This window comes from Marmota flaviventris, chromosome 8 (genome assembly GCF_047511675.1).
Source record: "Marmota flaviventris isolate mMarFla1 chromosome 8, mMarFla1.hap1, whole genome shotgun sequence".
In the NCBI taxonomy this organism is placed as follows: domain Eukaryota; kingdom Metazoa; phylum Chordata; class Mammalia; order Rodentia; family Sciuridae; genus Marmota; species Marmota flaviventris.
In genome coordinates this window covers 87682892-87743390 of record NC_092505.1, presented here as the reverse complement: position 1 = coordinate 87743390, position 60499 = coordinate 87682892, and the positions used below count along the sequence as shown (strand labels likewise).

Here is a 60499-nt window from a genome sequence, read left to right as displayed (position 1 = left end):
ACACCTGGTGGACACTTTTCCCTTTTTTTTTTTGGTTGTAGATGGACACAATATTTTTATGTAGTGCTGAAGTTTGAACCCAGTGCCTCACATGCACTAGGCAAGTGCTCTGCCACTCAGCTACAACTCCAGCCTCTATTCATTTTTCATGAGGAAAAAAAAATGCTATTAAAATTATTTTAAGGGCTGGGGATGTGGCTCAAGCGGTAGTGCGCTCGCCTGGCATGTGTGCGGCCCAGATTTGATCCTCAGCACCACATACAAAGATGTTGTGTCTGCCAAAAACTAAAAAAAAATATTAAAATTCTCTCTCTCTCAAAAAATTATTTAAAATTTTATTTTGTTTTTTAGATAGACATAAAGATAGCATTCACTGTGGTCTGTTTATACATGCAGAGTATACTTTTGTTCCACATTTCCTCCTCTTTCTTTCCTTCTCCCTCTCAATCTTCTGTTGACCTCTATATGGTATCCTATTGTTTCTCCTATTGTTTAGTTAAAGAATTTAGGGCTGAGTATGAAATGCTGGATTTGAAGTTTAGTTCTGGGTCTTAAATTTTTTAAATCCTAAAATTTGACTTAAAACATATAGTGAACTCTGGTTAAAAGCACTTTATTGATTACAATATCAATTCACAACACATTATTTCACAAAGCAACTATACAAATAAAGGAATAAATCACTGTAAGAAAGATCAATGAATACTGTTAAATCATGTCACAAGTCCACAGTTGTATGGTTTAAAGCTTTTATAAGAGGCTTTAATCTAGCAAGTTTACCTTTTCCAAAATTAAACATACTACTGACATTCATAGTCAATTGGCCACAAGTGTGTAGATACATCTAGGTGAAGAAAAACATTTTCAAAATTCTTTAACAAATTATTTTAACCAACTTTAAAGACACACTTTGACATAGATGCCTTTGGATAAGAAAATGCAAATGTTCAGATGCTTCTTTGAAAGAAAACAATAGGATAGAGCACCATTGTGTAAAAGACAGAAAGGCTTGAAATATCCTACCAGTATATCACTGAAGTTATGTTAATTAAAAATAAATATGATGTAATATTTTGTTGGGTACATATAATACGAGTTCGAACACGTTTTTCTTCCTTAATGCTGCATTATCATACATTTTTCAAAATCAGTCATTGTACTTAAGAAAAGTGACTTTTTAAGAAAGTTTTCTCAACATGTAAAACACTTGCTAAAATACAAGGTGGTACCATCAGTCTGATAAAATTTAAAACAATGCTAGCGTACACATTCTAGAAAATATTTTTAAGGTGTACCTATTTTAACCAATATTTTAAAATATAGTATTGAATTTGAGCCAACACAAGATGAATAACAGAAGAAAAACTAGTAAATCTGAAGTATATTTCATATTCTACTTAATCCAATTTAAGGTACCAGTTTTATTTATGGAACTACATTTTCTCATTAAAAAGACGGTCTCACCTGTGGATGATTTAAAAAATTCTCACGGGAGGTAAGAAACAACTTAAAATTTTACTTTTCACAATGGCAAAAGGGAAATGTGAAGCTGAACATAGTACTTAATTACAAGCCTGACTTAGGTTCTAAAGATTCTAGAAAGAACATTCATTGCTAAAATGACAAGGAACCCATTTAGGGAACTGTTTAATCAGTTTTTCCAAGTTAAACTCATCAACAATAAGTAACACGTATTGCATTATAATTTAAAATTGAGACATTCACATCAATGCCTAAATTTCCCTGAACATTTTCGCTTTTAAAACAATGTCTTGGACCAGCAGGATTGGAGCTCAGTTATATAGCAATGGCACAGCATTTTTAAGTTTTTTTTTTTTTTTTTGTAGTTCTGTATGGACAGAATGCCTTTATGTGGTGCTAAAGATCGAACCTGGTGCACCTCATATGCTAGGCAAGCATTCTGCCACTGAGATACAGCCGCAACCTGGCACAGCATTTTTTTTTTTTCCTTTTTAACCAACAATCTGTCACCTGGAGAAAAGAACGTTTAATAGGTTAAAATCCAACATTTCAGAAACATTTACATTTATTATCTCAGGGAAACTAGCTTATACTACCATGCAATATTAATCAGCTCAGCTAAGTCTAAATTGAGAATTGCTTACTAGGTTCTCTAGCTACCGAAATACTAAGCCCATACCTCTGCCTCTATGAATTTAGAATTCAATGTGGTGTATCACAACTTAAATTTTGAGCTAGGGAGGACCTTCAATATTTGGTCAAATAGTATATCTGCTAAAAATGAATCCTGTCCAAAGTGAAGGAAATATCCTTGCTGATGACAGGAACTGCTTTCTTGAGCAAGGATTTGGGATGATTTGCCTGGTGATTATGGAGCTTTAGAAAAGAACATGTTCCTTTAAAATATTCTTGCCAGAGGGATATTGTGCATGTGTGTAGTTCTTAGGAAGCTGAGGAGGATCCCTTGAAGCCCAGGAGTTTGAGGCAACATAGTGAAACCCTACTCTATCTTGTAAAAACAAACACAGACCATTCCCCCAAGATCTCAAAAAGCAACTCTGTGATATAAAGAGTCTACATGTAACCTGCTGAGGCACATTATGTTTACATGTTGCTTAAAAAGGTAAAGAAGAAAAACTAATAGGTACCAGATAACTGCAATTTTTTTTTTTTTTTTGAGAGGGGGGCCAGGAATTGAACCTAGGAACCCTTAACCACTGAACTATGTCTACAGCCTTTTTTTTTTTTTTAATTTGAGAAAGAGTCTCACTAAGTTGTTGAGGCTGACTTTGAACTTGGGATCATCCTGCCTCAGCCTCCTGAGTCACTGGGTTTCAGGTGTGTGCCACCACACCTGGCTGCAATATTCCTGATGATGCAAATTCTTTAAAATTGAACTGGCCATATTTTTAAACCTTGAAAAACTTAAGATCCAAACTGCAATTATATACTCTGATTTTAGGAAGTCTTATGCACAAAAACAGAATTAGAAATTCAGCTGAACTCAAACTGCAAATAAACAGATCTAGCAACTGGAACCCCTAGCAGTAGAAAGCTAAAGGTTTCATAAGGTAGTTACTGTTGTAATTACACTACTTTTTCACCAACTGGTCCTATGTACAAGTGTTCAGTTGTGGTCAGTTTTCAGTTGTCTAATACGAGAATTGCTTTAAATTCTCTACACAAACAGTAACATTAAAATAAATGTCATTTAAAAATGTTAAGACCATAGGGTTCTAGCATGTATTATGTTTTTCTGACTAAAGTCTCTTGTTACAATAACTTTTAGCAGAAGATAACATACATACATATGTACATATATATCTATATACACACATATCTATATAAGTTTGTGTGTATATATACATGGTTATAACAGAAGTGCTTCCTTGAATGGGATTTTGGAATGAACTACCTTTTTTGGAAATGGATATGTTCCTTTAAAATGTGGCTTATCTCAAAGAGCTACTCTTTATGAAGTGATATAAATAGTTCACAAATAACAGCAAAAAGTTGACAGTAATACTAATTAAAATACAAATATACACTCACACCTGCCATCTATAATATTGTTTTGGTCCTTTATCTTAATTTGCCTTTATCCTTTTATTCTCTTTCTATTATCAACTGGCCTTAATAAACAAAACTGACACTGATTTCATTGCGGTTAATGCACATTTTAGCACATTCATAATATAAAAATGAAAATTTATAGGTACAATTTGGGTGTACTTAGATTAGGGTTATAGGTTATCAAAAGTTAACACACAACTATCTGAACACACAAATATCTGAACAATAACTTAACAGTTTACCAAGTTACAAAACAACAGTGCACTGCTATATATCAGAATAACCCATGACTTAAGCATCAAGCAAGACTAACAATCTTCTATTGTCAATCATTTAGATCTACTTGTAGGAGAAAAATCAAAGAAGTGAAGTATTATTGTTTAGATTGGTGGAAGGGACATTGTAGTAACTGACCTATTATACTTTTGACAAGTAGAAGAATTGTGTGGTATATTTTTCTGACTTTCAGGCAAAAGCCGCTTTGAATTTTTTTTTAAAATTTTGCTTTCAAGTAGAATCACTTAGACATAGATAGTCTTTGAAGCAAAACCACTTAGAAACCAGTATTTTGTGGGATTGAGAGAATATTACTATAGGAGAGCAAAAAGCTTAAATGTTTCATTTTAAGAATTTGAGAGAATAGATAGTTTATATCAAATAAGATTTTATATTACATAAAAAAATTCATAAAGCCACCTTATTACATAACAAATCAGTGCTAGCAAATAGTTGAAGTTTATACTTCTCTGAAAAATGTTAATGTTGTCACACTAAATTTTTCATCTAGATGTATATTAGTAAAGAATACTAGGACAGAGTCTTCAGATGCAGGGACAATCCAAATGTTTATCAAACTTCTGAAATATAAGTAAACCCTACAACTTAGATCCAGAATATGAAATCAAGAGGAAGGTGCAACTCAAGAGGAAGGGCTACTCAAAAGTGGCAATTGATCATGATCAGTCTTTTAAAATGCCAAGAATTATTTATATGCTAGTATACTTTTTACTAATGTAATAAATTCTAATGAAGTTTCTTAGAGATGTCCAAAATGTCAGAGTGAAATCTCTATCTCTGGCCATTATAAAGTGAGCACTTATTTAGACTGACATCATGGCAAAGAATGCACTAATGATTCCCCTTATCTACCCATGCTCTTAGTAAGCAATCAGTATCCCTTTCAGATTAAAAAGCAATTCAGGATTCAAGGGGACTTCCCTCAAACAGCACACACGTACAGTATCACTTCCATCTATCATTGTGCCTTCCATTACAAAACTCAAAAACGTGACATTTCTTATGTATAAAAAGTTTAAAATGTAGTTCTTAACAAAATGCAAACACAATGACCAGCTGCTATAAAGTGTACATTCTATTCTACATAAAGAAATAATTAAACTCAGTACGAGCAAAAATTCCTCAATGTTAAATTCACCCAACTCTCAAATTAATACACTTGGTCCTTCTGATTTTCACAGGTACCTTGCCTTGTTTGTTTCCCCCATTTTTTTTTTGTAATTTCCCAAAAGCTGCTTTTGTATATAATAACTCAATAGAAAAATCTTCACCTGCAAATAAAAGGTAGATTTTTTTCACAGCTATAGGCTGTAGTATTGATTTCTCCAGATTATTAATGGAGAACAGACAATATGTATGACACTGTTAATTCCAGATTCTAAGAAAACTGTCCCAAGATCCTGTTGCCACAGCCATGCCATCATCTGTCACACCTAAACAGCTGACACGGTTGTCATGACCAGCGAGGACACCTAAAAAAAAATAGTTCAATACAAAGTTAGCAACCATTGTTTTAGTATTTAAAAAGTATGTACACAAACATTTTAAAGGTATGTACTCTAGCAGGGTAACCAGGTTCCTTTGAGTGGGCAGACCGCAATAAGTTAAGACGTACGTAAAACACACCTTTTTGTATTATTTGAATTGTTGATATATACATCAATTTGTTTTTAGTTTTTAAAAAAACATTCTGTAATTAAGCTATTTTATATCTAGAAAAACCACAGTTTACATCACTGATATGTTCATGATATTTCAATTTTGCTACTGAGCTGTGCTTTCAACAAAAATAAAATTTTAAGTGAAGTTCAATGAAGTAGACTTTTTTTTACAAGAACAAAAACATGAAAGTTGCCTTATATCTCTATTTCCAATACCAACTATATATATTTCTAGAAAAACTGAAGTTTCCATCACTAATATGTTCATGATATTTCAATTTTGCTCTCTCCATATATAGAGTTTATTCTGTTATCCACCAAACATAACTGTGGTTATAATGTTGGTTATAACTCTAAACCATCCAACTCAATGAATTTTTATTTCCTTTCATCTTAAACTCACTTGATATCCTGATTCCTACACAGGATAAAATTAAGTATCCATTTTGGAGAGGGTTTGGGAATGAGAAATGTAAAAAAAAAAAAGTGTTGTTTTTTTTTTCAGTACTGGGGATGAAACCCAAGGACGCTCTACTACCAAGCTACCTTTCCAGCCCTTATTTTGAGACAGGGTCTCACTAAATTATCAGACTGACCTTTAACTTGCAATCCTCCTGCCTCAGCTTCCCAAGTTGCTGGGATTACAAGTGTGTACCACCATGCCTAGCTATAAAGTTTACTTTCTAATTATGGCTCCTAGTTTTTTTTTTCTGGAAATCAGCCCTCAAACCAGCAGCTAGATTATGCATTCCAGATAGAAAAGTAAAAGATGCATCTGGGGTGGAACATGGCTAGTCCAAAGAGGGGGAGAGGCTGTAAGTTATACCACAGGTTCCCCAGTGAAAGCCTGGCTAGATGAGCCCTACTGTCAACACACCCAACCATAGCTGGATATATGGAGTTTCAAATAGTTTTGGTGCCTCATAAGAATGAGCAAGAAGCCAAGAATCACTAGTCTTTTAAGGAAATAATCCAAAAATAAGGACAGGAGAGAACAAAAAATAGGAACATAGAAAAAAAACTGGAAAAACAAAAGACTATGCTTGAAGAAGAAAACTTTAAAAATAATTCACTAGTAATGTCAAAGAAGCAGAAGACATCAATCATGAGAAAAATAATAGATGCCATAAAAATGAGAGACAAAAACAGCTCTTAAAAAGATGGCAGCAAAAATGGAAACCAACACTTAAGGGTTGAAAGAAAAGATGACGATTCCAGCACCTCAGGAGGCTGAGTTATGAGGATCACAAGTTCAAGACCAAGCCCAGCAACTTAGAACAACATCATATATATATTATCCTTCAGCAACATAGAAGACCATTAACTCAAAAGAAATCAGAAGGACTGGGGGATATAGCTCTGTAGTACTGCTCAAGGCCCTGGATTCAATCTCCAGAACCACAAAAACAAATTCAAAAAAGTTCACCAAGTACCCAGTGCAATGAATGAAAATGGATCTACTCAAAGACAAAAGAAAGTCTGAGGATTCATTAGTGACCAGCCCATCAGAACCAAAAAGATAATCTAAAAAAATCAACTGAACTCCAGAGAATACAAAAATACTGTATAGCAAAGGATGTCAAAGTATACTTCATTGTTCAGTAATAAACACTTCTTAAAAAGTCATATATCACACAATGTTGTTTATGAATGTAAACAAAACAAGCTGTATGGGAAAACTGGAAGATGGGAAGCCTGTGGTTATTGAGGGAGCAGGGATGCTAAGCCATACCCTTGCCATCCATGACAGTAGTTCAACAGAGAATGCCTCAAAGTTTCTTAAAAAGAAAAAAAAAATCGAGTACCATCAATATAGTCCTATTTTAAAGATATGGAAATAAATAAAAGTCTAAAGTAACTACTTTGGAAAGTGGAATATATGGGTTAAAGTCAAAGGTAGCAAGTCACACAGAAATATTCAATTGCTTAAATATAATTTAAAGTAAAATTTTGATTTTTTAAAAATTAAAATTGCTTTAATTTGTTATTAACCACAGTCCCCAATGTGGCTTGATTGTGTATTCTAATATTTGGAAACCTGCAAAGGAGAAATCCAAGAATGAGACTAAAGGAAGATAATAGGTCTATATCCTACCCCCGACAAGATCTGTCCCAGAAGACAACCCACAGTAGTTAAACTACTTCCTGTCAGGTTTTAAGAAAACTGAGATTTATTATAAAAGTCATATTCATTATTCATCTTATACTGAAATTTAGCAAACAAGAAAATATTATGGAACTTAATGTTACTCTTCAGAAACCTTAATAAAAATACAGACGATAGTTTGTAGGTCCACTCCAAGGGTAATGACAATGAACACAAAGGCTCTGAAGCTCCTGGGGACTTATTTACCAACCTGCACGATCTCCTTTCAGCGTGTCCCATACGTTACAATTAAAGTCATCATAACCAGCCAGCAGGAGGCGCCCACTTTTTGAGAAAGCCACAGAAGTGATTCCACAGATTATATTGTCATGAGAATACAACAACAACTCTTGGTCTGCTCGGAGGTCAAAGAGCCGGCAAGTAGCATCATCGGAGCCAGTGGCAAAGGCATATCCGTTTGGAAAAAACTAGAAAGAAAAGCAACACACATTTATTCCACATGTGTACATAAAAATCATGGGAGGCAGTATAATAACAGACTGGATCAAGGCAGATCTAGATTAGAATTCCAACTTTGTTACTTACCTTGTAAGTGACTGCTAGACACTAAAGATTTTTAAATATTCTGAGCCTTAGTTTCAGAGTTAGGATTGAATAAAATGACATATGCAAAGCACCTAGTCCACTGTTCAGCACATAGCAGATGTTAATAAATATTGGCTCTGCTCCTCTGGTATGTTTATTAAAACACTGAAATCAACAGGGGATAGAGCGGGGAAGTGCTAGGGAGTGATATTGGTCAAATTATATTGTTACATTGTGTAAAAAACCATTTAAGTCATGTATTATTATTTATAGAATAATGTGGCATGTGTATTTAAGTATATGTGCATATACGTATATATATACATATATATGAAGATTTTTGAATATTTGGATATTTTGAATATATATATATATATATATATATATATATATATATATATGAAGAAATATTCCAAAATCATGAGATATAGAAAAAATTTTATAAAAGAAAACATAAAACATTACAATGATACTAGGTAATAAATGAGTAATAAAGAAAATTATGTAGGATTACTCTGTGAATAATATTTCTCAGATATTGGGACTACATAACAATGAATTTTTTACAAAGGGAAAATCACATTCTTTCATATGTTTATCAGCCATCTATATTATTTTTGTGGGCTGATTTATTCATGATCTTTGTGTATTTTCTTCCTTTGGGTTGTTGATTTTTTAATTTATGGGAATAAATAAATTCATCTGTTTCCTTGTTGCAAATATTACTTTACAGTCTTATTGTTTGTCTTTTAATATTGTTTACTTTAAAAATATGCAGCACAGGAGGCTGAGGCAGGAGAATCACAAGTTTGAGGCCAGCCTCAGCAACTTAGTGAGGCCCTAAGCAACTTAGTGAGACCCTATCTCAAAGTAAAAAATAAAAAGGGTTGTGATATGGCTCAGTGGTTAAGCACCCTTGAATTCAAGCCCCAGTACAGAAAAAGAAAAAAAAAAAAAAATTCTCTCTCTCTCTCTCTCTCTCTCAGTAGTTTTACATTTTTGTGCAATCAACTTTATCTTTCCCTTTGAGATTTCTTTCATTGCTTTTATGAACCTTCTCCAGGTTGATAGCTGATAAATGTTGTATGTTCATTTTAATTTCATTTTTACATCTTAATTTTTATTCATCTGGAGATTATTCGATAAACAGCATTCAGTGTAAGAATGTAATGCAATTTTCTTAATAGTTCAGCAATTGTTCCCTCTGTTAACTGATTTTTCTATTGATTTGCTAAGTCATTCACTACATTCTGGGCAACTTTTTTTTTTTCTTAGTTCTGGGGATCAAACTGGGCCTCATGTATTCTAGGCAAGTGCCCTACCACCAAGCTACATCTCAGCACTCACTAAATTCTTATATATAGTAATTTTAGAGTTTTCTGCCTACCCTTGGTCACACCTGTGTCACACTTTTTTTGTATCACCTTTTTAAAAAATAAGTATAAAATAGTAAATTTTTATAATCTGGCTTGGCAAAACACTTTTGTTACTCTTCTGCTTCAAATCAGTCCATTTCCCTTTTTCCCTGCTTGAATTTCACAGATTTTGGTCACGTGTCTTTTCTCTACATACCTCAGATTCTCCTCAGCAAAACAAAACACCACTTGGATTATTGTTTTTCTTCTTTGTGTGTGTGTGCTGGGGATTAAGCCCAGGGCCTCACAATTGCTAGGCAAGCACTCTACCACTGAGCCATGCGACCATCTCTAGAGTTTTAAAATAAGATTGAGGGATGCTTAGTTTGATCCAATGGAAGGTATTTTCAGTTATTAAATATAAATATTTAGTATTACAGTTTTGTTTTCTTCATAAAGATCTGCATGATTTTTGGTACACTTACTTATAATTATTGTTGCTCTCAATTGGATTTCCTTCCTTTATATTTTCTCACAAGTAATTATTGGTATAGATAGCCGCTGATTTTTTAAACATATTTTTATTAGTGCATTATAGTTACACATAATAGTGGGGTCCATTTTGTCATAATCATTCATATATATGTTATAATTTGCTCCATTTAAGTCCCCAATGCTGCTGCTGCTGCTTTCCCTCTTCCCCACCCCTCTTCCCCTTCCTCTTCCTCTACTCTACTGGTTTTCCATCTATTTATGTATTGTTTTCCTTCGTCGGTGCTTTCATTGGTACGTATGAACCAGCTCAGGTGTCCTTCAACAGATGAACAAGTAAAGAAAGTGTGGATATATACATAACAGAGTTTTACTCAGTCATAAAGAAGGATCAAATTACAGTATTTGTTGGTAAATGGATACAATTGGAGAGCACCATGCTAAGTGAAATTAGCCAGACTCAGAAGAGTCAAGAGGTGAATATTTTTTCTCATATGCAGAAGCTAGAGCAAAGTAAGGGATAAGAGGGGATCCCATTAAAATAGAAGGGGATCAATGGAGTAAAAGAAGGGGATTGAGGGGAAGGAAGGAAGGGAAAAAAAGGAATTATGGAATGAAATTGACAAAATTATGCTAGGTACATATTTGATTTTTAAAATAGTTTTTGTAATCCAGAATATACAGTGAACTTTTTTCTTTGGGTTTCTAGATAGCTAAACATACCTCCTTCAAATAATATTTTTTCCTACTTTCTAATGCATCTCTTATTTTCATTGTAATCTAACTATACTGGCTGGAAGTTTCAGAATGATTTAAATAACGGTGATAGTGTTACTACTGTCCTCTTGCTACCAGGTGAATGCCTTTGTTGTGTTTCACAATCCAGGTGTTGATGGGGTAGGCAGTGTTCACAGGTTAATCAGTTTCTGGAAATGCAAACACTTGTAATGCTTTTTAGGATGGTGAAAGCTTGGTGCTGGTGGAGGTGGTGTCTCCACACTAACTGGCAAATTCTTTTCCTTTTCAAACTCCTTGAGGGCTTGATAAGCCTCTCACAATTTCTTCCTTCCATCTTCTAAGCCTCTCTTCATCAGTCATCCCTGACTACAGTGCCGTTCAGAAGGTCCTCTGAAAAGCAAGACTTTACCAAATCCTTACAGCCCACTCACGCTCTAGTATTTCTGATCATTCGCTTTCATTTGAATAACAGCAAAACACTCCGTCATTCCTTTGGAGAAAGTCCAACGCTAAGTTACATGTCCAAATATGTCAAAGAAGAAATTAAAGAAAATCAGAATTCTGAACTGAATGAAAATGAAAACACAAAGCATCAAAATTTGAAGGACATAGTTTCAAGCAATACTGAGAAAGAAATTTATAGGTGTAAGCTCCAGTATTAGAAAAGAAAATAGTTTCAAATCAATATCGGTTTCTGCCTTAAGAAAATAGAGAAAGAAAGCAAATAAAATCCAAGTTTCATTCAATTGAAAAATAATAAAGATCTGAGTGAAAAATCCATAAAATAGAAAACAAACAAACAAAAAATAGGGAACATCATTGGAAACAAAAGCTCAGGGATAGGGATGTGGCTCAGTGGCAGAGCACTTGCCTAGTATGCGAAAGGCCCAGGGATCCTCAATAACAAACAAAAAACAAACAACAACAACAACCAAAAAAAAAAAAAAAAAAACCTCCAAAAAACAAAAGCTGGTTCTTTGAGAAGATAAGTAAAACTGCTAAGCTTCCAGCTAGAATTGTTCATTTTGCTAAGGTTGCCATAACAAGGCATCACAAACTGGTGGTTTAAACAACAAAATGTGTGGTCTCACAGTTCTGGGAGCTAGATGTTCAATATCAAGAGGTCTGAGGGCTGTGAGGGAAGAGCCCGTTAGGCCTTTCTCCTCCGCTTGTGGATGATCATCTTCTCCCTGCTCTCTTCATATCTGTCTTTTCGTTATGCTCAGCTGTCTTCAAACCTCCCTCGTTCATAACGACACCAGTCACTTTGGAGAGTGGCCCACCCAAACCAGGAGGACCTCATTTAGGTAATTACATCTGTAATAAACCTGTTTTAACAAGGTCACATTCTAAGTTACTGGGGCTTAGGGCTTCAACATATAAATTTTGGATGGACACAATTCAGCCCATAGTACCAGACTATTCAGGAAAAAGTACAAATTACCAACACCATGAATGAGAAGGAAAAATCCTACATATTCTACAAATATTAAAAGAATAGTAAGGAAAGAGTATAAAAAATTTAAAACCAATAAATTTGACAGTGTAGATGATATGAATCCCTTAAAAGATACAGACTACCAAAACTCACTCAAAAAAAAAAAAAAAAATAGGCCAGGTACAGTGGTGCATACCTATAATCCTGGCAACTCAGGAGGCTGAGGCAGGAGGATTGTAAATTCAAGGCCAGTCTCAGCAAATTATCAAGATCCTATCTCAAAATAAAATTTAGAAAAGACTGGGGTGTGTCTCAGTGGTAAAGCTCCCCTAGGTTCAATCCCCAGTACAAAAAAGAAAAGAGCCTACACCTAATATGACTTAAGATCTGTAGTTTAAAATCTTTTTGAGGAAAACTTCCTGGCTAGACAGCTTCACAGATAAATTCAGCCAAGTATTTATGAAGCAATAACAATTCTATACAAACTTCCAGAAAGCTGAATAGGAATTGGAGGGAAGGCTTCCCAACTCCTCCCCTGAGGCCAGCATTATTTGATATAAAAGCCAGACAAAACATTTCCAGAAATGAAAAATAGAGCAATGACTTTATGAACAGGAATGCAAAACTTCACAACAAAAATTTCAGCAATCAAATCCACTAATATATAAAAAGAATAATGCATTATAACCAATTGTGGTTCGTCCCGGAAATGCAGGGGTGCATTAATATTTAAAAATCAGTGATAGGGGCTGGGGGTGTGGCTCAAGCGGTAGCGCGCTTGCCTGACATGCGCGAGGCGCTGGGTTCGAATCCTCAGCACCACATACAAATAAAATAAAGATGTTGTGTCCACCGAAAACTAAAAAATAAATATTTAAAAAAAAAAATCAGTGATAAATGTCAGTTAGCTTCATTTAATGCATTCCACGGTGTGTGTATATATGTATGAACATAACTATGCATTATAAATATGTAAAGATTTTATTTGTCACTTATACCCTTTTAAAGCTGGGGTTGGGGAGAGCCTTGATAGGAACAGCTGCATTTGGTCCTGGGAATGAAATTAATAATTCCAATTTATAATTATTAACAATACCTTTACTGCCAAGAAACACATGGAGGTCCCACAAATATAAACTCAAGTATAAAATTTCAGAAACTCAGTGAACTATTCAGTGAGGTTTAAATGGGTCTTGCCTACAAATCAGATATTATGGCTTGAGTTCCTAGCACACGATAAACAGTATGAGAAAATTTTTGGTAAATTAAAAGTCACCACTGAATATAACTAGAAAGTGAAAATACAATAAAGTTGGTCATAATTCCATCTGAGACAAAAAAAGGAATCATATCTTCTTTTGAACCATTTGACAGTGTGGATGATTCCAAAAGAAAATCTCAATATTTATTTTAGAAAAGATAGTGATAACATCCAGCCCACCTCCCCGCAAAAAGCAGAAGACAAATCAATCAATGTAAATTCACCATTTTAACAGACTGAAAAGGGGAAGCTACACACGACCGTCTCAACGGATGGAGAAAAGGTACCTGATAAAATTCAATGCCCTTTCCTGATTTCAGAACTTAGTGAATTAGGAATACAAGAGGACATCCTAGCCTGAGAGACATGCTGGGGTGAGTCGGGAGGGCTGGGCTTGCCAGCTCTAAGACTCTCAAAACAGGCTGACCTCGGGGTGGGGGTAGCAAAATATTTACTTTCTCTGATGTTCTCCTTAAAATCATGTAAAAATAACTTTCAATATGTAAATGATAAAAACTTAACCATTTTTTAAATCTGAAAATATCTTCTTATAAAACTAGAATGTGTTATACATCTGTCTTTGGTGACAGTGGTACTTTTGGAAATCCCAGGCACATCTATACACTTTGGCATCTGACGTACATAGGGACATTTGCCTGTGGCAGAGTCCCACATCTCCTAACACCTTCCCCTGGATCCTCACCACTGATAATCATTTTGAAGGCTATTCAGAATGTCACTTTTGCTTTATTCTATTTATAAACACATATGACTAGTTCATTCTCACATATACTGAGTACTTTTTGTCTGGCTTAATCAACTTACAGTTCTCTGGTTTTTTCTTTCTTTCTTTCTTTTTTTTTTTTTTTTAAATGAGAGCTCATGCAGACAGTAAGTGGCAGAACTAATATTTAAAAATCCCAAGTACAGCTCACCTCAGAAGCTACACTCTTTACACTAAACAACTGCCTTTTCATTTGTTATTGGTCTCTCTCCAGGTTTTTCCCTTTGGCCCAAGAGAGATGTTTTTCTCATCTGAACACACTGCTGTGGACATCCTGCTTCTTCAAGGTGAGCTATCCCTCTAATTTGAAAGGAAACCTGTATTTTGGGCTGGGAGTGTAACTCAATGGTAGACTCCTCACCTATCATGCTCAAGGCCTTGGGTTCAATCCCCAGCACCACATAAATAACAACAAAAATAATTCTTATGTTTCATCTCTGGATTAAACTTTTTCTCACATAAAACACTATTATTTGGGAATTTGATGTAAAAGAGCACATTATTTATGAGAATCCTTGAGAGCAATTTTGTTATTAAAATCTTGCCACAGAGTTCAAGACTTTAAATGCATAATAAATTTCTTAAAAAAATACAATTTCAAAAAAAACAAAAACAAAAATGTGATGCACTTACACTAACAGCATTAATATCTGAGACGTGTCCTGTGAAAGACTGTCTACACATTCCATCTCGAATATCCCATAATTTGGAAGAGGCGTCACAAGCACCAGAAACAAAAGTACGCATGTCAGGACTCAGAGAAAGACTCATGACATCTCCAGAGTGCCCAGTGAATGTGGTGGTCTGCTGGGCAGTTTCTATGTCCCATAAAGCACTGTAATTAAAAAAACAAAACAAAACAAAAACAACCTCAATGACCAGTATTGTGTCTGCTGTTAGCTCCTACAAACTACCCTCAACCTCCAATCAGTGTACTTCTGGGATAAACTTACCAAGTTGTATCTCCTGAACTTGTAACAATCTGGCTGTCATCTAAAAATCGACAGCAGGACAAGTAGCCTGCAGCACAGAAAGTGGAAAATTTTAGGTTATATCACTGATCAAATAAGCCAAGTATCACATGGAATAGTATTATTCTTTCAAAAATATAACACCCGGGTGGCGAGTGTGTCTGTATGATCTATAGTTCTGCTTTTCATTACTTCAACTCCACACTGTCTGCAACTAACTTGTATCAACAAATTCTACTGAGGCACTCAGTACCTCAATGACATTGGGCACTCTGAAGGTTACAAAGCTGACGACAACATCTAAGACAGTTACCCAGGAAAGAAGATGCTCCCTTACACACCTAATTACAATCTAAGCTGTTAAGAACCTGGGAGGAAACCTTAAAAATGCAGAGAGAAATGAGAACATCCATGAAGGTTTTATGAAAGATGTAGCATATGAATGCCCAGAGTCTCTCAGTACTTCATAGTATGGAAATGGCAGGGAAATACTGTGCTAGAGACTTTTGTAAAAACACAATAAATAGTAATGACAAAAATTCAGATATGTAGAAATCAAAGGAGTGGCAATAAATTCCTATTAACGCCACTAACCAAGTACTACACTACAGAACTGTGGGGGTGCACACTGGCAAATAAGGCAAGCCAATATCACACAGTGCAAAATGCTCCTTTCATGTATTATCATTCATACTTTTGATTATATAACTGAGTACAGATGCCACGAATCCCATACTTCTTACATGGTAGCAGAAAAGATAAATAATTGCATTGTCTTTTTATTTTATATTTTTCATGATTGTTTAAATTTTTATAGTAAATTTATCATTTCTTACAGGAACAACTGCTATTTTCAAAAGAAAAAAATAAAATTGTAGGGAGCTGAAAGTAGTACAGTTCCTTGGAAAAGCATGTGGTTAGCATGCATGAGGTCCTGGGTTCAATCTCTAGTACCCAAATAATATTAAAATAAAATTAAGGTCATTGCATGCATGATTTTTAAAAGTTATCATTTCCCTATTTCAGATTAATTTCTATTCTTTCCCCATTAACACTCATCCTTTAGTCAGTTAAGCCCAATTTGTCATGTATCCTGGGTCAGTGAAGTCTAGGGAAGAAGCAAGGTGGGACAGGAGAGAAGAGTGTTTAGTGATGCTCACCTGTGTGACCTGGCAACTCTCGGCTCACTCTCACGTTTCCCTCTCTGGTTTTTAAGTTATATATAGAGCAGATGTTGTCCAGACCTCCACAAGCAACATAATTACCAGACGGGGCATAAGCACAGGTCATCACCCAAGAGGATCTCAAAGGAATAGCGTGCATCTATGAAACAAATACAACCCACAAACTATCACTAAGGAAAGATTAAAAACAGTCATTTATTTTTAAAATCTACTTACAATGAAGTAAATATCATTAAAATTAAATACATATAAGAAAAATAAGCCAAATAAAAATATAACGACTTGAAAAAGTATTTATCTTTCAAAATTATCAAATTTTAAATACCAATCCACATACAAATGCCTTTTACTATTATTTCTGCATTATTAAATCATTTGGAGTTAAGAAGTATTATTTTTAGAAATTTCTTTTAGTACAAGCACGGACATAAGGGTGTCCCAATGCTAAAATACCCATCTGAAACATTGAGTGGCACACAAAAGAAGAATCTCCTCCATAACACCGAACAATAAAAAGGAAGGTAATTAACAAGTATCAGTTCGTTAAAGAGATTCTTTCACAAAGAGATGACACTAGCATCCCTACATTAATAGGCACAGATTCTGAGTTCTCACTCAAACAATGGTAATAGTTGTGAGTAGATCTAGTCACACCTGTCTGGTGACTTGACTCCAAACTTCTGCAGGTCACATGGAAAAACTGAAGGTGTCTGGAAAAACAAAGCTAAATGCTCTGTATGGGGAATGAAGACATCCCATGCCTACTACTATGCTCTTCCTTAACCTAAAATAATGTTTTTGAAGTGCAATTTTTTAAAAAAAATGGAGTTGAAAGAGACATGCTTAATGCCCATTAATACAGAAAAACTGTTATATAGTTATCTTAGCTAGCTTTAAAATCTCAAGCAGCTTGGGGTATAGCTCTGATAGAGTACTTGCCCAACATGTGCAAGACCCTGGGATTGATCAACAGCACCAAAAAAAAAAAGAAGAAGTTATTATCTCACTAAATAATTACTGGGATTATTATAAATATAATGGGATTCCTTCCTTCCAGTGGATATATTAAGAGAATCCTGTATTTGGCCACCAAGAGACCTAAACAAGTAGTAATTTGCCTCTAATCTACTATATCTTCCAATTAGTCCAGAACCAGAAATCAATGCCTAGAGTGGGAAAAGCTTTATACTAGCCATCTAGCTTACCCATACTAGAAATAAAAATCTCTGGGTCTTTCACATTAGAAAATGTGATTTTAAAAAAATAATTTATGCAAAAAAATTTCTAAAATTTCAATATAAATAAGGAAATTCAAGCCAAACACTCTGAACAATATTCCTGTAGTTTTTCCTTGGAAATAAAAAAAAGGATTAAACACTAAAAGCAAACACTAAGCCTAAAGAGAGGATCTAGATTAAAATAAATAAAATGTTGATCTCAGAAGGCAAATAAAGTTTGAAGAAAGAATAAAAGAAAGAATTGGTGGACAGCAAAACAAACACAAGATTACTTAGAAGAAGGATTAAGAAATTCTACCTTATTTGTTGTATAGCTATCCCAAATAATTAATTTTCCATCTTGGGAAGCACTTACTAGTAGCCTAGAGGAACAAACACAAAAATAATTTGATACTTAGAGGAAAAAAGAGTTTAAATTAGTTATGCATTGCATTAATGTAGGACAGTTCAGAAAAGAAAGTAACAAATTTTTCCAATAAAAACCTGATACCAAGAAATGTTCTTCCAACTTTTAAAAAATTTATGCTACATGCAAAAATTTTGAACATACATCACAAAATTTAGCAATTTGACTGAGAATGTCTGTGACTATGATTCAACATCATTATTCAAGGTTTTGGTAGACATTAGCTGACTGGCTGGCTCGTTTAGTATTACTAATTAAATTGAATGGCAGTAGACTACATATAGACTTAAAGGCACACTTCATTCAATCTAAACACACCAAAGGGGATCTGTGAGTGCACTGCAGTGTCACAGGTACAATGTGGCCCTATCTCCATCCTTGAGTTCTCTACCATCTGGAGGAGAAAAGACGTTTGTGTACATTTATAATAAGTCAAGGGAGTGAAAACTGTCACAAGAGTGGTATAAAGTACATCCCACAGGAAAGTAAAAGAGGAATGAATAACTGCTAGTTGAATTAATTAAAATTCAGTTGGTAGAGTGCTTGCCTCACATGCACAAGGCCCTGGGTTCAATCCCCAGCACCACCACCAAAAAAAAAAGAGAGAGAGAGAGAGAGATAATGCATATTTAAAAATGGAATTAACAGCTAAAGATAGAGAAAACTGTGTATTCTAAGGGTAGGGCTGAAGTACGATCAATGAAAACAGGTGGAAAAATACAGTGAATGTTTCAGGACGGGGTCTTCCAATTTTGTAGAGTTTGTGAAAAATAGGAAACATAAGCTAAGAAAAATAGACCAGGCTTAACTACAGAAAACATTATTTGCTAGACTATGGGGTATAAACTCTTGACTAAGTACTTATTAGTCATTGAATTTTTAATTTTATTCTGGAATTATATTTTTCACCATGATATAAAATTTAGAAGATTAAAAAAAATTACCTTGCTAAGTCTAATCCCCAGCAGCTCATCTGAGCTCCCTTCCCTTTAGGAAAATAACATCATGAGTTCTCTTTTTTCTAGGGGCTGGGTGGGGGGGCGAGTGGTGGTTACCAGGGATTGAACTCAACCATTGAGCCACATCTCCAGCCCTATTTTGTGTTTTATTTAGAGACAGGGTCTCCCTGAGTTGCTTTGTGCCTTGCTTTTGCTGAGGCTGGCTTTGAACTCAAAATCCTCCTGCCTCAGCCTCCTGAGCCGCTGTGATTACAGGCATGTGCCATTGTGCCTGGCTATCATCTGGTTCTTAATGTTGTAAATATTAATTTTGTTGTTACAAAAAGGAAGATCTGATAGTGGAGAATAGGAACCCATGGAAAATTCTTCAAAAATCAATTGGCATCATCAGTTTCAGAATGGGTAGGAAGACAATGTGAGGCAGGTTCCTGGGGGACTTGTTTGCTTTTGAGAATATTTTTAAGGAAAGAAAGGATGACTAGTGTTATTTCAAATAACAGGATTTCAGGTTAAAAGTTTGCCCTGTCAACAAGGCAAATTATTTTTACCCTAATTTTTTTTTAAGAAAAAGAATACAGTATTTGCCTTAGCTCTATGTCAATTGTATAATCTTATCTATCCCCTCCTAAGAGGCACACAGGGTATATTACTACTCTGTATCCCATTTATATCCAAGAGAAACAAGTGAGGGAGGCTTTCTTTACTTACAATTTTAGTGTGTCTCTTGGAAGCAGAGAACACATGTGCAACCTTTATTAAACAATATTTTCTTACATTACACAGTAAGATGAACTAAATCAAAGAAACAAGGTGATCTCTGAGGCAGCAGGCAGATTTACTACTGCCAGATGTGCTGGATAAAGTGGAGCCTGAACTGAAACCCTAGGAACACAGTGAACGGTTGTAACCAACCATATATCCTGTAAGCCACAGGTATGCCCAGATGTGTGTGTGTGCACCTGCTGATGCTCAGATTTAATTTGATCATATGCATTTATATGTTGAGTTGGGGGAGTAAAAAAAGATGTAGTGAATAAAAATATCCTTGTTTCATGTAATTGGATCCTCTGTGAACTGAGGTAGTAAGAAATATCTACTAATTTGCACACAGTGTTCAATATATATTTGCTTATTAACTGACAAGGTTAATATATAATAAAACTGCTTTGGACATATTAAAAAAAAGTATAATACCCTACTGCAAAAAAAAAGAAACCCTCTTTGAAATAGTTTTCCCAGCTCATATGATAAAGGTCTTTTTGAGAAGTAAACTGGCTTTCTAGATTAAAAGTTTTTAAACGTTCAGGCTGCAGATATAGCTCAATGGTAGAGGATTCAAGAGCCCCTGGGTTTGATCCTTGCACCGAAAGAAACGTTTGAATATTCTTAGTGAAAATAAAGTGTTCAGGGGGCTGGGTGCAGTGGTGCATGCCTATAATCCCAGTGGCTCGGGAGGCTGAGGCAGGAGGATCTCAAGTTCAAAGCCAGCCTCAGCAACTTAGCAAGACCGTCTCTAAATAAAATGTGAAAAGGGGCCTGGGATGTGGCTTAGTGGTTAAGCACCCCTGGGTTCAATCCGAAGTACCAAAAAAAAAAAAAAGAAAAGAAAGTGTTTGTATTGGATGCATATTCTGTAAACACTTCATAAATATAGTTTGTTTTTAAACAAAGAAAATGCAAATGATAATTCTTAAGGAAAACAATTTGGCTGACACATTGAAAGTGAGAGGCACAAACCTTGAATCATATCCCCAATGCATAGCATAGATTTTAGCTAGGTGGCCTCTCAGCGTACGTCTTGTTCGCATTTGTATTCGACCCACGGAGTCCATATTTGATGTGATCTTCAGAAAGCAATAAAAATGTTATTCTTTACTTTAGATACAGTTCAGGAGATAAACCTGAAATATTCAATTAGTAGGTGATAAAAAGCAGATATAAAATTTATAGTAATTTTCATTCAATTTAAATAATTCTGCAAAATCATTATGGGATCAAAATACTGTTCATAAAAAACTACAGTTAATTTAAAATAACCCTATATGTTTTTATAGGCAAGACTCTTAACTAAAAAGAACAGATAAACCTCTAAACTTTAATAAAAAATCAGCCACCCTAGAGTCTAGGAAGGGAAGTGGGGACTGGGGGGATTGGGTAATGGGTACAACAATACAGTTATACAGGACAAATAAGTTCTTATATTCTACAACGAAGTACAGAATACAACAGCCTACCTATTATATATTTTATAAAAAAACTAGAAGAGAGGGCTTGAAGCTTCCCAATACAAAGATATGATAACTGTTGAAGAGAAGGGAAATGCTCATTATCCAGATTTGATCACTACGTATTGTGTACCTGCATCACATCATCACATTGTACCTGTAAATATGTACGATCATTATGTATCAATTAAGAAAATTTGCAATTAAACACTCATGAGGATAATCTCCAAGTCATCCGTATCAGTGTCAAGTTACTTCATATGAATCACTAAAACAAATTGGGGGGGGGGGGAAACTCTACCTGAACAAGCGTTGCATCATTACATGCTTTCCTGGCATCCTGAAACAAACAAACAAAAAACATGATTATAATCCATTTAGATGTAGAATCCTCTAGATCTTATTAACACTTTATTGAAAATGTAGATTTGCAAGTAATTTTTTTTTTACCATACATATGATCTTTATTTAAAATGATTTTGAGCTGGGCATACAGGCACCCACCTGTGGTCCCAGCAGCTTGGGAGGCTGAGGCAGGAGGATTGTGATTCAAAGCCAGCCTCAGCAATTTATCGAGGTTCTAAGCAACTTAACGAGACCCTGTCTCTAAATGAAATTTTAAAAATGGATGGGGATGTGGCTCAGTGGTTAAGTGCCCCTGAGTTCAATCCCTGATACCAAGGAAAAAATCATGTTTTAAAATAAAATTTACATAACCTAAAATTAACCATTTTAACCATCTTAAGATATATGATTCAGTAATTTTTAGTATATTTACAATGCTGTACAACATCACCAGTATCTAATTCTAGAACATTTCTATCACCTCCCAAAAAGAATCCCATCCATCCTATTTCTCTTTTTCCATAATTTCTCTGTGATTGCTAATCTTCTTTCTTTCTCTATGGATTTACCTCATCTAAGACGTTTCATATGTGGCCTTTTTTATATTGGCTTCTTTTATTTAGTATAATGTTTTCAAGGTTCAGCTATGTTATAGCATTATTCAGGACCTCATTCCTTTTTATGGCTAATATTCCATTACATGGATATTCCACATTTTGTTTATCCTTTAATCAAAACTGATATGGGTTCCCCCCCCCCACTTTTTGGCTATTACAAAAAATGATGCTATGAGCATTCATGTACAAGTTTTTGTGTATAGTTATGTTTTTAATTCTTTGGGGTATTAAATAAGAGTGGAAATGGTGAGTAATATAGAAACTCTGTCAAACTATTTTTTTAACATTTATTTTTTAGTTGAAGTTGGATACAATACCTTTATTTTTGTTTATTTATTTTCATGTGGTGCTAAGGATCGAACCCAGGGCCTTGCATGTACTAGGCGAGCGCTCTACCGCTGAGCCACAACCCCAGCCCTCTGTCAAACTATTATTCACAGAAGTTATATTACATTCCCACCAGAAATGTAGGAGGTTGATTTCTCAATTTCTTCATATCCTCACCAACATTTATTATCATTTATTTTTTAAATTATAGCCATCTTATTAGATGTGAAGAGGTATCTCATTATGGTTTTGCTTTGTTAATGATCAATGATGTTGAGTACCTCTCTTGCACTTACTATTGGAATAATGTCTATTCCAGGTCTTTGCCAGTATTTCAACTGGGTTGTCATTCTACTGTTCAGTTTTGTAGTTCTTTACATATACTGAATACTAAAACCTTATCAGAGGAATAATTGATAAATATTGTCTTCCATTCTTTCAACTGTCCTTTCATTTTCTTGATTGTGTCCTTTAGCACACAAGTTTTTAATTTTGATGAAGTCCAGTTTATCTTTTTCTTTTGGTGTCATATTTAATTTGCCTAATCCAAAGTCAGGAAAATTTACAACTATGTTTCCTTTCAAGAATTTTGTACTTTTGAATGTTACATTTAGGTATCATTTTGAGTTATTATTTATATATGGTGTGAGACAGGGGGTCCAAATTCCTTCCTCTACATGTGGATATCCAAGTGTTCCAGTTCCATTTATTGAAAAGAATATTTTTTCCCTATTGAATGGGTTTATTAAAAATCAGTGGACCATAAATATATGGATGTGTTTATGGACTTTCAAATTGTATACCATTGTACAAACTTCTTTATATACCAGGGATTGAATTTAGGTGTACTTGACCACTGAGCCACATCCCCTGCCCTATTTTGTATTTTATTTAGAGACAGGGTCTCACTGAGTTGCTTAGTGCCTCACTTTTGCTGAGGCTGGCCTTGAATTCGCTCTTCTCCTGCCTCAGCCTCCCAAGAGGCTAGGATTACAGGTAATATAATCCCACAGCGCCCCGCACAAACATATTTTTATTTTATGATTTAAAGACTTGCAAAATTGTATCCTGATCTAAAATTATTAAGTTGATTTAATAAGCTCACAGTATTCAGAGTTATATTTATTATTAAGGCTTTAGCAGAAACTAACATTTATTTATATAGGCAACTGTTATTTGTTGCTACTAGGAAGAAAATGTTTTAGATCCAATATGCAAAAATATATCTCAGAAATTTTGAGTTGTGTATCTAGCCCAGGCCCTTGCATTTGCTAAGCATATGCTCTACCACTGAGCTATATCTCCAGACACAGTAAAATGATTTTTTTATGTAATAGCAACAATTTACACTGAGTGACATCCATATTTTTATAACAAATTCTTTCCATGTAAGCAGGTGTTTATGTCTTAATTATTATAAGGTATTCTTTCAGTGAAACCTTAAATTTTTATACAAACAGAGGGAAGATGATGAAACAGAAATCAATATAACAAAATAAGGGAGCAATAAATATATTTAAAAAAAATTAAAACACTTTATTTATTTAGGTGCTGAGGATTAAGTTCAGGACCTTGCACATGCTAGGCATGTACTCAACTAGTAAGCTATACCCCAACCCCAGCAAGACATTTTAAACCAAGTTTATCAGTTAATAACAAATTTAGAGAATTGATATACATGCTAGATTTAAGATAATCTCCCCCTCCACAGAGGTTAGTGTAGTATCCTCCTTATTTTATCATTATTATTATTTGCCTACAGTGCTTGGTATACTCCTAGGCAAAGAGAAGACACGCAATATTTACAGAATAAAACCCAACAAAGTCTTTGCAGCACAGACTAGATGGAAGATATGATAATTCTGGCTGCTCTTTCAACCTTCTGGTAAATAGACTATTTCTATGTAAGAGTGTTTTACAACTAGCTGCACAAAAATGTGATTTGATTCTCTCATTCTTAGCCAAATTGTGGGTTTAGAGATCTCATTTGGCAAGGAATAATTTAGCACACTTTTCTGCAATGAAAAGAATGTCTGGAAATGTCACTGATGACCTGAGCCATGTTCCAGAAATGGTGCAGTTGAAGTCTAAAATTCTGAAAAAAGGTTCTATGAATTCAGGTTTTATGAAAATGACCTATCATTGTTCAGGCCTTCTTTCTTGATTCAGTCATCTGGTAAAAGACTCAGATGTGCGTGTCATGCCAGGTACCGCTGTAGTCACCATACGCACAGCAATGGACAAATAACAATTTTTTGCCCTCATAGCATTAATATTAGTATTAATAATACAATTTAAGGGCTGAAAATGAAAATCATTAAACTGCAGGAAAAATCAGTACCAAAATTTAAACACCATGTTGGAATGCAAAAATTTTACTAACATTTTAGCAGCAGTTAGGGGCAAATTTTCATAATTCAAATAATCTACTCACATCAATAATTTATTCTTATGAACACTATTATCCATTATAAAACTAAATATAAAAGAATTCTATGCTGTTCAGCACAACAACAAAAAAATAAAAGATCTGATATTAATATCTTTGTGCCAGAAAAAAAAAAAAAAGGAATGTGGCAGATGTGGTGGTGTACCTCTGGAATCCCAATTACTTGGGAGACTGAGTTCAGCCTGGCAAATCAGCAAGACCTTGCCTCAAAATAAAATTTAAAAAGGTTGGAGGTGGAGTTCAGTGCTGAAGTACTGCCTAGCACACGTTAGGCCATGGGTTCAGTCTGTAGTACCACCCCAAAAAGAAGCAGGATAGGTGACATATTTATTGCTATAACTCAATTACAAAAGAAAACAAAATCTATGTTTTCTTTATTTGTCATTTTTTTGAGTTTAAATTTAGTCATATGTTATGCCAAATAGCATACATTTCTATTATGCCATGTATTTCCAACATAGTTAGGTAAACACACAGATTTTATTTCTGGAAGGAAGGGGGAAAGAGAAGAAAAAAAGGAGGGAGGGAGGGTATTTAACTATAGTGTGACATGATTATACTGAGGAAAAAGTGCCTCATACTTGAAATCATGGGAGGAGAGGAGTCAGTGAACCTGTACCCATGACATTGTGCCTGGAATTCTGGTTGGATATGGAAATGATTAAAATAGAATATTCAATGTAACTAAAGCAGAAGGGGTAAATGCAAACAAAGGACTAAAATACAGAGCAGACTAACAACCCTGTCATCACAGAGGCCTACAGTGCTATATGAGTGAGGAACTGCCCCTCATCAGCATTAGCATAAGTCCTGTATGTGTTATTTAATCCCCAGCACAAACCTATAAGGTGGGCATTGGTATTCTTGCTTCACAGCAAAAACACTGAGTATCAAAAATGTTAGAGACCTGCCTGCAGCGACACATGATAAAAAGTGTAATCCATACACATTGTTTCACCATGACACCAATAAGAGAAAGAGAATGAATCCAAGCATAGGACTCTCATAAGGCTTTTAGAGGAGGAACAGGATTCAATGGATAGGATTCGAGAGAGAAAAATTGGAGAAGAGGTAGTAGAACTCCAGGCAAATGAAACAATTTGATAAAAGACAACGAAATAGGAGAGAGCAACACATGTTCAAGGGACACAAAAATGGCAACCAGGCTAGATTGACTAGAGCACAGGCTGCAGGGAAAGGTATTAAATATGGTCAGGAGGCAGTGCATCCTTGGTGACAGAGCACAGGCCTTAGAGTCCAAACATGGTATCTGAGTGATGAATCCGGTACTTACTAGTTAGGTTTCCTTGGCAAGTTATTTGATCTCACTGAGCCTTGGTCTCCTCAACCTTGCCAAATTTTTTAATCTCAATGAGCCTCAGTTTCCTCAACTATAAAATGAATCAACACCAGCTTTTCACAGGACAGCTATCAGGATGATAGGAGGTGGGCATGTGACCATGTCTGGCCAATCATCATTGTTCCTCTTAACATCTGGAGTACATGATATAAAGTCAGGATGTCAGAGAGAATTCTATAATTCTATATACAGCAAATATACATTCTGGTGGTTGGCAGTATAGGTGTAGCACTCCTAGACTGAAAAATCCAACACTTGGGCACTATCACCATGCCACAAGTGGAAAATTCTACACATGGCCTCATGTGACAAGTTCCAGTCAAAACACAGATACACTAAAAATATATAAAATTATCTTCAGTCTATGTGCGTAAGGTATATATGAAACATAAATGAACTTTGGGTTCAGACTTGGGTCCCATCTCCAAGATATCTCATTATGCATATATAAATATACCAAAATCCAAAAAGATCTGAAATCCAAAATATTCCTTGTCCCAAGCATTTCAGAGAACAGATACTCAACTGTAATATCTAATTCAGAGACTTGTTTGTGAAGTCTTTTATGAGCATCTCAAGCAAAATAAATCCCTCCTTTGTTCTGACAGCTTTGTACAGACATAAGGTATCAACTCAGAGTTCTTGCTCACAACTAAATTGTTAACTTCCTTGAATTCCTGGTAATAAGTCTGGTTATGACTTCACTCAGATCAACTCTTTATGATGAGTGGTTTTTTTTAATATTTATTTTTCAGTTGTAGTTGGACACAATATCATTATTTTATTTATTAAATTTTTATGTGGTGCTGAGGATCAAACCCAGGGCCTCACACGTCCTAGGCAAGCACTGTACTGCCACTGAGCCACAATCCCAGCCCTGATAAGTGTTTTTTTAATGTGTTTTTGTTTTTGTTGTTGTTGTTGTTTTGTTTTGGTACTAGGGATTGAACCTAGGGGAGCCACATCCCCAGCCCTTTTTATTTTTTATTTTGAGACGGTGTCTCCTTTAGTTGTTTAGGCACTTGCTAAATTGCTGAGGTTAACCTTGAACTTGAGTTCCTCCTGCCTCAGCCTCCTCAGTCGATGGGATTTCAAGCATGCACCACCAGCCCAGTATGGTGAGTGTTCTTTACCCTTCCCTTGATTTTCCTCTTCCTTTTCTCTCTCTCTTCTGAAATAGCTATTACCAAAGATCCAGATTGGGAAGAGTCACAGCTATATTCCAAGCTACCAGAGATTCTCCCACTTTGTGCTGAAGTTCTTCATCTATATTTGCAAGCTGTTTTAGCTTTTACTTTTCCCTGTGAAAAGAAGCAGGCAGCTGCCAGGCTACTCACAATTCAGTCTCTCCTCTATCCAGCTCTCCAGGAGGCATACCTACATTCTTTCATTTTTAACTCTGCCTTCTTGATATTCCTTAGTGAGTGCCAACAAAGTTCAAGCAAGCATCTGTTTCACTGTTCCAAAGAAGGGATTGTTGGAGCTGTCCCTTGGAGAGTGCTTCCTACTTTGTATGAGATTTACAGCTACGAGCACCTCTGTCGGAATTGTCCCACAGGCTGCTGCATTTGGCAAACCTTTTCCATCCTTTTATGGCTTGAAGTTCTAAGAGCATTTTAATTTTGCTAAGGCCAGAGCTTGTATTTGTTTCTTATCCTTTTTATTGTCTTGAGCTGATTTCCAAGACTAAAAGAGGTCAGATCTGCCCTTGATCTTGCCTTTTGTAATTTTTGACATTTCTGTGATTTAATGTCTTACAGATTCACATTTCCTACTTTATCACAGTGTAATGTCTGCCTCACTGTATTGCACCAAAAATCTAGATTCCAGGTGTATGAGTAAGAAGAGAATTGTTTATCTTCCAGCTGAGCTTACAGACATACCTACTATTAACCTCTTAGGGGCATGGAAACCACTTGTGGGCATAGGCACTTATCAGGAATCATTTTCAGAGCATTCATTAGAAGCAAGATTAAAAAAAATTGACCATTTCTGGCCTTACAAATTACTTAATGTATGTAAACTGACATACTTGGGAATTTTATACATTGCTGATACTGAAAAAAAGTGTAAAAGCTGGGGCTGGGGATGTAGCTCAGTGGCAGAGTGCTTGTTAGCATGCATAGGGCTCTGGGTTCAATCCTTAGCACTGAGATTGGCCGGAGTGGTGGGGTTGTGGGGAAAAGCATTAAAATTTCAAAATGAAGTTCTTACCTGGATCTGATTCCGCAGTTGTTCTGCTTCCTGCCTCAATTGTTCCAGTTCACTCATCCTTTGAATCTGTTTACCTCAGTAATTACCAAGTAAAAGTAACTGTTGAGAGAGAGGAGAGAGAGAGAGAGGTTGACACTTAGTTGTCCATCTTCAAATTTACTTTTAAGACACTAACATATAATTGTTTTTAGCCCTTCTGAAACTCTGGTCGATTATTACTAAAATTGACAGTTGCTTAGTAAGTATGGATCTGGGTCATTTACCGAAGGGTTTTATGGAGGAATGTGATGTGAAAGTTGTCAGCACCAAAACAGCCACTTATGTCAAACCCTGACAAAACAGAGCTGGAGGCCATGAAGGAGGAGCCCCCAGACATGTGCCTATGAAGGAACCACCCAAGGAATTTCTGGAAACCACAGTGTTCTAGATAAGCCTGCACGCAGACACTTGCCTCACAGCTGCCTCCGCCATGGGCTAACACCAGCTCCTGCAACAAGCTATGGGAGCCAAAGGGCTTTGTTTCAAAACAGTGTCTGTGGACTTTGACCTTTTTTCTTTCGAAATCCTCTCCTTGCCCCAACTTCTTCGGATGCACCTATAGTCCCCCATACCATACATATCCCAGACAACAATCCCTCGCTGTCTAGGGGGGAAAATCTTGTTTTGGACCATTGGTCTTTCTGTCACTCATGTTAGGCTAAGAGTGATCAGAAGAATCCTCGAGTTGTAGTATTTAAAAATGAATTATAAACTGGGTATGGTAGTGTCCACCTGTAATCCCAGTGACTTGGGAGGCTGAAGATCACAAGTTTGAGGCCAGCCTGGGCAACTTAGTGAGATCCTGTCTCAAAAAAAAAAAAAAAAAAAAAAAAAAAATGAAAAGGAAAGGAAAGAAAATGGCTAGGGATATAGCTCAGTGGTAGAGCACCCCTGGGTTCAATGGGAAACCTGCCCCCCATACACAGACAAACTAAATTATACAGAAACGGTGCTGGACAGGAGTCCAGTGAGAAACACTTTACAGCAGTTCACAGAGCAGCACTCAACATCTCCAACTGGCCTCCATATATGCACCTCAAATTCAAAGCTTCAAAACTGAATCCACTCCATCTGCAAATCCTCCTCATTTCAGTAAACAGCAATTCCATTCTTCCAACTATTAAAGATAAAAATCTGAGAGTCATCCTTAATTTCTGCTTCTCTCCCACCCTCCCCCTCTAATCCATCAGCAAATCAAGTCAATTATTCCTTACAATATTATTCAGGATCCGACTGATTCTGATTACTTCCTTTACCTTGATGCAAGTCCTCATTATCTCTCACCTGGTCTCCTTCCTACTGACAGGATCGCTCTCAGTCTAATCTAGGCAGAGCAAGTCAATTATTACTAAAATACCACTAAATATCACTCTTAAAATACAAGTCACTCTTAGGCTTTAAATTCTGCAATGGTTTTCTGCTTCACTCAGAGTAAAGCCAACTCTGTATCTTGACCTAAGGAGCTGTACCTGTCTCTCATACATACCCGCACCCTACACACACCTACTCTTCCTTTGCCCCTCCCTTTTCTCCTCCAGTTGCTCAAAAGCTTTCTTGCTGTTCTCTGAATACACTAAGCGGACTCCAGCCTCAGCGTCTTTCATTCCCCCTTCCCTTGGCCTGGACCACTCTTGCCTGTGACAGTTTCATCGCTTGCTTTCCTGTGTCTGCTCAGATGTTATCCTCTCAGAGGAGCCTTTGCTGATAGCACACACACACACCCAACCTTCTCCCTTTCTAGGTCACCTACCCTGTCCTATATTTCACTATAGGACTCAACACAATTGAGCATGTATTTACCTATTTGTGATCTGTTTCCCCCTTACAGAAAACAAGTTCCTATACTGGGGCAGGGTTTTGGTTTGCTTTACTCTTTGCTATACACCCAGCACTTTTGACACTTGGTTTTCTAATAAATAAGCGAACCTTAAATTAGCTTAAGAAATAAAGGAAAACTCATTCTAAGGAATTAGAATAAATCACAGAACCAAAAGGCAGGAATATTACCATTTTAGGAAGAGATTTCCCCTATTGTGTTTTTACATCTTGTTTGTTGGAATCAGGATCCAATTAAGGACTACATGATACATTTTGTCATGTCTCTTAAGGCTCTCCAACTAGAAATAGCCATCTCTTGCTTTTTTTCCCCCTGTGATATTGATTCACTAGAGACTAAGTTATTTGTCCTTAGAATGTCCCACTTTCTATTTACGTCTTGATGCTACTGTTTGTTTACTTACCCTCTACACTACCTGTAAACTGGAAGTTAGATTGACAGGATAGAATATATTCAGGTTAGAATATATTGTATGTATAGAATATTCACACATATATATGGCAAGAATTAGGTGATCTATGGACTTCTTTTTAAAATATTTTTTTAGTTGTGGATGGACATAATAACTTTATTTTTATGTGGTGCTGAGGATCAAAACCAGTGCCTCACACATGCAAGGCGCATGCTCTACCACTGAGCCACAAGCCCAGCCCTGGACTTCTTCATACTACAATACATCAGAATGAACTTCCTGTTTTCTTTATGCCACTGCTAGTGACTCTCAGCTTGGTCAGTAAGTTCAGTTGTTAACAGTGTAATCTATCTAGTGGGGTGCTGGGTTTCGGTTAGCAACTAAAAGGCTCAGGGGCCACTCCAGTTAAATTGGGCTAATTGGGCTGTGCAAAATAACCACACAAGAGACACAAATATCTTTTTCTTTGGAGTCGCTGTGAAGGCTCCTCTGATCTTAAGGGTCCGCAGGAAAAGAGAGAGCTAGAGCACACACTGACCCCTTTTATTGAGGAGAAGCTATTCAAATGAGGTAAGGGGTCAGGTTACAGGGCGCTGAGTCTATCTTCATGATGTCCACTGTCAGCAGGTTGACTGACATCTGGGAAGGGCACAGTAAGAGAAGGGGACACACACTAGGCACTTCCATGGAAGATTCTATCCTAAACAGGGCAAGGGGTTATATTACAAAGGAACAGGTGAGCATAGCTTCACCCATGGGGCTGTAGCAAGACACACCCAAGCATGAGACACCGATCCTAAGAAGGGTGGGGAAAGCTCTGCCACATTTCTGTGACTGAGCGCCTCAGCACCAGCTGGGGAGTGTGACTCAGTCAAGTGCAAGGTTGGTCTCCCACAGAGGGGGACTACAGCTTTATGGTTTCATTCAGTAAGTTATCTGCAAGGAGCCTCTGACTTTCAACTGGATTCTTACCATTAGCAGTTAAACATGCCCAAGTCTCTCCCTTTAAAAAGAGTGTGGTGGGGAAGAGAAGGCAGTCAGAGGCTACGGCAGTTTTGGTTCAAGTGGATCCAGGGACAGCTCGTGCTGGTTGGTACCATCCATATATGCTGGCTTTGCAAGCCTGCAGAATGTAAGAGTTATGGAGTCTTGGAAGCTTCCACCAAGATTTTAAACGGAAAGCCTGAGTAGCTGAGCAGTGTGCTGTGGAGTGGAATGGAAATGTGGGAGTGAAGCTAAAAGTGCAACGGAGACCCAGGGAAGGTGAAGACGTCAGCAATGGGCAACACTTGTCAAGGAAAGCTATGGGCAGCACACAGAGTCAGCCCAAGAGAGTGGACATGTGCACTGCCTCCAGCAAGGCTGAAAGAACAGGGCTTCCCAAGTCCTGGCAGCCCACATCTTGCCACAGTGTAACCTGGATGGAGCCTCAGGATTTAATGTTTACCCTACTGTGTTCTGGTCTTGATTCAGACTGATCCTTCCTTATTATTTTCCTATTCCAAGCTTTTGAAATAAGAACATTTACCTTGCGCTTATCTTACCATTGTGTCTTGGAAGTATGTGACTTTCTTTTTTATTTTTATGGGTCTCACATTTGAGTTTGTCTGGAGTCTTAAAGAAGACTTTGTACTTAAACATTTGACCAATGCTGGAACAGTTAAGACCCTGAGGACTCATGGCGATGGACTACATGCATTTTGCATTATAAGATGAACACGAGCCACTGGAGGCCAGGGCTGGAATGCTATAGTTTGGATGAGTATTCCCCAAAGGTCTATGTGTTAAAGGCTCAAACCCCAGTGTGATATTCTTGGGAGGTGTGAAACCTTTAAGAGGTGGGGCCTTACAGGAGGCTCTTAGGTCACCGAGGGCCTTGAAGGGAATAGGGGACCCCAGGTCACTTTCTCCTCTTTTTGCCTCCTGGCTGATAACGTGAGTGGTTTGCTCTGCCCTATAGTCAAACCATGGCACAAGGTTATGGGACTAATTTTCATGAGCTCGAACCTCCAAATCTGTGAGCCAAAATAAACCTTTTCCCTTTCTTTATAAAAAAAATTTTTTTTTCCTTGACCATACATCTCACCATCACCTACAATCCTTCTCTTAATTAAATACTAAATTTCTCTCTTAACTAAATACTAAAATTCTCTAAATTAAATAAAGAGAGCTGCCTATCCATGACCCCATTTCCTCATGTGGAATTCTGAATTCTCAAGCCTTGTTCATGTCTAGTAAACCTGGGCTGATTAAACAGGCATGATGGAAAGGGAGTGGGCAGCTATAAGGCAAGAGGCTGTCTGAGAAATGTTTCTAAGCCACAAAACCAAAATCCTTGTGATGCTAGTGCCAGACAACTGTGAACTTTCTTTGGACAATGTCAAAGCTGCCTTTCCTCTGTTCTTCCCTTTCTGCTGCTAAATAGAGGAACTAACTTTTCATTCTTTTTTTTTTTTTAATTTTTATTTTGAGAGAGAGAGAGAGAGAGAATTTTTTAATATTTATTTTTTAGTTCTCGGCGGACACAACATCTTTGTTTGTATGTGGTGCTGAGGATCGAACCGGGCCGCACACATGCCAGGCGAGCGCGCTACCGCTTGAGCCACATCCCCAGCCCTAACTTTTCATTCTTTAAGAAAATCAGGATAGAGAACATATTGCACAGATTTCCTAGGTTAATTTTTTCTTCTTGTTCAACAATTGTCAGATTCTTTAGAGTAACAATAAAGTGCAATTCTAACGTAAACTCATAGACAAGCCTAGAGGCTATCTAGGGTAAAATGAGGCTATAAGATGCCCCAGGTGAAAGCTAAGATGGTTAAGTTCTAGGAAATTATGTTCTGAAGGTGAGGATTCAAGGTTAAGGGCAAGCTATGTATTGATGTGTATGCATGTAACTATAAGCTTAGAATTCCTGGGAATAATATTTCTGCATCAGGTATAATTTAGTAAGTAGCTCCCTCAAACTGTGCACCTAAAGCATGCTCAAATTTTGAGAGATCAAGTCCCCTAAGAGCATTTATTTTGACCAACAGAAAACAAAGACATCTATTACTTGCCCATCCACAGCTCTTGTAATATCCACAGTTTAATAAAAAGGGGAAATCAGAGAAGTGGCAAAATATTTTCTAAAACTGTGTGAACTCTATATGGAGAAAAGGGAAATATGGAAACAGGTTGGGGGTAGAATTGGCAAGACAAATGGTGACCCACTACTGAAGAAGTCCTCCACTGGGTCCCAACCAGGCAGACTAGCTGCAGCATAAACCAGCTCAGAGTCTTTCTTATTCAAAGCTTAAAGTAATCAAGATCCTAATCTGAGAAAGGCAAAAGCCAAAAATAATCTCTAACTGACCAGACTTTCCCTGAATTAATGACAAGGAAGCCATTACAGATAGAAATTAAAGTTTTCCACTGACACTGGTATGTAACAGAAAATTGAGGAGGATGTCTCCTAAGGATTTAGATCTGGTATGCATGGGCCCCAACAATCACACAGACTTTTTTTTTTTTTTAAATCTTCCAACATATGGAAACAGAATCTCCCTAATGGTTTACTAACAGCTCAATGATCAGCTGCATCCTGCCCACCCCACATACAACACATCTGCCACAGCTGATTATTTATTTATTTAGCCACATTTGATTTTAAAAATTATCCCTAAATATAAGAAAACTGGGGAGAGGAAGAAATGTTAACAATAAGAGCTAGATAAATACAGTGTATTTTCTCTACCCCTAAAATAAGAAAGAAAAAAGCAAGACACCACCCCCCCCCCAAAAAAAAAAGACAAAAAACAAAAACCAAGCCTTGGACTTGGAAAAGATAGTTATAAACTAAAATTCAAATAAAGGATTAGCATGCAGAATCTTAAAAGCAGTTCCTTCAAACTACCAATACAAACAACTAACATTCCTATAGGAAAATATGCAAATGCAGGAATTGGCCAATCATAGCAGGAAAAACTCCAGAGGCCAATATATAAATGGAATAACTCAACCTCAAAAATGAGGGAAATGCAAATTAAAATACAGATACAGTTCCACACCTGTTAAGATTTTTTTAAATATTTTTTTTAGTTGTAGATGAACACAATATTTTTATTTTATTTATCTATTTTTATGGGGTACTGAGGATAGAACCCAGTGTCTCACACATGCCAGGCAAATGCTCTACCACTGAGCCACAACCCCAGCCCCCCCACACCTGTTAGATTAACCAAATGTTTTTTAACTTAACTGGGAATTAGCAAGGTTATAGAAAAATGACAACTCTCATTCTCGTGGGGCAACTCTTTGTAAAGCAATGTGGCAATATCTATCAAAGGTGATGATACTTATGTCTTTCACTGATGATTCAATTCCCCTCCTGGATAACTAGGTCTTAAAAGATACTCTAGTGCATGCATGCAAGAGCAGGGTATAACTATTCATACCACACTACTTAAAATAATAACAAACTGGAACACCAATGGCCGCTGTCAGAATGGATAATTGTAGCATCTTCACAGCAAATTATTATAAAGTGATGAAAACAAATGAACTACAGTAAGAAACAGCACAGCTGAATCCTAAAAATAATTTTGAGGAGAAAAAGTTCCAGCATAAATATTTCTTTTACAAAACTCCAAACCACTAAAACTAAATAACATTATTTAGGATGTGTGAATATGTAATACAACTTTTTTTTTTTTTTTAAGCAAAAGAATGATCATATCATATGAGGAAGGAACACACAGGTGATTGCTATTTTTTTAATTCTTGGGCTGAGGACTTTCTTGATAGTTGTCCATGTATTATTAAGTAAGCAAACATAAATATATAAAAGTGAGTCGTACATGGATGAACTACAGGCACACGCCACCATGCCTGACAAGATGAGTCTCGTTATAATGAACCCAACTTTTGCACATGAACTCCACTGCTAACAATGAATTAAAAAGAATGAAGTAAAATGAAAGGAAAGAAAAAAAAGAAACTGAGGTTCAGACAAGTTCAATAACTTGCTTAACATCAGAGGTTGAGTTGGGATTTGAAGCACACATGACTGAAACCCAGGCTCAAGACGGCTCTGCCGGGCTGCCTCTTTTGAAAGGGCATCTCACTGGATTTGCTGGATCTGACTGAGAACCTTTGTTTCTTATTTCAACTTTATTCCTAGGGTTGTTACAATCCCACAGCTCCCTCGCCCTCCTTGTGCTTAACCATTCCTTTTCTGTGGCTTTGTGGGTACTTCAATCAGTTCATTTCTTAAACATTTATTTGTGTTTCCCTGGGCTCTATCTTCAGCCAGCTAATTAAGAAACTTCCCTCCTGGGAGGAAGGAAAGATAAAAGGAATACAAGGTATAAATAAGCCAGTCCTACCTTCCTTAAAAAAAAAAAAAAAAAAAAGAAAGAAAAAAGAGAATGCAGTTTAATAGTCAAAGAATCTCACCAGTGGTGATTTTGCTCAAGGTCAAATTGCAGCTGTTAATCACAATTTATCCTTGAAATGGAATGAAATTGCACAAGCAATCTTAACCTAATAATTTAACAGAAATTATTTGATAAGCCCAGTGCTCTTATTTTTAGTTACTGTAACTTCTTGATTTCCTTTTCAACATGGATATTTGCTCCATTTAACACATTTTAAATAACTGTCATATAGTGAAAGCATTGTTAAGGTGAAAAGAAAGCAGCATATCAGTTATCTTTTCGAAGTTCAGCTGTACCAGTTACACATATCGAAAGATACCAATGAACCATTGTATCCAAGCCAATTTGTTAAATAAAATGGAAAAAAAATACAGCTGTATAATTCAAATGGCCTTCTCACTCCACATCTTAAAAGTCCACAGAACTTTTACTAAAGCAAGGCATTATGCATCTGTACAATTACACTGCTGTGTTGGTCAACAACCATTTGAATCCATACGAGACAAGCAAAAATAAGTGCTTCTTAGCTAGTAATAATTTTCACACTGATCATGAAAGCTCATGTTAAGCCATGAAAGACTATTTGAAATTGAACTTTAACAATTTAAGCCTAAACTGCTTTCGCTTCCTAGAAGTCTGTTCTCTGAAAGTTAGTTTCAAGTAGTATGTTGTTATATCCAATTTTCTACTTTGCTCTTTGCAATCAGATTTACATTTCTTATACTTTACAAAATACATTTTAAAAAACATAATGAATCAGGTGAGGTATTTTAAAGCTTGTATGATCATTCTTACCAAGGAATTTAAAACACCAAGCCACCCCATCCCACATTTGTCTTTCTCAACAAGTTAGCCAAAACCCTAGAGCTGCACCGAGCAAGTGGATACGAGAGCAACAGAAGCCAGAGATGCTGAAATTGTAACACAGAACACCAGGTTTTGTGTTTTGATACTTGGCCATCATGTTATGCATTACTTGGAGTATTTTTAAGTGTCCTCAAAGTAAAACAATCCACCTTCTTGTGAACTGAAGGCAGCCTGTTCTGTGTTCCAGGAAATAAAGAAGGCCCTGCTCTCCAGACTGTCTCCCTTCACCTAGCAGTTCCATTCTGCAACAGTTTATGCTGTCACCCAGACATTTACTGAATATGCCAGGAACAGGGGCCATATGAATACAACTTAGGCCCTGGTCTCAAGGAATTTACAGTCTATAAAGGAAGACAGACATATAAATGCATACACACATAGGCCCATGATCCATTATAATAAACCCTAGGGCTACATGTGTTTCAGAATTTTGAAGTTTTCAGATTAAACAAAGTGTTCGTTATATGTAGCAAAATACTGCCTATAGACCGTGAGGCAGCATCCCACATAATCAGGAACTGACATTTCTGCAGCAAAATATAAATATGTTCACAGTTAGAATGGACAAAGAGATTAGCAATCGCTTCAGATCACACTGTGCCACCAAATCAGTTCATGACATATAAGATTTTGACACTAAATGATTCATGAAGAAAAAAGCCTGTATTTTGAGAGCATTTTGGATTATTAAGTTGTGAATAAGAGATCATTGACCTGTAATACAGATGAAGAAGATTACCTGGCATGAAAGCAGGAGGACCTCTACACTTAAATGGTCTAAGCAGGAGTTATTGAAACAAGAAGACAATATTAACTGAGCACTTACTATGTACATACACTATCCAAAGCTCTTAATAGTAGTTTAGTTCTTAGAACAATCCCATTCTACAAAATGACCTACTCTAGATCCCTTGTTGATAAATTTCAATTTCCTTATGCAATAACCTGCCTACCATGTTCCATTCAAATAAATAACACAGTTGATAGTATTCTAGGATCAAATATCTTAAATTATTTTCTTATAAAAACTGGTCACTATGAGCCTTAACTATCCTAAATACAGTGTATATAATCTATATCCCATTCCAGTGAGACAACAAAGCCTCATTCAGCTTAAGCTACATTACTGGGTTTTTAGTTTCACATTACCAAACAGCTATTTTTTTATACTTCAAACAATTGCTAGGTGAAGTGTTTAGGTGGGGAACTTAATATAAAAATAGGTAGGGGTTGAGTCAAGCCAATGCTAAATGTTGACATAAAAATACCAAAAATCTTATGTAAAGCCCAGGAGTATTTGGGTTTGGAGCATAAGGACAAAGTAGTAGTCTAACTTTCTTCAGCTATAGAGAAATTGAAAAAATTGACAGATTCTATTAATTTTCTTTAGCTGAAAATTTTCGACAAGCTAAATGGCAGAGGAAGTGGCAGGGCTTCTAAAACGTAACAGGGAAGAAACTGATATTTCAGGATACTCATGAACTCTTCATATAATGAAAGTTTTAAAAAATCAATACAAGAGCAAGAATGATACACAATACAATGAAACATCACGCAGCTATGAAGAAGAGCACATCGGAGCTTAAGCACTGATTACAAAGATGCCAGGGTTAACATCCCCTGAATAAATTCTTCCTTTTCAGATACCAACGGGAAGATGAGGATCTTGGTGGGAGTTTTTTCTTGCATGTAATAACTATCCTGTACAGGAACAAACTCTGCTAAAGCCAAAATTGGGGAGGAGAAGCCAAAATCCTTTTAAGATGCTATATATTGCCTTAAGTACGAAATATGGACACTGAGAGAAATATATTATTTTAGCAGTAAGTAGTACCTGAATAATAGAAATCACTTCATGCAGCTTCTACTTCAAAGCCGACTGAATAACATTTCTTTCTTAGTAATTCCAGAAGAAAAAAAATCTTCATAATGCATATTGGAAAAATAGTATTGAGGGACACATGCTGTGAGCTTAATAAGCATTTTTTCTTCATAACTACTGCCCCAAAGGAATTTCTTGGTATCTGACTGTTATGGTTTAGATATGAGGGTGTTCTTCAAAGTCTCTCGTGTGAGACAATGTAAGAGTGTTCAGAGGTGAAATGATTAGACTATGAGAGCCTAATCTCCCTCCCCTCCCTCCCCGGTTGCTTGGGTTGCTTGTCCTGAGCTGCTTTCTTCTGCCACTCCCTTCCACCATGATGTTCTGCCTCACCGGCCACGGACTGATCCTCTGCAACAATCAGCCAAAACAAACTTTTTTCTCCTCTACGTTGTTCTTGTCAAGTCTTTTGTTCACAACAGTGAAAAGCAGACAACCACACTGTTCCAACTACAGGATATTAGCACAAAGGAGGTAGAGCCGCATAATGATGATGAGCTCTACCTCTGGGACCCAACTGTTGGGGCTGGAACATTGGCTTCTACAACTGCATGTGTTAATAGCAAAGTTAAAGAGGGTCAGCTGAAATTGTTACAACCATTGAGAAAAAGAGGTCTTGCTTTTGGGGGAGGGAGGGTACTGGGGATTGAACTCAGGGGCACTCGGCCACCGAACCACATCCCCAGCCCTATTTTTGTATTTTATTTAGAGACAGGTTTTCTCACTGACTTAGTTGTTTAGCACCTCGCTAAATTGCGAAGACTGGCTTTGAACTTGCGATTCTCCTGCCCCCACTTCCCAGGCTTCTGGGATTACAGGTAAGCATCACTGAGCCCGGCAAAAAAGAGGTCTTTGAACTAAATGTGGGAAAATATTAAAAATACTTTAAGGAAAAGGAAGTATATTTGAGCAGAAAGTGTTTTTAAGTAATTAAAATATTTTGGATGTCTATTTTTTCATCCTTAGCTATACAATCTAACTACTGTCCATTCTTTTCAATTACATTATGATTAACCTGGAGGCTTACCTTAAATTAAAAATTTCAAACTGGTTTAATTTTTTCAAAGTTAATTATTCAGTTTGTGATCCAGGTTTTTCCATTTTTTATTTTTCCTACGGATCTATTCTCATTATTAGTATTACCTCCAGCAGAGGGCAGACAAAAGATAGGTAAAGATATTAAAGTTAGTAACTTACGGGCTTCCAGAGAAGTGTTAGTAGCTTCACCAAAAGACCTTAAATAGCATTAATGCTGTATGATTCTCTGGACACTGTCTTGCCTGATTAAAATAACTTTGGCTAAAATGTAACAACGAGTTGGCAAATATAAATTCAAGAATTCATTCAACAATTCTGAGTCTCAGCCACATACCAGGCATATTTTAGGCTCTAGTGATTCAGTAGTAAACAAAACAAACAAAAGTTTCAATTGTTGCAGCACTTTCTTCTGTATCATTTTGGGAGATAGTGAAGCACATAAACAAATTGCATGTTTTTAAATACAGATAGGTAGTATACAGGGAATAAGGGGAAAACTATCAGAAGTTGGTGGGGCATGGTGGTGTGGCCTGAAATTCCAGCAACTCACAAGGCTGAGACAGGAGGATCCCAAACAACTTGGCAAAACCCTCAGCAACTTAGTGAGACCCTAAAACCCTATCTCAAAAAATGAAAAGGGTTGGGGATGTGGCTCAGTGGTAAAGCACCCCGGGTTTCAATCCCCAGTACTTAAAAAAAATAATTACAACAACTTGGAGGGTAACCAGAAAATTCATTTTTAAATTAATTAATCTAAGTAAAGCTGAATGGAGTGAGGAAATGAGCTATGCCTTAAAAGAGGAAAGCTTATCAGGCAAAGGTCCTAAGGCAGAAACTAACTTGCAGGAAGATAACGAGGTAGAGGCATAGCAATTCTGAAACTGTTCTGTGTGTCTGGTAGAACTGAACAAATGAATAAATTCATTATATTTGGGAGCTAGAGTTTTCACTCTGGGAGAAGAGAACTAAAAATGTGGAATGGAAGAAGGCACTAAAGAACACTCTGTTGTTGGACAGGATTCATGGCATCAACGTGAACTCAGAATTAAAATATATATACACATATGTGCTGCTGCAGATGTGCATGATGTTTCCTTGCTCTGTCTGGTGAAAGGGCCTAGGAGTAATGATGCCTAGAGTAGCAGCTAATACAGCTAATGTCCCTATCAAAAAGGCTGTTTCCAGAGCTGCAATAGGGGAATATGAGCCTTGAACATTTTGTGCCACAAAGTAAGACAGTTTTTTATTTTTATTTTTTTAAGTTGGGCATGTCAGAAGGAAATAGGTGTCTATCATGGCGGCACCTGCATGTAGTCCCAGCTACTCTGGAGGCTGAGTAGGGAGGATTGCTTAAGGCCAGGAGTCCAAGACCAGCCTGGGTAACGTAGTGAGACCCTGTCTCAAAACAGCAACCAAAGAATATAGGAATTAATTCAAAGGAGCTCCCAGAGGCCAGATCTAGGGAAATTTGAGCATCAAAATGAATAATGATGGTAATATATTATAACCCACTGAATAACATGAGAAAATCCATTCCGCATTTTTAGTTTTCTTCTCCCAGAGTAAAAACTCTAGCTCCCAAATGTAATGAATTTATTCATTTGCTCAATCCTATAAGACACACAAAATAGTTTCAGAATTGCTATACCTCTACCATACAAAAAACAGCCTCGTATGCGGAGTTCAAGATGTTTCTCAGTTCTTTTTGTCTTTAGATTAAGGGCATATAGTCAAAGTCCTATGTTCAAAACTTACTTGGATTCTTTTTTTTTTCCCTTCTGAGAGTTCAGGCCATTCATTGAAATACAGGAGGCTCATTTTTTTAATTGTTTGTATTCAATTTTAAAGTGCACTCTCCCATCTTGTTAATTTTATTTTTGAACATGTAAAAGATAAACAAGTTTCCAAAATTCAAAATCACACAAGAAGGTATGTCATTCTTTTAAAATTTCACTTTATTCAGTTTCTACTCACTCTGATATAGGAAACTAACTGGTTTCTGGCTACCTTTCCTGTATCAATTTATTTTAAAAAACAATTTTTGATGACACAGGGGATTGAAACCAGGGATACTCTACCACTGAGTTACATCCCTGGCTCATTTTTAAAAATTTTCTAAATTAAAAAAAAATTTAGTTGTAGATAGACACAATACCTTTATTTTATTTTATTTACTTTTATGCCGTGCTGAGGATCAAACCCAGTGCCTCACACATTCTAGGCAAGCACTCTATCCTTGACCCACAACCCCAGCCCCCTGTTTTTTAAAATTTGAGGTAGGATCTCGCTCAATTCTTCCTTCTGGCCTCAAACTTGTGATCCTGCTTCTCTAAATTGCCCCAGCTAGCCTCAATGTTGCATCTTTCTGCGTTGGCCTCCCAAATCACTGGGATTATAGGTGTGGGCCACTATGCCCAGCTATCCTGTATTGACTTTTGTTCTGTCAAAGAATTAGGCAAGGTGAAGCAGAGAAATGAGGTAATCACTGAAGTAGAATACTTACTGTTTTTTTTTTTAATTCACTATAAGATGGGAGACATGAGTATGTTTACATAGAACATAAATGATTCCACAGAAACTGAAAATTTGAAAATGAGAAGGAATAATCGCAAGGGTAAATATTTATCAAAATATCTCTTGGTTTAATTTGAAGGATATCAAAGGGTTCCCATATTCCAAAATAGGTATCACCCTGTTTGTAACCTGACAAATTAGTTATATCTCTGTGACAAGAGAATTCAGATTAAAATGGGATCATTATTTTGGAAGGATAAGTAAGTCATAATTACCTATTAATGTCAGTAAGATACATTCCAACAAGAAGGAGGTTCTGAACTTTAAACAAGATATTTAACAGGAGTAGAGTGACAGAATGGCTGATCTATAGAGTAACATGGATGAATAGTACAAATCATGCTGGAAAGACCAACTCGCAGCTCTGGTATATCTTGGAAATGTTATGCATATGCTAATGAGTAATTGTGGATCATTCCTCTTGCCTCGGCACTAAGTTAATGTGACACAGAGGAAAGAACATGAACTTCAGATCCTGCCTTGAACCCCAGTTGAGTTAAACAGTGACCACTGGAAAGCTCCTTAACATCTTGCAGACAGTTTCCTTGCCTGTATTAGTAGATAATGTCTCCTTTTCCAAGTTATTGAAATATAAATAAAGTAAAGCACTGTCACTGGCCCAAGATAGATGATTAGTAAGCAACTTCTATAATAAATGCAGATTAAATTAGTCAGCAAGGTAAATAAACTATAACAGCCATCTGACTTCTATAACATGCCTGAAAGAAATTAGAAATCACACCGCCTCAGGCAGTATTTGATACAGGCAGAAAAATGTCCAACACTTAGTTCCAATTTTTAATTTTGAAATTTTCCCAGAGTCTATTTTTAAAGTGTAAAAATATGTGTTGACATACTTAAGCATCAATTATTTTAAAAAAATTTACAGGTTAACAAAGTCCAATAACTTTGAATAACTTCCTATACTGTGTGTGTGTGTGTGTGTTTACAGAGAGATAACCTAAATGTATCACAACTATACTGGTTAGGTTTGTAAACTTAAAATGTGTATTCACAGGTTGACGATCTTTATAAAACATTTTAAAGGCTTATATTTGTTTCAAGTTCATCTACAAACCAAAATGCAACATGAAAAATATTGAATGATCCTTAACCAAATACTGAAATATGCAATAAGCTTTCAAAGCCTTGAAGCACCGATAAACCAAAACTCCACGCTAATGACTATTAAAATGCGCAGACTTAAGCGTACAATTTTAAATGTATATAATTTACCACTAGAAATTACTTCCCTTTTATCTTGTGTAAGCAGTGTAGATGTACTTAAAGGTCACAATCTTAGTTTGCAACAATGAGATGTCAGAGAGTCAACAATTAAATTCCAATGTCTTAAGAAAACTTCCTGGTAGGGTGCTAATCCATACTCCTGGCTATTCTGTCAGTGGCTGAAGAGAAAGATACCCATCCTTTACTGAAAGAGAAAGAGAAAGAGTGGGAGAAAAGGGTAGAGGGATAGATGCAAAATAAACAAACCATGCTTCTATAAACAATAAAAGCCTGGGTTTAACTTCTGGAAATCCAATCTTCCCTTATTAAATAGCAATAAATGTCAAAGTCTAAGGCAATCCTTTGTGCTTTGAAGAAGAAAAAAATGTGGAGAGAAAAGGAAAAATACTTTCTCGTTGTACAGAACTTGAGAATATTCAAAATCCATTAGTCTGCCCCCCCCCAAAAAAAATAACACTGGACATTATATCATTTTAAAAATAAATTTGACACGAAACTACTGGATTGATTTTGGCTCTTAGTAGAGAACTTTTGTGAGCTTTTCCACTGCTCTCCAGCCAATAACACTCCTGGGCAGCCCGGGATAATTGCTGTCTTCGAGGCAAACAGGGGCTTGCTAAGTCCCTAGGAGGAGGCCTCAAGACGTAGAGAGGACCCTGGGGGTGTCTCCCTGAGCGAGCTGTCGAAGCAGCCCCCAAAGTGCCCAAGACAGTGGCGGAGTGGCCATTCCCTGCGCGGTAGCGGAGCGCACTCAGGGCGCACTCGCCCCGTCCCTCTCCCGCTGTGTCGGCCACCGGAGGGCCCCGTCTGGGAGTCAGGAGGAACCCAGCCCAGCCCAGCCCCGCGCTGCGCCGCCACCCGGGCCGGTTCCGTGACGGCGGTTCCGTGAACGGCGCTCCCGCGGCGCCTCACATCCCCTGCGGAAAGTCCGGAGTCCCCTAGCGAGGCGCACCGACGAGTAGCAGCTGGCGCTCTCGACACCTACCTGGAGGGAGCTTCGGCCCGCGTCGCCCTGGCGCTGGCCGGGTCCTTTCTGCGCTCTGCTGGCCCTCGAGCGCGGAGCCGGCGTGCAGAGCACAGCGCACCGCCAAGCCCAGAGCCACCGACCACACCCAGCCACTACGCCCAGCAGCCAACTCCGCGGCGCGGCCCGGGGCGGGGACGTGGCGCGAGGCTCGAGGCACGAGGCGCGCTGGGGGCGGGCGGAGGCGCGCTACGGGCGCGCGCGGATCCTGGAGCGCGCGGGACCCGAGCAGGGGTCGCAGGGAGCGGGCGCCGCCCGCAGCTTCTGCTTCCTATTTTCTTTCTCGTTTCCTGCTAGAAAGAGAAGAAAAACATTAATTCCACGGCAGTTTCGTTTTCTTGGTGCGGCGCCTGGATGTCGGAGCACTCAGTAGAGTAGAGCCCGTCTAAGTACTGTGGTCACTTTCCTTCCTGACACTACGGGCGTCGGTTTGCTCACGGATTGAGCGAGACGACCCCCAGGTCCTGTTTAGGTTTAACATTCTGGAATTCTAAATTGTGGGAAAGTGAAGCCCGGAGTCATACCCAATTGCTTTGCAGTCCCAGTCCTCCCATCACTAGTTGTGTGACAGCCTATATCCTCTCGGAGTCATAAGTTTTGTCACTGGCAAAATAAGGACAGTGATACCTGCCTCATAAAGGTGCTGAAAAATATTACCTGACACATTTGCACGCAACGTGCCTCTAAATAAACGATCAATTCTTGGAAGTTATTGTTACTATTGTCACTGACAAAACCGGAAGGCCTTCCATTTAACCCTGCCAAGCCCCTCTTGACTGTGTGAGTTAAACACCACACGCATCTCAATCGACTTTTTTTTTTTTTTTGCGCAATTCTCTGGGTGTTTTATGTTGAAAATGTCATAAAATAAATGCATCTATCCAAATTGCTTCCTCTGAAGTCAGTACCGCCTGGGAGCATTTTTCCTTTCTCCACCCCCATCTTTCTTTTGAGTTAATTCCAGTTTGACAGACTGTTGCTATAGCATTCCTTCTCTGACGTCAAACAATTTAAAGGAACAGCCCTGGGTAACGAAAACTGCAGAGGAGTTCTTTGTGGAGTTTCTATGCTGAAGAAAGGTTTGAACAGTATCATAAGAGAACTTTTACACCCCCGCAGCCTTCCATTCTCTCATCTTCAGCTGCTTCCCACTATCACCTGGAATAAATCTACCGGTACCTTAAAAGAGATTGTGCCAAGATAAACACACCCTGATTGCAGCTGTGGTGAAAATGTGACCATTTTGTATAAAAGCCAGACCATGATAAAACATGGAAATAGTCGTGTACTAGGAAGATGGAATTATGGATGTTTTTTTCTCTCAAATTTTCATTTTTCATAATGGTGGGTGCATTTTTTTTTTCATTAAGAAGAAAAGGGATAAATACCAAATCTTCTACTTATCAGTGTCAGAAAAGTTGGTTGGGACCTGACCAGTCTGCAGCTGCAGCTGTTTGTGTGCTTTAGTGATTAAGTCCTGAGCTTTATCATTGTTTTTAGGAAGAAGTGAAGGAGTAGGGTAGTTAAAGGTTGTCTACTATGTATGAGACTCTCTGCTTTCTTATTATCCTACTTAATTCTTATAATGACCTATATGCATTTTATCCCTATTTTACAGATGAGCAAAATGAAGCTTGGTGAGATTAAGTAATTCACTTGAGGTCACACAGGGAGTGGCAGAGATCTTACCTGGCATCTGAGTGGACCAATTCCAAAGCCTATTTTCGTTCTTTTGATTCTTTTCTGTCTTGTTCCAGTGCTCTGGCATCTACCAGATACTATAGGACTTTTAGAAGTGGTTGGTTTAAGATTATATATTGAAATGCAAGTTGCTAGTATAAGGAAAACCCAGTTGAAAGCACTGAGGTATGGTACTGTAGAAAATATCAGGGAAAGTATAAACCAACAACTCCCAAACACAGCATGCAAAACCTGAAAAGATATAACAAGCATGTCTCTAATCCTTGAAGATTTGTGAATAAATGATGATGTTCACCTTTCTAAAAATTTGATGTGGACACAGAAATTTCCAGAAGAATAAAGTTCAAGTACGAAAAAGGAGAATTTAATTGTGAGGTGAACTAATCCATCTCTAAGCACATTATATTTCTGTTTTGCCACATTCACTGCATATTTTTCTGAAAAGAACACTTGTTAAGAATGCCTCAGTGGTAGCACACTTGCCTGGCATGTGTGAGGCACTGGGTTTGATTCTCAGCACTGCGTATAAATAAATAGAGGTCTATCAACAACTAAAAAAAAAAATAAACAAATAAATAAAAAAAGAATAAGCCTATACTGTGAATCTGAAAGTGGATCTGATTAAAGAATTTCATAACCAGAAACATTTCCTAAGAGCACAGTAATGTATCTAAGTGACCCAGCAATTCATAATTTTTTCAATGATAGTGAGATCTATGTATAAAGAAAGAGAAAGAAGCATACTGTTAATATTTTTATTAATATTTTTGATGCCCGATGCCTACGTAGACCATTGTAATGACATATCATACGTCTAAGGATTAAGTCCATTGATCTTCTGTTTGTATATCACTGGCATATCTGTACTGGCCTCTGGCCATGTCTAACTCACTAGGCTCATGTTCTCAAATCCTACTTTGTTAACACAATGATGGGGTTCCTGTTAGAGAACCTTTGAATACAAAAGCCCTGTTTCATCCTTGTATTCCCCATAGTGTCTAACAAAATAGCTTGCATTTACCAGGTATTTAGTGAACAAACAAATGAATGACGACACTTGGTTACTTGTTTTACTCAAATAAATGTCATATCTAATCCCACCCCTGTACCCTTCAAAATCGCAGCAGGAGGAAAGTGATCATTGTTTTTGGAGGAGTTTTATAACAGTTACATACTCAGGATGTTTGGATCCTCTATGATCAAGTTCAAAGAAGCTCCACTCTTGGTCCTAATTGGATGAACATGAATCCAGTTCTCAGATACACTATAATCTACAGTGCCCATATTCAACCTTTAGATCATACCTTAGAAATGGGTCTATTTTTTTTTTCTGATTTTACCTTATTTTCAGATAATGACAATGCACTATAAAGAAGAAGAATCTTGCCTGGGCATGGTGGTTGGTGCCTATTATCCTAGTGATTCAGGAGGCTGAGGCAGAAGGAACACAAGTTCAAAGCCAGCTTCAGCAACTTAGTGAGGCCCTAAGCAACTTAGGGAGACCCTGTCTCAAAATAAAATGTAAAAAGTGCTGGGGATGTAGCTCAGCGGTTAAGCGCCCCTGGGTTCCATTCTTGGTACAAAAAAAAGGCACTTCAAAGTGGACACTTTTTTTCAGTCCTGCTGTGTTGTATGCATTCCAATTCCACCATATACCATACTGAGGCCAAATTTTATACTTGCAACATTTTAACTAAAATAACAGGTTTTCCTTCAACTACAACAAAATAAATTTTAAAATATTCATAAAAGCCTAATAAGATCTATAAGCATGGCCTGGGGCTGTAGCTCAGTGGAAGAGCACTTGCTTCGCATGTGTGAGGCACTGGGTTCGATCCTCAGCACCACATAAAAATAAATGAATAAAATAAAGGTACCATGTCCATCTACAACTGAAAATAAAAAAATAAAAATGTCGACAAGCAGAGTTCCCCAAAGATGTGAGAAGCAATGCCTTAGTAGATTCTGTCAGAAGTAAGTTTATGTCATTTCAGACTCACATCCTTGATACGGACCAGTCATGTCTGAAGCCTGCTTTCCTGCTCACACACATTGCATTTCTGTACCAACCTTTTTACAGCCTATATTTTAAGCCCACCTTGTTGTACTCCTCTGACACTCATGATTCAAATTAGTGGTAATTCTTGTTTTTTTTTTTTTTTTTTTTTTTTTTGCTCAGATTCTCAGCCATGGCAATTTGGAATCTATCACCCATATACATCACAGTGACCTTAGGAAAGTGCTATACTTAGCTAATGATGTCTGTTACAAGCATGGGAGAGGAAAATAGAAGAGTATATCTGCAGCTCTACGTTCTCTATGTTAGGTCCCCAGAATCTGTTATTGGGAAGGAACATGACAAAGTGGAGGAAATACTAAACTTCAAGTCAAAGATCTGATTTAAAGCTTTGGCTCCACTATTCAATATCTGTGTGATCTTGAGACGATCACAAACTGCCTGCATTCTGTTTTATCCAATTATATCAAGTGAGGATATCAAATGCCAACACAACAGTACTGGTGCCATTGCTCAGTACTATGCCCAAAAGTTAACTTCACTAATCAATCATGTACTCTTTCCCTCTAAGCCTCATCCTATCCCAGAAATTCTTCTGAACACCTTTTAGAAAGGTCCAGTGATTCATTTGTATTGATAAGTGAGTAAAAATATCATATTAGTTCTCTTTTGTTCTGAATAAGCTACTCAAAATTTAGTAATTAGGCCTCAAACATACTGGGCCCAACAGCAATCACTTATTTTGCTCATAAATATCTGTGTGAGTTTGACAGCTTGGTTCTTCTCTGCTCTATGTAATACCAACTAGATTGACCATATTCAAGATGGCACTCTCACATGGCTGGCAAGGTGGTGCACCCTATTGGCTGGAAGATGACCCAGGTATGTGGGCAGAGATCTCAGTTCCTTTTCACATAGGTCTTTCCATGGATTATTTTAAGTTCCTCACAATACAGTGGCTGGATTCTAAGAGCAAATGTTCCAAGAGAACAAGGAGGAAGTGCATAGCATTTTTATGACTTGGCCTTAATAATCACAGAGAAATTGCTTTCCATATTCTCTTGGGCTAGGTAGTCACAGATACAAGTGATAGGGACATATTCTTCATGAAAGAGTTTCAGATTCCTAGAAAAGCAAGAAGGCTGGCACATATTGTTGTGGCCATCTTCAGAAATACAAGCTGCTGTAATCACATTCACCAACTCTGGATTAATCTATGAGAATCTAAGATTCTATCATTTCTTTCCTTCCTCCCACGTTGACTTTATTTATGCTAATATGTTCTGTCAGTTAGATATTTCAAATAATGGAAGATATCTTGCTTTCCTTGATATTTGATTTTTTGAGTGCTTTCTTAATTTTTGTTTTTAAATTATACTGTAAAATTGATTTATCTTCCTTTTGGTGTACAGTTCTACGATTTTAAACATATCTACAGATTTGTGTACTACCACTACAATCAGGATAAGGGCAGTTTCACAGCTCCGCAACCCCACCAAAATCCCTTCACATAACCCCTAGCAATCTTCTGTCCTCCCTCCATCCCTAAAGTTTGATCTTTTTGAGAATATTATAGGGATAGAATTATATTGCCTGTAAACTTTTGAGACTGGCTTTTTTTCCCCCAGTACTGGAGGTTGAACCCAGGGGTGCTTTACTACTGAACTACAACCCCAGCCCTTTGAATTTTTTGATTTTCAGGCAGGGTTTTGCTTAGTTTCTGAGGTTGGTCTCAAACTTGTGATCCTCCTGCCTCAGCCTTTTGAGTTGCTGGGATAACAGGTGTGTACTACCTTCTTTTATCCTGCCTGACACCTTTGTTCCTTATTATTGTTGAGCAGTAACCCATGGTATTTCACAGCCTATCCATTTAGCAAATGAATAAACTGAAGGATATTTGGAGTGTTTCTAGTTTAGGGTAAGTATGAATTGCTGTATGAGTTGCTGTAAACATCATGCCCAGGCACCCCTCTACTTGGGTTCTCTACCTGCAGATTCTATAACCATGAATTGGAATTGCACTTTAGGCCTATGATGGTTGTAACTATACTGAAAATGTATAGTTTTGTTTTTGTTGTTGTTATTTCCTAAACAATGTGGTATAACAACTATTTACACAACATTTATATTGTAGTGGGTATTATAAATAATTTATTTATGATTCAAAGAATACAGGAGGATGTATGTAGGTTATACACAAATATGACAAATTTGGGGGTTCTGGGAGTCAATCTCAGAACATTTTGTATTAGAGACGAGTATCTGTGAATTTTGGTATTCTTGAGATATGTGTGTGTGTGTGTGTGTGTGTGTGTGTGTGTGAGAGAGAGAGAGAGAGAGATACCAAATCTGATATCTTTTTTAGATTATAAGAATGTCCAATTCATGTTTCCATTTTAAATTTTAAAATAGACAAATGATAACAAATTCCATGGAGGTCAAATACGTGATGTATTAAAATAACAATTTGTGTAATCTTTCCATTGTATAATATGTCCATTTTAGAGTACCTAGAACATAACAATTTTTTTTTGGTATGACCTAGAGGTTTATAATTGTCTATTTGATGCTAAAATCTGAATCATGAGGTACTCATGATCATAACATTATATTCATGTCTTATAACTTCATATCTATAGCACCTGCACATAGTGGGTATCTGTCAATGTTTATACAATGAATGAATTAGTGAATGGATGCAGAGTGTTGTGTGTGTGTGTTTGTCCTAGAACTAATTCCCTGTGGATACTGAGGGACAACTATATAAGTTTTGGGGTTAACATGTTTAAATTCTTTAGATAATGAAGAGTGGGATTTGGGGGTCATATAGTTAGTTTATGTTTAACTTATAAGAAAAATTGTGCTGTATATGTGTAATAAGAATTGTAATGCATTCCACTGTCATTTATTTATTTTAAAAAGTCAATTAAAAAAAAGAAAATACCAAACTATTTTCCAGAGTGACTGGTCCATTTTGCATTATTGCCAATAATGTAGAAGAATTCCAATTGCTCTGAGTCAGTGTCAACACTTGGTAGCAGTATCTCATAATGGTGGTCTATCTTTATTCAGGATCACATGTCATGTTGCTTCTGCCTTCTCTGCCCTAACCCAGTCAATACATTTCTTTCAAATTAATCTTCCAAAAGCACAGCACTAGTTATACTCCCTTTTTGGTTCAACAAACCTACAATGGTTTCCAATTATTTACTAAACCGAATATTCCTGCCTTGTTTTGGCATGTAAACCCTTGCATGATCTAGCTCCAGTTACCTTTCCAGAGCTACCTGGTACTACTTTATTTGATTTCACCCTCACTTAAGTCATTTTGCTCTTATGAACATAGGTTCTTTGCCTTTCCATCTTTGACAGTATTGTTCCCAAAACTGACTCCTCTGTCCTTCTTTCTGTAGCTCTCAAGAATGAAGAACTTAAGGAGACTGTCCATGTCCCCAAATATCCCTGTTCCTCTGTACCTAGAAGATCATCATGCCAAACCATGAAATTCATCTCAAACATATGTTCCAAAACTTAGAGTACCCTCCAGGAAAGTCATAAACTCCGGTACCAGATAGGTAACCAACTGGGAAATGACTTTCCAGGTAATTTTATTGGGCTTCCCTTATTTGGAGATGGGAAAGGACTCAAGGTTCAGGGATAGCCTCTCTTCATTAACACTGCATTCTACTGGAGGGATTTCTCCTTTCCCAAACCCTTCTCCTCTTTAACCAGAAACTGAAGATAATGACTGAAGACATATATATATATATATATATATATATCTTTGGTATATATATCTATATCTATCTATATGTATATATGAGTTATAACTATATATACATATGTGTGTGTATATATATATATATATATATATATATATAGAGAGAGAGAGAGAGAGAGAGAGAGAGAGATGATCTTATACCTAGTTCTCTGAGAGAGTTTTGAAACTTTTTAAGAATCGGGTTTAATTATATGGTAATTTTCAAATGACTTTTCAATAAAGCATGAAGAATTCTGATAGCTGTCAACAATATGTCACTTTCCCTTAGCAATGAAAGCTGAGAATGAATAATTTAATAACATTAATAGTTTCCTGATGGAAATAACTGCTTTGGTCTGATACCAAGTCTGGTATCTTCTTTAGCTGTACTAGAATACCCAATTCATGTTTCTGTTTTAAATTAGAAAATGGACAAATGATAACAAATTCAAATATGTGATGTATTAAAATTACAATCTGTGTAGTCCTCCCCTTGTATAATATGTCCATTTTAGAGTACTTAGAGCATAACTTTTTTTTGATATTACTTAAAGGTTTACAATTGTCTATTTGATGGCAAAATCTCAATCATGAGCTACTCATTATATTTATGTCCTATAACATTATGTCTATAGCACCTGCACATAGTGGGCACCTGTTAATATTTATACAATGAATAAATTAGTGAATGAATGCAGAGTGTTATGGTTTGGATATGAGGTGTTCCTCAAAAGCTCCAATGTTGGGCTGGGGATGTGGCTCAAGCGGTAACCCGCTCGCCAGGCATGTGTGGGGTGGGGGCGCTGGGCTCCATGTTGTGTCCACCGAAAACTAAAAAATAAATATTAAAAAATTCTCTCTCTCTCTCTCTCTCTCTCTCTCTCTCTCTCTCTCTCTCTCTCTCTCTCCCTCTCTCTCTCAAAAAAAAAAAAAAAAAAAAAAAACCAAAAACAAACAAACAAACAAACAAAAACCTCCTATGTTAATGCAGGGATGTTCAGATGGTAACTGTGGGCAGGTGGGTGTGGCTGGAGGAGGTGGGTCATTGGGGGCGTGCCCTGGAAGGGTTCATCTTCCCTGAGGCCCCTTTCCACTGCTGCCTGGCTGCTATGAACTAAGCAGTTCTTCTCCACTATACTCTTTCGCCATGATGTTCTGCCTCATCTTTGTCCTAGAACCATGGACTCATCTGACCATGGACTGAACCTTTGATACCATGATCCAAAATACAAGTTGTTCTTGTCAGGCATTTTGGTCACAGTGACAAAAAGCTGACAGATACCCCTTCTGACACAGAACTCTAAGGGGATGTCTCTGAGAGCACATTCATTCATTCATTCATTCATTATAAGTATTTAATATGCTCGCAGACAAAAAGGTCTCTTCATAGTTATTTAGGAACAAACAGAACCAGACTGATTAAGCACTTGATTACACAGCAGTGCTTTCTGGAGCAGTCTTGTCCTGCTAGGTGCAATAATCAAGTGGGGTGAAAGGGGGGTCCAAGTTCTAACACTTGGGACAAGTTTTACACTTTTCCTTTACTATAAGGCATTCCTGAGTACTGAGCTGTCTTCCTGGCTTTTAGTCCTTAGTGTGACATGAGGAGGGGCTGAGGGGATGCTTCTCTGAGATTTCTCCATGTGAGTGACAACAGCTGACAAGGGCTTTTGAAGCAATTCACTCTCCTCAAGGAACAAGGATGGAAGAGGCCAGCTTTTTGCTCAAAGCAAAGCATGTGCTAAGTGCTCTAACGAATCATGGCCTGATTTTAAGTGCTCTTGGGGAAGACCCAGCCCTCTGAATTTGAGCCACATAATATTAGCAGGGCAATGATGGTTTAAACTCTCTTCTTTAAAAGGGGAAAAAATAAACAATTAAAGCTAAATATCTGAAAATAAGTATATAAAATATTCTAGGAACAGGGTAGAATTTAGACTTTTCCTAACAGAAATTATCTTCTTTTAAGTAGATTTCTTACTTTAGTTATTTTCTCTTTGAAAGCTTCTAAACTCAATATGTTTTTGAAGCATGTTGGAGAGAGTGCTTCACATCATTTCTCTTATTTACTAGATACAACAGATTTACAAGGGGATATTATTATTTCCGTTTTACAAAGGAAGGGGTGTAGGCCTGGAGAACTGAGCCCCATGCTCAAGATCCTAAATCTCTACTAGAAGGTCTATCTTTCCATTTGGATCTCATAAACACAAATCAGGTAAGTAGATAATTTAACCACCCCACCCTCACCCAACTTGACTGAACACTTGCCCAAATCCCAAAGGCTTCACAAATGCTTTCAATCTGGAAACATCAATTTCTCTTTCTCTCCCACCCCCTTCCTTCTGAAGATTAGCTACTTATTGCTCTTCCTGTTTTGCTTTAATTGAAATGAACTGGAGTTCTTATTCTTTCTATTGGATGGATCTCCTAGCTTAAAAGGTTTGAATTAGAATGACATTCACTGTAGTTTTTCCGCAGTGTGGCATTATTGCTCATTACAGATATTTGCACTGCTCCATCTTACTCTCGAGAATTTCATGGGCTTTCTCACCGCAAATGAGTCAGTGTTCTGGAATTTGTGACTTTTCAAGTAACAAGTAGATTACCTCATTCTTTAAAAGTTCATTTTGGCAGCAAAATTGTAGCCCACTATCCAAGTTTTATAAAATATGGCTTATTTATAATCAAAACCAGAATTCAATTAATTGGCATTTGCATTATTAGCATTGCATAAAGGTGAGTATATTTTCCATAGAAATTGAACCTGCAGCAGCTGCACAAGTCTGTACAAGAAGGTTCCTCTTTAAGTGACAATGAGTCAGATATGTATTAACTCAGAAATGAATTTAAGGAGAAAAAAATAAACCTGTCATCTAATGAGTAACTGTTTCATCTCGGTTTAGTTGATAACGCGGCATCTCTAAAAATAAAACTGAGTGTAGATTGTTCTTCTTTTTCTTAAAAACCAAACTCTTAACTTTGCCTTTTTTGCATATCCACATCCTATATAATTTTTTAAAAATGACTCCAGTATTGGTATTTGGAAGGAATTGCTTGGTTGGAGGATGGTAAGTTAATGGTAGGAGTCCACACATGTGGGGACATATAAATTTCAAGGAAGTTTAACTATCTTAAATTTAATTATTTTCCATGAAATCAGACTTAGTTTATTAAAAAAATCTATATTAACAACAATTGCTAATACATCTTTCCTCCTAAGCCAACCAAAGTTTAGATCTTTTTCTATCTCAATCTTCATGGCATTTTATACATTTCAATAGCATTAAATTATGCTTTTATTTAACAATATTTGTGTAAATACGTAAAAAACAATTGGCGATAATAGGCTTAAAGATATAGATCAAATTGATGTATTTTTTTTTTTTGTGTGTGTGTGTGTGTGCACGCACGCGGTATTGGGGACTGAACCCATGGTCTCACGTATGCTAGCCAAGTGCTTTACTATTGAACTACATCCCCTGCCCTCTTTGTATTTCTTATGACATCTAACAGAGTTTTCTAATTTTACCTTCCCCAGTCCATGCAATATGTTATTGTCAAATTTATTTTCCTAAAGTTCAACTCTAATTCTTGACTATGTACCTGTTTCTAGTTGTTTACTGAATTTTATGTTCCTGTGTTACCTGGCATATAATATTTTCCATAATCTGTCCCCAACCTTTCATTTCCAACTTTATCTCTGCGGTATTTTCCATTCAGACTTGTCTCTTCCTACTTCTGAGAAGAGGTCTGGGATTTCCCATTCTTCTTGTACTATTTCCACAAACTAGAATGTTTCATACAGAAACTATCTCAAATCTAGTTCATAAGCCATGAGAAATCTGCCTGCTGAATACATTTCTTCTTGTTTCTAATCTTTGCAGCACTTGGTTTATACTACTCTTGTATATTTATGTCACTACTGCCCACTTTGGCTTAAATTATAATAGTCAGTGTGCTTGTTTTATCTCCCATAAGCATGACATATTTTGAAAGAACATGAACTATGAGTTTGGAAAAATATAATTTCACATCCTGCCTCTGTCACTTATGAGCTATGTGACTTTGGACAAGTAAACTCTCTTTCCAAACTTCTTTTCTTCTTCTATAGATAATTACTGGTTTACTTTTGTTCCTCTCTCTTCTCACATTTTGAGTTATCAGAAAATCATTGTAAGTATAAAAATTTTTTCCACCCAACTCCATTTATGAATACCAACAATTTGATAATGATGGAAGTAAACCAGGAATAATAAATGAGAAAAAAAAAGAATACTTACACTGAAAGTCTAAGGACGTCTAAGAGAAAAAAGAATAATAATGTTATAGATATTTAGCTGAGAAAAGAAAGCCAGAAGAATAGTTTTATTTTCAGATTCTTGGAAGAGTTTTTATGAGTAGTGTGTACCTTCACTGTCAGGAAGCAATATCTGTAGTTGTTAAAAACAACCTCGCCCCTGGGAATCAACAAGAAGTCAACTCATTTCCCTCTGGCTCTGCCCCTCCTTTAGATCTTTCAGAAGAAGACATTGAAGAGCATATGTTGAGAGACTTGTTAGCATATTTCCTAAAACAGGAGAAATTTATCATATTGGTCAGGGACAACTTTCTGAAATAATTTTGCCATTGCTTCTGCAGGAAAAGAAAATATTGTCTACATTGATAATACTCAAAATCACAACCCTAGACATTTTCCAAGTGTTTATGATGAGAAAAGCCACTCTGCCAAGAGCTTAGGAACATTATCTCGTGTCATCAACTCAGCCCTATTAGGTACGCTTTGTTTTATTTCAAGTTATAGATGAAGATTCGCCTTATTCATGTAACTGAGGAGATTAAGAGATCTTTCCCAAGAACACTCAGACTTTTACCCAAATATTGGATCCTTAAAGTTTAAGGGCAATCTTTCTATTGCCCTTCACTCTTTCAATTGTAGTTTCTTTTTCCCATGTTATTGACATAGCATTGATAAATCGTATGGTATATAGTAGTGCTATCATATTACAAACTTGCAAGGAACTGAAACTTGTAATCCCAGACCAAGATGCAAATTTTCATAAGCAAAATTGCTAGAGAATCAGGCAGTTATTCTGGAGTTAATGTTGGTTATCTTCATGGTAATTTTTAGCCCTTCAAAGAGCCTTTAAGTTATTGGTAACCAAAGCTGTCATCCTTTTTTTTTTTTAAGAGAGAGAGAGAGAGAGAGAACTTTTTAATATTTATTTTTTAGTCATCGGTGGACACAACATCTTTGTTTGTACGTGGTGCTGAGGATCAAACCCGGGCCGCATGCATGCCAGGCGAGCGCGCTACCGCTTGAGCCACATCCCCAGCCCAAAGCTGTCATCCTTACCAGCTGGATTACCTTGCTATTCAGAGTAGTCCACAGAGCTTGTTAGAAAGCACATTTATAGTCCCTGCCCAATACCCTATCATATACTCTAAATTTGCTGAGAGTGCATCTTACGTGTTTGCACAAACACACACACACATACATGTATGGGATAGATAGATATGCTAACTTAATTGTGTAATAATTTCACAATATACACATATATCAAATAATCACTTTATATAGCTCAACTGTATATCATACGATTTATCAATGCTATCTCAATAACAGGGGAAAAAGAAACTACAATTGAAAGAGTGAAGGGCAAGCAATCCAAAGAATTTTGTAATTGAACAAAAATAGGAACAGCTGGTACTGTGAGTTCTGGAACCATATTCTAAGGTTAGTATTATATTGATGCAGAAATAAATGTGTTAAGAACTAGAAGGCATAATATTGAGTAAAAAATAAGCTGCAGAGTAAATTTAGCGCAAAAATGTTAATCACACCATAAAATATCAATATTTTTTAAAATAGCTCTTTTTGCCGTAACTACTGCGAGAATGAAGACACTTCTCAGCAATGAGACTGTCGACACTCCAGAAAATGTCGACATCACTCTGAAGGGAAGCACAGTTATTGTGAAGGGCCCTAGAGGAACCCTCTGGAGGGATTTCAATCATATCAATGAAGAACTCAGTTTCCTTGGAACAAAAAAGAAGAGGCTATGAGTTGACAAGTGGTGGGGAAATAGAAAGGAACTGGCCACTGTCCACACCATCTGCAGTCATATAGAGAACATGACCAAGAGTGTTACACTGGGTTTCCATTACAAGGTGAGATCTGTGTATGCTCACTTCCCCATCAACATTTTTATTCAGGAGAATGGGTCTCTTGTTGAAATCTGAAATTTCTTGGATGAAAAATACATCTGCAGGATTCGGATGAAGACAGGTGTTGCTTGTTCAGTGTCTCAAACTCAGAAAGACAAATTAATCTTTGAAGGAAATGATATTGAACTTGTTATAGATTCAGCAGCTTTAATTCAGCAAGACACAACAATGAAAAAAAAACAAGGATATCAGAAAAATTTTGGATGATATCTATGTTTCTGAAAAAGAAACAGTTCAGCAGGCTGATGAATAAGACCTAAGAGTTATCCAGCCACAGAAACACAGCCCTGGGGTCAATTTGTGATATTTCAGTAACGCAGTAAAAGATCTCTTTTGAAAAAACAAATAGACTGGGGATGTGGCTCAGTGGTAGAACACTAGTCTAGAATGTGCAAGGCACCAGCTACAATGTCCAACATGGCAAAATAGTAGTAGTAGTAGTAGTAGTAGTAGTAGTAGTAGTAGTAGTAAAAATAATAAAAGATACCCAGGTAATTTATAAGCACATTGAAGTTTGAGAAACACTAATGGATAAGATTCTTTCTATGAGGATTGTAAAACGCTGAACATTTAGTTAGTCATTTGGGTTTCTCTAGTGTCTGGTAATGATTTGGGTAAATATTAGGTTTTGGAAATTGCAAGCCTGTCCTAATGATAATATGGTTGTAACACAGTACTGAAAGAGATGGTGCCTTTTCTCCCTACAAAGGCCAAGGAATGGCAACCTATAATTAAAAGTTCTTTCCTAGTCACCTAAAGCTGACCATGGGGTGGGGGGAGGTGTTAGTATTACTCTCACAAAATAAACCGTGAGATTGTATTGAACTGCTTTCCATTATTATAACAAATACCTGAGAATCAAATTGTAAAGAGAAAAACATTTATTTAGGTTTATAGTTTGAAAAGTTCAAGTCCACGATTGGCTGGCCCTGTTACTTTTAGATCTGTGACATGGCAGCACATTAAAGTGAAATCACATGGCAGAGTAAAACTGTTCACCTTCTGACCTTGAAGGGAAAGAATTAGCAAGAAACTAGGACCCCCTAATCCCCTTGTAAGACATTTTCACAATGACCCAAAGACCTACCACCATATCCCACCTTTTAAAAGTTTCTACCATCTACCAGTTGCACCCAGTTGGAGACCAAGCCTCTAACATATGGGCTTTGGGAGAACACTCAAGATCCATACTGTGTTAGGGATGGACAGGTGAAAATAGATTTTGAGGAGGCAAAACAGAGAGGCCACTGCTAGTTGAATTCTGAATTTACAGGAATATAATTTGTTAGTGTAGCTTCTGCAAGAGAAATTGGCAAATATGTGGTAAGAACATTAAAACTCTTTGACTTAGTGATAATATTCTAAGAATTTATTCTAAATAAAGATGCACATAGGGCTCTGGAGGCTGAGGCAGGAGGATTGTGAGTTCAAAGCTAGCCTCAGCAATGGGAAGGTGCTAAGCAACTCAGTGAGACCCTGTCTCTAAATAAAATACAAAATAGGGCTCTGGATGTGGTTCAGTGACCAAGTGCCCCTGAGTTCAATCCCTGGTTATGCCCCCCAAAATTGTATGTACCATTATTTATATTAGTGAAAAATTATAAACACAATAATTGAATGATTAACTAGATTATGATGTAGCCATATAATTGAATTATGTGCAGCCATTAATTTTTTTATTTGGGAAAAGTTAACAATATAATAAATGTAAAAGTAAACTCATCAAATAAAAATGGAGTATGGGGCACTGGGGTTGTGGCTCAGTGGCAGAGCACTTGCCTCACAAATGTGAGGCACTGGATTCTATCCTCAGCATCACATAAAAATAAATAAACAAAATAAATATATTAAAAAAAGGAGTATGATCCTAATTTAATACAGAAATAC

The 60499-nt window shown here is 36.9% G+C and overlaps 1 protein-coding gene and 1 pseudogene across 2 annotated transcripts; one reads left to right on the top strand and one right to left on the bottom strand.

Annotated features, from left to right (window-relative positions):
• Positions 1-597: 597 nt before the first annotated feature.
• Positions 598-45003, bottom strand: Gnb4 (G protein subunit beta 4). 2 transcript variants are annotated; one of them, XM_027942241.2, is made up of 10 exons: positions 44868-45003; positions 28569-28667; positions 21558-21596; positions 20769-20875; positions 17965-18028; positions 16405-16567; positions 15227-15293; positions 14907-15108; positions 7871-8087; positions 598-5324 (listed from the first exon to the last, which is right to left on the bottom strand). In XM_027942241.2, the coding sequence occupies exons 2-10, from the start codon at positions 28623-28625 to the stop codon at positions 5218-5220; spliced, it is 1023 nt and encodes a 340-aa protein (XP_027798042.1). In that variant the 5' UTR covers positions 28626-28667; positions 44868-45003; the 3' UTR covers positions 598-5217. The 2 variants fall into 2 exon arrangements, with proteins under 2 accessions (XP_027798042.1, XP_071471553.1); XM_071615452.1 differs by lacking the exons at positions 17965-18028; positions 21558-21596; positions 28569-28667; positions 44868-45003 and having other exon boundaries at positions 20769-20847.
• A 13279-nt stretch (positions 45004-58282) lies between these two features.
• LOC114098011 (large ribosomal subunit protein uL6 pseudogene) lies at positions 58283-58865 on the top strand (annotated as a pseudogene).
• Positions 58866-60499: the final 1634 nt, after the last annotated feature.

What these genes read in the sequence shown, in the direction of transcription:
- Gnb4 (XM_027942241.2), bottom strand. Translation starts at nt 28,625, where the DNA reads ATGAGTGAACTGGAACAATTGAGGCAGGAAGCAGAACAACTGCGGAAT. An exon ending in ATGATGCAACGCTTGTTCAG is followed by an intron (nt 20,876 to 21,557) that starts GTAGAGTTTCCC and finishes TGCTTTCTGAAG; the next exon opens with ATCACATCAAATATGGACTC. An exon ending in ATAGCTATACAACAAATAAG is followed by an intron (nt 16,568 to 17,964) that starts GTAGAATTTCTT and finishes TTTGTTTCATAG; the next exon opens with ATGCACGCTATTCCTTTGAG.